This window comes from Bos taurus, chromosome 4 (genome assembly GCF_002263795.3).
Source record: "Bos taurus isolate L1 Dominette 01449 registration number 42190680 breed Hereford chromosome 4, ARS-UCD2.0, whole genome shotgun sequence".
Taxonomy (NCBI): Eukaryota; Metazoa; Chordata; class Mammalia; order Artiodactyla; family Bovidae; genus Bos; species Bos taurus.
Window position 1 is genome coordinate 82,605,126 of NC_037331.1, and position 66,296 is coordinate 82,671,421.

The 66,296-nt window shown below is 41.4% G+C and overlaps 1 pseudogene and 2 gene segments (V, D, J or C); all 3 read left to right on the top strand.

The window, feature by feature from the left end:
* The first annotated feature begins 13,104 nt into the window (after window positions 1-13,104).
* LOC132345125 (T cell receptor gamma variable 8-like) lies at window positions 13,105-14,586 on the top strand. The segment is given in 2 exon segments: window positions 13,105-13,794; window positions 13,920-14,586. Coding segments are annotated over 2 exon segments (468 nt in total).
* Window positions 14,587-33,542: 18,956 nt separating this feature from the next.
* Window positions 33,543-34,636, top strand: LOC132345124 (T cell receptor gamma variable 8-like). The segment is given in 2 exon segments: window positions 33,543-33,627; window positions 33,767-34,636. Coding segments are annotated over 2 exon segments (570 nt in total).
* Window positions 34,637-44,855: 10,219 nt separating this feature from the next.
* Window positions 44,856-56,310, top strand: LOC107132422 (T-cell receptor gamma chain C region DFL12-like; annotated as a pseudogene).
* Window positions 56,311-66,296: the final 9,986 nt, after the last annotated feature.

The window sequence follows — 66,296 nt, forward strand, 5'->3', positions numbered from 1 at the left end:
GGAGTGGGGTGTCATTGCCTTCGGGTCTTTTAATTCTTTGCTAACAACAGCACAAAACCACAGCCAAAAAAAAAAAAAAAAAAAGAAGAAGAAGAAAAATCAGCTTTCTCCATAGTATTTAAGCACTATCTAGAGCCCATAGCATTATACTGAAAATGTGCATAATACAATCCACAATTCCCCAACAGGTGAAGAACCAGGAAGATCTCGACATCAAACTGTGGAAAACCTAGTATACAGAGGCCAATCCTGACATATCACAGGATTTTTTTATGCCCGTGGAAGAAAATGGAGAGACAGACATAGAGATAGAAAGTCACACAGATGAGAGAGATATAAATGGAGAATTAGAAAAGGAGACAGGTGGTAGAATAGGCAGGCAGAGAGATAGAAAGAGAGAAATAGAGACAAGGAGAGAGAGAGAAAGACAGAAGAGAGATGAAGAGAAACAGAGAAGGGGAAAGGGACAGAGCTGGAAAGAAAGGCAGAGAAAGACTTAGAGGGGTGAGCAGTGATAGTAAATACGGAAGATCTGTGGACACAGAGATGGAGAAACAGAGAGCAGTCCAGACAAGTGGTGGAGAAAGCCATGAAGAGATAGGGAAACAGAAGAGTAGAGAAAGAGAGAGCGAGACAGCCAGTGCAAGAGACAGCTGAAAAATGCTTAAGAGAATTGTGTTTTCTTATTTTCTTTTTCCTTTATTTCCTTTTTTCTTCCAAGTTCTCACCCTGCACCCCTATCTCTCTCTTTATTTGGTACATTGTGTCTAATGAATATATTCTAGTGCCAATATATTGTAATTTTTTCAACATCATATTTGATAGTTCTTTCACATTCTGGTTTTTTCTCTTACTATTTTTTTTGTGTGTGTGTTTGAATAATTTTCTTTCCACTCTAGACTAACGGAAATTTTCTCCTTATATTTTTTTTTTGAATTTATTTACTTATTTTTGGCCATGTAGCTTGGCATGTAGGATCTTAGTTCCCAGACCAGTGATCTGACTGGTGCCCTGCACTGGAAGCACTGAGCCTCAACCACTGGACTGACAGCAAAGTTCCTCCCCTTTTTTATTTTTAAACCATGAAACTTCTGTTCCCGAAAGGATTTTCCAGAACTCCAGGGCACTCGCACTTGCTTCATGTACAACAGCCTGGAACACTCTGCTCTCAGATTAGTTCCTGTCCCCTGCACCGTTGGTCCTGGTGGCACAGGGAAGACCAGCTTTAGTCCTGTCCCTTCCTCACTCCCCAGCTGTCTGTCATGAGCCTAGAAAATGAATTATCTGAGAGAGAGTGGCCAAAACATTTTATTATACATATTTTAAACATATATCCCAGCATTTTTACAAAAGTAGTGAGTGAAAATCTGTATGCACATCATTTCAGTTCCACTGTGGTTTCACTATCCTTGTCTGATCTCCTACTTATCCATCTATGAGTCCAGGTAAATCAAAGGGGAAAATTTTAATAATGTCACCACAAGCATGCTTGTCCTTGAGTCCTGGTGACATGAACAAACATTTCTGTGAGATGTATGCCTCATAGTGGAAACACAGTGTATCTGAACACCTTTCAATAGGTTTATGATTCCTTGTGGTGATTGCGGCCATGAAATTAAAAGACACCTACTCCTTGGAAGGAAAGATATGACCAACCTAGATAGCATATTCAAAAGCAGAGACATTACTTTGCCAACAAAGGTCCATCTAGTCAAGGCTATGGTTTTTCCTGTGGTCATGTATGGATGTGAGAGTTGGACTGTGAAGAAAGCTAAGCACCGAAGAATTGATGCTTTTGAGCTGTGGTGTTGTGGTGTTGGAGAAGACTCTTGAGAGTCCCTTGGACACCAAAGAGATCCAATCAGTCCATTCTAAAGGATATCAGCCCTGGGTGTTCTTTGGAAGGACTCATGCTAAAGGTGAAACTCCAGTACTTTGGCCACCTCATGTGAAGAGTTGACTCATTGGAAAAGACTCTGATGCTGGGAGGGATTGGGGGCAGAAGCAGAAGAGGACGACAGAGGATGAGATGGCTGGATGGCATCATCAAATCGACGGATGTGAGTTTGAGTGAACTCCTGCAGTTGGTGAGGGACAGGGAGGCCGGGCGTGCTACAATTCATGGGGTTGCAAAGAGTCGGACACGACTGAGCGACTGAACTGAACTGACTGTATATGCAGGAACCATGCATGTTCTTTACTCTCTCTCTCTTTTTTTTTTTTTTTCATTTTGCCTCTTTTGAATGATTTCTTTCTTTTAAAACTCAATTTATTTAAACAAACCATTTGAGTGTTTCTCCCATCTCCTGCCACTTGCCTCTCATAACCACTGATCTGTTCTCTGTTTCTCCACATGTAAGAGAGGTTTATGATATTTGTCTTTCTCTGTCTTAGTTTTTCACTCAGCATAATGCTCTTAAGTTCCACCCATATTGTTGCAGATATCTGAGGAGTATTCCATCCCATACATATACTCCAGCTTCTTTACCCATTCATCTGTATACTGATGGACACTTAGGTTTTTCCAAGTTTAGACTGTTGTAAATAAAGCAGCAATGAACACGGGAGTACAGATACCTTTTCAAGTTTGTGTTTTTATTTTTCAGATCAATACCCACAAGTAGCATTGCCGGGTCACATGGTAGTTGCATTTTCAATTTTTCAAGGACCCTTTCTACCGTTTTGATAGTGACTGTGCCAATATACATTTCCACCAGGAGTGCACAAGGGTCTATTTTCTCCTTTTTCTCACCCACACTTGTTAGTTCAAGTCTTGTTGATAACAGCCATTCTGACAGTGGTGAGATGACATCTCATTGTTGTTTCGATATCCATATTTCCTGGATTTCAGATAAACATCATGTTTTTTTAGTGTCAGTATATCTGAATGTTACATAGTACTACGTAAGACATTTTTCTCCACTAAATCCAGCAACCCTAGGTGAAGTGCTTTTACTTGATGATGAAAAAATTTCTCTTATTGAATTGATTTGTAAGCATACACATATACACATTTAACTTTGAAGAGAGTTAAATATAGATCAATTTACCTGGTATCAATTTCTTGTAATAAAAGAGGGGTGAATGCTTATTGCATTTGAGGGTGGTTGCCTCAAGTTTACCTACAGATGTAAAGAGGAAGGTAGAGCAGGGAAATGATAGAAAGGTGGTTGCTTGAGAGAAAGACTATGGCAGCATCATTAACACTGAAATACTGAGCTGCAGGGAACTTAGCCTGTTTCAGGTCTGCTCACTCCACCAGGCAACAGGCAAGTTTTGTCCATGTTTCACTGTGCACCCCTTATCTGATCCCTCTGTTTGCAGTTCTGAGAGCTCAGAACTCAGGCTTCTCTTCTCCTGTGGGGGAGGCGGCTGCTCCCAGCCTGCCCTCCAGAAAGGGGTTGGTGCAAAGAGGCAGGGCTCCTCCCCAGGCCTCACCTAGCACCCACCCCTTCTGGGCTCAGCCTGGTGGTCTTTAAGAGAGATCCTCGATGACTGCTCTGCCTGTCACATCTTCTGGGAAACTCGGTCTAGCTCACTGTCCCAGGCATGCTGTGGGTCCCAGCACTGTTTCTGGTTTTCCTGGCTCCTGGTAAGTGTGTTGCCTGGATGCTCTGGGATTTTTCTGTACTTTTTGGCAATGGTGAGGGGGAGGGTCATACTAAGAAATGGTGTTTCCTTTTCCTTATGATTTTTTGTTGCTTTCCCCATTGCAGTCATGCAGGTATCTTCCAACATGGAAGAGGACAAGTTGTCAGTCATGAGGGCGACTGGGTCATCTGTTGTAATGGATTGTGATCTTACAGGAAGCTATATCCACTGGTACAAATTCCAGGACGGAGCTGTACCCCGACGCCTTCTCCACTACATTGTCTCCAACTCAAAGGTTGTGTTGGACTCAGGAATCAGTGAAGGGAAATACCACGTTTACAAAGGCACAGGGAAGAGCTACACGTTTGTAATCTCCAACTTGCAAGAAAGTGATTCTGGCACCTACTACTGTGCTGTCTGGGAGAAGCACATTGGTTTAGACTTCCTTTACACTGCACTGGAAATTTTGCTTGTGGCTGCCAAAACAGCCCTGATACACAGGATAGACCAACCCCTGTCTCACTTCCTGCCCCCAATTCCTTTTACTCTGAATGAAGAGAAATCCTGAGCTCAACGCCCAGCCCCAGTCACTGCCACCTCCCACCTCCCCTCAGCTGCTGTTGTTCGTTGTTTAGCCAACAAAGATTTTTCCTAAAAGCAGGTCTCCATCTTAAGGCCTCAGGCAAGCAGCTGGTAGGCAGCATATTCTTTTAACTTCCCTAGGAGCTGGTGGAGTCTATCCAACGGTCTCTTGAGGACAGACAGAGCACCTTGTATTGATCTATTAAGGGGAATATTTAGGAGAACAAATTGAAAGGTTAGTTATATTGAATCATTTATCTGATCATTTTCCAGAGAAGATGGCTAGGAATGAAGCATCTTCATTATTCACGATTATGAAGTATGAGAAAAGATGGAGTGAAAACTTGGATCCTGAAGCCCAAGCTGGTATCTGATCTATCTATTGGACAAATTGATATTTTTCTTATATTAACAACCAGGGCATGAAATGTAGGAAAAGGGGGATTGATGGAGCTATGCCAGTCATAGTATTCTACTTACACCTTCTGCTGAAGTTCAGCCCACAGCCAGAACTGTTCTGTATTAAACAAGTAAGGCCAGAAGTTCTTTTCACTCCCACCCCCGATATTGACATGACCAAGTCCCAAACTGGAATGAGACTTAGATTTTTTTTCAATAATTCAAGTTAAAGAACATTTGGGGGAACAATGAAACAATGAGTGGTATCTGTATCAACTGAAAAGTCATATAAGAAATGACTTTCTTATTGGGCTAGGTTTAAGGACATACAATTAATACTGAAGTACAGAAATGCTATATTTATATGTATGTGGTTTCTTGTGTATGAGGTCTCTTGTGTATGCATGTGGGCTAAGTCGCTTCAGTTTGCCTGACTCTGTGAGATCCTATGGACTGTAGCCTGCCAGGGATAGGCTGTACTGTCCATGGGATTCTCCAGGCAAGAATACTGAAGGGGGTGGCCATGCCCTCCTCCTGGGGGTCTTTCCAACTCAGGGATCGAACCCGGGTCTCCTGCATCTTCTGCATCGAAGGCAGATTCTTCACCACTGAGTCACCAGGGAAGCCCCTCTTGTGTATGCTGCTGCTGCTGCTGCTAAGTCGCTTCAGTAGTGTTCGACTCTGTGGGACCCCATAGAGGGCAGCCCACCGGGCTCCCCTGTGCCTGGGATTCTCCAGGCAAGAATACTGGAGTGGGCTGCCATTTTCTTCTCCAATCTCTTGTGTATAGTATCCTCCAAATTTCTACCAGAACAGTGTTTCTTAACGTGTGGTCCATGGAGCACACCTGAGTCAGAAGCATTGGGTTGGAATAAAAGTCCCCATTATGGATGGTACCCAATATAGGGAACACAAATCTTGGAATGAAGCATGAAAATGCATTTTCCAATAAGTTCCATAGCTTATTCTTATTCAAGTTGATTTATATCAATGTATATCAACTGCTATGCTAGCAGTATCAGACAAAGTGACATGTCTCCCTCTGAAATGGACTGGTTCCTGGCCTCAAACAGGAGTGGATTCTAGAACAGTGTTCATGGGCTTATCCCCAGCCCAGAAGTCCTTCCTTTCTTGTTGCATCCTGGGTGCTGCTGCTCTCTCAGGTCATCACATTTCTCCATGAGAATCCCACAACCACAGGTCAAAGTTTCTGGTCCTTCTCACTTCTGTGACTGGAGGCAAGAAGGGATTGGATAGTAAATGCACTGACTTTAACTTGGGCCTCGGTACCAGGGACCATGCACTATTTTGGGGCTTTAAAAAAGATTGAAACAAAAACTTCTTGTTATTTATATTTTTCCAATGTTGTTTAGGCTTTGTTCTGCACATTTATTTCTTTGATCCACTTTGAGTTTAAATTTTACATAAAATTGGACCTGCACAAATGGAGAGACTTAACATATTCATGAAGGAAAAGATCAATATCATAAAGAAGCTGATCTTTCCTAAATTCATGTATGTAAATTGACTATAATTCCTATCAGAATTAAGAAAAGATTTTATTTTTGTTCTATGATATAGAACAAAATGTTTGAAACATAGAGAATTTCTATTAATTGGATAAAGCATGATTAAGTAATGAAACAGCCCAAGTATTTGTGTAAATAATGACAGGAATAGCACTGTCTTATTCACTATGTGAGGCTTCCTTGGTGACTCAGATGGTAAAGAATCCACCTACCAATGCAGGAGATGTGGGTTCGATCCTTGGGTCAGGAAGATCCCCTGGAGAAAGAAATGGTGACCCACTCCAGTATTCTTGCCTGGAGAATTCCATGGACAGAGTAGCCTCATAGGCTACAGTCCATGGGATCTGAAAAGTTGGACATGACTTAATGACTAAATAATAGCAACATTATCATTTCCTAGGAGTCATCTTGACACAATAAATGCTGGTTTTGGTGTGAGATGACTCTCAATTAGAAAGTGTAGTTATAGTTTCCAAATTCAAACAGTGGATTTCATAATTTAGTGTGGCTTTTGTTTCGATGTCTCATTGCAAAAATTCATTGAGAGACAAAGTGATAAGAGGTGGATTTGTTAGGATCCAGAGAAAAGCCACTCTTTAGGGTGTGAACCATTGCCAAGGGCAAGGGCTGGGGCCATGGTATTAGGCCTGGCTAGGTTTTGTGACGGAGAAGGCAATGGCACCCCACTCCAGTACTCCTGCCTGGAAAATCCCATGGATAGAGGAGCCTGGAAGGCTGCAGTCCATGGGGTCGCTGAGGGTCAGACATGACTGAGGTACTTCACTATCACTTTTCACTTTCATGCATTGGAGAAGGAAATGGCAACCCACTCCAGTGTCTTGTCTGGAGAATCCCAAGGATGGGGGAGCCTGGAGGGCTGCCGTCTATGGGGTCGCACAGAGTTGGACACGACTGAAGTGACTTAGCAGTTTGTTTCTAATGACCAGGGAAACATGATATCTTTTTGCTTCTAGAATTTCGGTTGTGCTAGTAGCTAATACATGAACTGACCCTTACAGAAAGTGTGTTATGTGGAAGATATTGTGTTGTATGTTGCATGCATTTTCTATTTAATCCTCATTACTCACCTTGTGGTGCTACAATATTTCTCCCTGCCCCTACTTTACAGATATGTTTTGTAAGTTGTTAAAATTAAGTTCCTTTAAATGAAGTCACACAGCTCTAATCTGGGGATTCAACCCAGACTACCTCAATCAATGGTTCACATAATTAATTCTCTATCCCTCCCCTAGGATACAGACATAGAGCAAGAATACCAAAGCCAAGGCCCTAAGACAAGACAGCCTCATGGGCAGGAATGTAAATGCATGGGCTTCTGAGTATCACAGATTAAACTTTAAACCCCAGTTCTTTTATTTATTAGCTATATGAAAATGCAAGAATTCATTATGCTGTCCTCATTGACCAACTGGGAGTAATTACATCCAACTCAGTTATTGCAGTGATAAGATCACACATATGGAATGTCTCCCACCAGGTATCCATTTAGCCAGCACAGAATCAGTACTAGTCAGTGGCCCCTTCTCTTACATGAAGGTTCTCAGTTGTATCTGACTCTTTTCGACCCCCGTGGACTGCAGGGCGCCAGACCTCTCTGTCCATCTCCGATAACTGCAGTCTACTCAAACTCAAGTCCATTGAGTCCGTGATGCCATCCAACCATCTCTGTCATCTCCTTCTCCTCCTGCCTTCAATCTTGCCCAGCATCAGGGTCTTTTCCAATGAATCAGCTCTTCACATCAGGTGGCCAAAGTATTGGAGCTTCAGCTTCAGTATCAGTCTTTTCAATGAATATTCAGGGTTGATTTCCTTTATATTGACTGGTTTTGTCTCCTTGCAGTCCAAGGGACTCTCAAGAGTCTTCTCCTCTTGAGAAGGTGTTGTCTTCTCCAACACCACAGTTCAAAGGCATCAATTCTTTAGCACTTGGCCTTTTTTATGGTCAAGCTCTCATATCTGTACATGACTTCTCTCTTTGCTGTACAGCAGAAATAAACAGAACATTGTAAATCAACTATACTGCAATAAAAATTCATTTTAAAAAAAGAAGTAAGGGGGGAGGTCAGTGTATATATGATATTAATGAAGGAGTACATGCAACCAAGTACACATCTGCGTAGAAGGTTGCTGCTAGCCATGAGAGTCAGATCTTAGTTAATAATTTTAGTTCATTTCTAAGCATGGGAAGGTGAAAAATTTTGCATTCATAAATGTTTTCCTGATAATATCTAACTATCCAAAGTTTTGATTTGCCAGCTTCCCTAAGCACAGATTACCTCAATCCTGGTGTTCATCCTGAAGTTTTTTCGTGGTGTGTTAAACATCAGTAGCTGCAGTGGTTAATGGGTTAATGACCCAATCCTAGTAGAGCCAGTTAGTGAGCAACATGCTTTAGTTGGCAAGGTCTGGATTTGGAACTAGCGCTCCATAACTAATGAGGAGACTGGCACCTCTCGTTTGAGGGGCTGACATTCACATCGCAAGGAGTGAGTTCCAATTCTGGAAATACTACTGTGACCACACTTGGTCCCCTATCTCTCATTGATCGAAATTATAACCCCTGAATCTGAGGACTCTGTAAAATAAATGGTAGCAAGCAGATAGGAAAAGGAAATCATAAAGTGAGTGTTATTGAAGAAATGGTGAGTTTCCCTTATTTTTTTTCACTGCAGGTCTTCCCTGGCCTGGACTCAAAAAGAGCCTGAAGCCTGTCTGTGCATCAGGTGCAGACAGAAGGAAGGGGGCACTCAATGGGCCCAGAGGCCTGCTTGTCTGTTTCTGCTTGTGTTTCTTTTGTCCTTTCTCCTTCTTTCCCACCCCTCAGCCCCCACACCCACACCCCCATCCCACACTCACATCCTGGTGTCATGGAGGCTAAACCCTGAGGGAAGGGACCTTCTCTCTCACACAAGAACCTGTGGTCCCAAGAGCACATGGAGAATCCCAGTGGCTTTTGTTCTCTCTCTGTCGCCTCCCTTCTTGGCACAGAAGGCAGCCACAGTTGCAGAAATGCACAGCAGAGCAAATATACTAAAGTCTACTTATCTGGTCCAAGAACTAGAGGGACAATTCCTGTGAGTTGGAAAATGGTATAGAGATTGCAGAGAGGAGATTAAGAAAAAAAATCTGATATAATTGGTGTTTGACAACTAGGATCACCCCTTCCCCTGGCCACCCCCCCTCCCCGCCCATATGCAGAGGCATAAATGTGAGGAAAAACAGGCTTTGCAAATTGATATGAAGTGTAAACAACCACCTAGGGCCTATACTCAGCTTCCCTGGTGGCTCAGATGGTAAAGAATCTGCCTGCAATGCAGGAGATCTGGGTTTGAGCCCTGGGTCACGAAGAGTCCCCTGGAGAAGAGAACAGCAATCCACTCCAGTATTCTTGCCTGGAAAATCCCATAGACAGAGGAGCCTGGCAGGCTACATATAGTCCATGGGGTGGCAAAGAGTTGGACATGACTGAGTGACCAACACTTCCTTTTCGGGGCCTAGACTGGTCATTGGGTGACACACACAGTGCAGTGTGAACAGCACTGTACTGACTCAAACTGCCCATCAAAGGCAGGTAGGAGTTTACTGTCCCTTGCTGCTGCTGCTGTTGTGTCGCTTTAGTCATGTCCGACTCTGTGCGACCCCATAGCCAGCAGCCCTCCAGGCTCCCCCGTCCCTGGGATTCTCCAGGCAAAGACACTGGAGTGGGTTGCCATTTCCTTCTCCAATGCATGAAAGTGAAAAGTGAAAGTGAAGTCGCTCAGCAGTGTCTGACTCTAGTAACCCCATGGACTGCAGCCTACCAGGCCCCTCCATCCATGGGATTTTCTAGGCAAAAGTACTGGAGTGGGGTGCCATTGCCTTCGGGTCAATTAATTATTTGCTAACAATAGCACAAAAACCACAGCCCACCCTCACCCAAAAAAATCAGCTTTCTCCATAGTATTTAAGCACTATTTAGAGCCCATGGCATTGTATTGAAAATGTGCAGAATACAATCCACAATTCCCCAACAGGTGAAGAACCAGGAAGATCTCGACATCACACTGTGGCAAAGCTAGTAAACAGAGGCCAATCCTGACGTATCACAGGATTTTTTTATGCCCGTGGAAGAAAATGGAGAGACAGACATAGAGATAGAAAGTCACAGAGATGAGAGAGATATAAATGGAGAATTAGAAAAGGAAAGACAGGTGGTAGAGTAGGCAGGCAGAGAGATAGAAAGAGAGAAATAGAGACAAGGAGAGAGAGAGTAAGACAGAAGAGAGATGAAGAGAAACAGAGAAGGGGAAGGGGACAGAGCTGGAAAGAAAGGCAGAGAAAGACTTAGAGGGGTGAGCAGTGATAGTAAATACGGAAGATCTGTGGACACAGAGACGGAGAAACAGAGAGCAGTCCAGACAAGTGGTGGAGAAAACCATGAAGAGATAGGGAGACAGAAGAGTAAAGAAAGAGAGAGCGAGACAGCCAGTGCAAGAGATAGCTGAAAAATGCTTAAGAGAATTGTGTTTTCTTATTTCTCTTTTCCTTTCTTTCTTTTTTTCTTCCAAGTTCTCACCCTGCACCCCTATCTCTCTCTTTCTTTTGGTACATTGTGTCTAATGAATATATTCTAGTGCCAATATATTGTAATTTTTTCAACATCATAGTTGATAGTTCTTTCACATTCTGGTTTTTTCTCATTATTTTTTTTTTTTTATGTTTAAAGAATTTTCTTTCCACTCTAGACCAACAGAAAATTTCTCCTTATTTTTTTTTGAATTTATTTACTTATTTTTGGCCATGTAGCTTGGCATGTAGGATCTTAGTTCCTAGACCAGGGATCTGACTGGCGCCCTGCAGTGGAAGCATGGAGCCTCAACCACTAGACTGCCAGGGAAGTTCCTCTCCTTTTTTATTTTTAAACCATGAAACCTTCTGTTCCCGAAAGGATTTTCCAGAACTCCAGGGCACCCGCACTTGCTTCATGTACAACAGCCTGGAACACTCTGCTCTCAGATTAGTTCCTGTCCCTGCACCGTTGGTCCTGGTGGCACAGGGAAGACCAGCTTTAGTCCTGTCCCTTCCTCACTCCCCTGCTGTCTGTCATGAGCCTAGAAAATGAATTATCTGAGAGAGAGTGGCCAAAACATTTTATTATACATATTTTAAACATATATCCCAGCATTTTACAAAAGTGGTGGGTGAAAATCTGTGTGCACATCATTTCAGTTCCACTATGGTTTCACTATCCTTGTCTGATCTCCTACTTATCCATCTATTGCTGTTGCTGCTGCGAAGTTGCTTCAGTTGTGTCCGACTCTGTGTGACCCCATAGATGGCAGCCCACCAGGCTCCCCCGTCCCTGAGATTCTCCAGGCAAGAACACTAGAGTGGGTTGCCATTTCCTTCTCCAATGCATGAAAGTGAAAAGTGAAAATGAAGTCGCTCAGTCGTGTCTGACTCTTACCCCATGGACTACAGCCTACCAGGCTCTCTATCCATGGGATTTTCCAGGCAAGAGTACTGGAGTGGGGTGCCATTGCCTTCTCCTATCCGTCTGTGAGTCCAAGTAAATCAAAGGAGAAAGTTTTTAATAATGTCACCACAAGCATGCTTGTCCTTGAGTCCTGGTGACATGAACAAACATTTCTGTTAGATGTTTGCCTCATAGTGGAAGCACAGTGTATCTGAACACCTTTCAATAGGTTTATCGTTCCTTGTGGTGATTGCGGCCATGAAATTAAAAGATGTTTACTCCTTGGAAGGAAAGTTATGACCAACCTAGAAAGCATATTCAAAAGTAGACACATTACTTTGCCAACAAAGGTCCATCTAGTCAAGGCTATGGTTTTTCCAGTGGTCATGTATGGATGTGAGAGTTGGACTGTGAAGAAAGCTGAGCACAGAAGAATTGATGCTTTTGAGCTGTGGTGTTGGAGAAGACTCTTGAGAGTCCCTTGGACTGCAAGGAGATCCAACCAGTCCATTCTGAAGGAGATCAGCCCTGGGATTTCTTTGGAAGGACTGATGCTAAAGGTGAAACTCCAGTATTTGGCCACCTCATGCGAAGAGTTGACTCATTGGAAAAGATTCTGATGCTGGGAGGGATTAGGGGCAAGAGGAGAAGGGCACCACAGAGGATGAGATGGCTGGATGGCATCACCGACTTGATGGATGTGAGTTTGAGTGAACTTTGGGAGATGGTGATGGACAGGGAGGCCTGGCGTGCTGCAATTCATGGGGTTGCAAAGAGTCGGACACGACTGAGCGACTGAACTGAACTGACTGTATATGCAGGAACTATTCATGTTCTTTACTTTTTTTTTCTCATTTTGTCTATTTTTAATCATTTATTGCTTTTAAAACTTTATTTAAACAAACAAACCATTCGAGTGTTTTTCCCATCTCCTGCTATTTGCCTCTGGTGACCACTGATCTGTTCTCTGTTTCTCCACATGTAAGAGAGATTTATGATATTTGTCTTTCTCTGTAATACTTTTTCACTCAGCATAATGCTCTTAAGTTCCACCCATATTATTGCAAATGTCTGGTGAGTATTCCATCTCATACCTATACTACAGTTTCTTTACCCATTCATCTGTATGCTGATGGACACTTAGGTTGTTTCCGAGTTTTGCCTGTTGTAAACAAAGCAGCAATGAACATGGGAGTACAGATACCTTTTCAAGTTTGTGTTTTTATTTTTCAGATCAATACCCACAAGTAGCATTGCCGGGTCACATGGTAGTTGCATTTTCAATTTTTCAAGGACCCTTCCTACCGTTTTGATAGTGACTGTGCCAATAGACATTTCCACCAGGAGTGCACAAGGTTCTATTTTCTCCTTATTCGCACCCACACTTGTTAGTTCAAGTCTTGTTGATAACAGCCTTCTGACAGCACTGAGATGACATCTGATTGTTGTTTTGGTATCCATTTTCCTGGATTTCAGATAAACATCATGTTCTTTTAGTGTAAGTATATCCGAATGTTACGTAGTACTATGTAAGACATTTTTCTCCACTAAATCTAGCAACCCTAGGTGAAGGGCTTTTACTTGATGATGAAAAAATTTCTCTTATTTAATTGATTTGTAAGCACACACACATACACATTTAACTTTGAGGAGAGGTAAATGTAGATCAATACACCTGGTATCAATTTCTTGTAATAAAAGAGGGGTGAATGCTTATTAGATTTGTGGGTGGTTGCCTCAAATTTACCTACAGATGTTAAAAGGAAGGTAGTGCAGGGAAATGATAGAAAGGTGGTTCCTTGAGAGAAAGACTATGGCAGCATCATTAACACTGAAATACTGAGCCGCAGGGAACTTAGCCTGATTCAGGTCTGCTCACTCCACTAGGCCACAGGCAAGCTTGTCCACATTTCTCTGCCTGCCCCTTCATCTGATCCCTCTGCTTGCAGTTCTGAGAGCTCAGAGCTCAGGCTTCTCTTCTCCTCTGGGGGAGGTGGCTGCTCCCAGCCTGCCCTCCAGAAAGGGGTTGGTGCAAAGAGGCAGGGCTCCTCCCCAGGCCTCACCCAGCACTCACCCCTTCTGGGCTCAGCCTGGTGGTCTTTAAGAGAGATCCTTGCTGACTGCTCTGCCTGTCACATCTTCTGGGAAACTCGGTCTAGCTCACTGTCCCAGGCATGCCGTGGGTCCCAGCACTGTTTCTGGTTTTCCTGGCTCCTGGTAAGTGTGTTGCCTGGATGCTCTGGGGATTTTTCTGTACTTTTTGGCAATGGTGAGGGGGAGGGTCATACTAAGAAATGGTGTTTCCTCTTTCTCATGATTTTTTGTTGCTTTCCCCATTGCAGTCACACAGGTATCTTCCAACATGGAAGAGGACAAGTTGTCAGTCATGAGGGCTACTGGGTCATCTATTGTAATCGATTGTGATCTTACAGGAAGCTATATCCACTGGTACAAATTCCAGGAGGGAGCTGTACCCCGACGCCTCCTCTACTACGATGTCTCCAACTCAAAGGCTGTGTTGGACTCAGGAATCAGTGAAGGGAAATACCATGCTTACAAAGGCACAGGGAAGAGCTACACGTTTGTAATCTCCAACTTGCAAGAAAGTGATTCTGGCACCTACTACTGTGCTGTCTGGGAGAAGCACATTGGTTTAGACTTCCTTTACACTGCACTGGAAATTTTGCTTGTGGCTGCCAAAACAGCCCTGATACACAGGATAGACCAACCTCTGTCTCACTTCCTGCCCCAATTCTTTTTACTCTGAATGAAGAGAAATCCTGAGCTCAACGCCCAGCCCCAGTCACTGCCACATCCCACCTCCCCTCAGCAGCTGTTGTTTGTTGTTTAGCCAACAAAGATTTTTCCTAAAAGCAGGTCTCCATCTTAAGGCCTCAGGCAAGCAGCTGGTAGGCAGCATATTCTTTTAACTTCCCTAGGAAGTCTATTGGTGGAGTCTATTCAACGGTCTCTTGAGGACAGACAGAGCACCTTTATATAGGAGAACAAATTGAAAGGTTAGTTATATTGAATCATTTATCTGATCATTTTCCAGAGAAGATGGCTAGGAATGAAGCATCTTCATTATTCACGATTATGAAATATGAGAAAAGATGGAGTGAAAACTTGGATTCCTGAAGCCCAAACTGGTATCTGATCTATCTTTTGGACAATTTGAGATTTTTCTTATATAAACAACCAGGGCATGAAATGTAGGAAAAGGGGGATTGATGTAGCTATGCCAATCATAGTATTCTACTTACACCTTCTGCTGAAGTTCAGCCCACAGCCAGAACTGTTCTGTATTAAACAAGTAAGGCCAGAAGTTCTTTTCACTCCCACCCCCGATATTGACATGACCAAGTCCCAAACTGGAATGAGACTTAGATTTTTTTTCAATAATTCAAGTTAAAGAACATTTGGGGGAACATTAAAACAATGAGTGGTATCTGTATCAACTGAAAAGTCATATAAGAAATGACTTTCTTATCGGGCTAGGTTTAAGGACATAAAATTAATACTGAAGTACAGAAATGCTCTATTTATATGTATGTGGTTTCTTGTGTATGAGGTCTCTTGTGTATGCATGTGGGCTAAGTTGCTTCAGTTTGCCTGACTCTGAGATCCTATGGACTGTAGCCTACCAGGGATAGGCTGTACTGTCCATGGGATTCTCCAGGCAAGAATACTGAAGGGGGTGGCCATGCCCTCCTCTAGGGGGTCTATCCAACCCAGGGATCGAACCCGGGTCTCCTGCATCTTCTGCATTGCAGGCAGATTCTTCACCACTGAGTCACCAGGGGAGCCCCTCTTGTGTATGCTGCTGCTGCTGCTGCTGCGTGCTTCAGTAGTGTCCGACTCTGTGCGACCCCCTAGACGGCAGCCCACCAGGCTCCTCTGTCCCTGGGATTCTCCAGGCAAGAATACTGGAGTGGGCTGCCATTTTCTTCGCCAATCTCTTGGGTATAGTATTCTCCAAATTTCTACCAGAACAGTGTTTCTTAACGTGTGGTCCATGGAGCACACCTGAGTCAGAAGCATTGCGTTGGAATAAAAGTCCCTATTATGGATGGTACCCAATATAGGGAACACAAATCTTGGAATGAAGCATGAAGCATGCCATTGCCTTTGGGTCAATTAATTCTCTGCTAAGAACAGCACAAAAACCACAGCCTCCCCCTCCCAAAAAAACCCCAGCTTTCTCTATAGTATTTAAGCACTATCTAGAGCCCATAGCATTGTATTTAAAATGTGCATAATATGATCCACAATTCCCCAACGGTGAAGAACCAGGAAGATCTTGAGTTCACACTGTGGAAAAGTTAGTAAACAGAGGCCAATCCTGACGTATCACAGGATTTTTTTGTGCCCGTGGAAGAAAATGGAGAGACAGACATAGAGATAGAAAGTCACACAGATGAGAGAGATATAAATGGAGAATTAGAAAAGGAAAGACAGGTGGTAGAGTAGGCAGGCAGAGAGATAGAAAGAGAGAAATAGAGACAAGGAGAGAGAGAGTAAGACAGAAGAGAGATGAAGAGAAACAGAGAAGGGGAAGGGGACAGAGCTGAAAGAAAGGCAGAGAAATACTTAGAGGGGTGAGCAGTGATAGTAAATATGGAAGATCTGTGGACACAGAGATGGAGAGACAGAGAGCAGTCCAGACAAGTGGTGGAGAAAGCCGTGAAGAGATAGGGAGACAGAAGAGTAGAGAAAGAGAGAGCGAGAGAGCCAGTGCAAGAGACAGCTGAAAAATGCTTAAGAGAGCTGTGTTTTCTGATTTATCTTTTTCCTTTCTTTCTTTTTTTCTTCCAAGTTCTCACCCTGCACCCCTATCTCTCTCCTTCTTTCGGTACATTGTGTCTAATGAATATATTCTAGTGCCAATATATTGTAATTTTTTCAACATCATATTTGATAGTTTTTTCACATTCTGGTTTTTTCTCTTACTATTTTTTTTTTTTGTGTGTATTTGAAGAATTTTCTTTCCACTCTAGACTAATGAAATTTTTCTCATTTTTTTAAAATTTATTTACTTATTTTTGGCTATGTAGCTTGGCATGTAGGATCTTAGTTCCAAGACCAGGGATCTGACTGGCGCCCTGCAGTGGAAGCATGGAGCTTCAACCACTGGACTGCCAGCAAATTCCTCCCCTTTTTTATTTTTAAACCATGAAGCTTCTGTTCCCGAAAGGATTTTCTAGGACTCCAGGGCACTCGCACTCACTTCATGTACAACAGCCTGGAACACTCTGCTCTCAGATTAGTTCCTGTCCCCTGCACCGTTGGTCCTGGTGGCACAGGGAAGACCAGCTTTAGTCCTGTCCCTTCCTCACTCCCCAGCTGTCTGTCATGAGCCTAGAAAATGAATTATCTGAGAGAGAGTGGCCAAAACATTTTATTATACATATTTTAAACATATATCCCAGCATTTTTACAAAAGTAGTGGGTGAAAATCTGTATGCACATCATTTCAGTTCCACTGTGGTTTCACTATCCTTGTCTGATCTCCTACTTATCCATCTATGAGTCCAAGTAAATCAAAGGGGAAAATTTTAATAATGTCACCACAAGCATGCTTGTCCTTGAGTCCTGGTGACATGAACAAACATTTCTGTTAGATGTATGCCTCATAGTGGAAACACAGTGTATCTGAACACCTTTCAATAGGTTTATCATTCCTTGTGGTGATTAGCCAAGAAAATAAAAGACACTTACTCCTTGGAAGGAAAGTTATGACCAACCTAGATAGCATATTCAAAAGCAGAGACATTACTTTGCCAACAAAGGTCCATCTAGTCAAGGCTATGGTTTTTCCAGTGGTCATGTATGGATGTGATGGTTGGACTGTGAAGAAAGCTGAGCACCAGAGAATTGATGCTTTTGAACTGTGGTGTTGGAGAAGACTCTTGAGAGTCCCTTGGACTGCAAGGAGATCCAACCAGTCCATTATAAAGGATATCAGCCCTGGATGTTCTTTGGAAGGACTCATGCTAAAGGTGAAACTCCAGTACTGTGGCCACCTCATGCAAAGAGTTGACTCATTGGAAAAGACTCTGATGCTGGGAGGGATTGGGGGCAGGAGAAAAGGGGATGACAGAGGATAGGATGGCTGGATGGCATCACCGACTCGATGGATGTGAGTTTGAGTGAACTCTGGGAGATGGTGATGGACAGGGAAGCTTGGCCTGCTGCAATTCATGGGGTTGCAAAGAGTCAGACACCACTGAGCGACTGAACTGAACTGACTGTATATGCAGGAACTATTCATGTTCTTTACTTTTGTTTTTCATTTTGTCTATTTTGAATGATTTCTTTCTTTTAAAACTCAATTTATTTAAACAAACAAACCATTCGAGTGTTTCTCCCATCTCCTGCCACTTGCCTCTCATAACCACTGATCTGTTCTCTGCTTCTCCACATGTAAGAGAGATTTATGATATTTGTCTTTCTCTGTCTTGCTTTTTCGCTCAGCATAATGCTCTTAAGTTCCACCCATATCGTTGGGGATATCTGAGGAGTATTCCATCACATACATATACTCCAGCTTCTTTACCCATTCATCTGTTTGCTGATGGACACTTAAGTTGTTTCTGAGTTTTGCCTGTTGTAAACAAAGCAGCAATGAACATGGGAGTGAAGATACCTTTTCAAGTCAGTGTTTTGTTTTGTTTTTTTTCAGATCAATACCCACAAGTAGCATTGCCGGGTCACATGGTAGTTGCATTTTCAATTTTTCAAGGACCCTTCCTACCGTTTTGATAGTGACTGTGCCAATAGACATTTCCACCAAGAGTGCACAAGGGTCTATTTTCTCCTTATTCGCACCCACACTTGTTAGTTCAAGTCTTGTTGGTAACAGCCTTCTGACAGCACTGAGATGACATCTCATTGTTGTTTTGATATCCATTTTCCTGAATTTCAGATAAACATCATGTTTTTTTAGTGTCAGTATATCCGAATGTTACATAGTACTACGTAAGACATTTTTCTCCACTAAATCCAGCAACCCTAGGTGAAGTGCTTTTACTTGATGAAAAAAAATTTCTCTTATTTAATTGATTTGTAAGCACACACACATACACATTTAACTTTGAGGAGAGTTAAATGTAGATCAATATACCTGGTATCAATTTCTTGTAATAATAGACGGGCGAATGCTTATTGGATTTGTGGGTGGTTGCCTCAAAGTATGGAGAAGGCGATGGCACCCCACTCTAGTACTCTTGCCTGGAAAATCCCATGGACGAAGGAGCCTGGTAGGCTGCAGTCCAGGGGGTCGCAAAGAGTCAGACAGGACTGAACGACTTCACTTTCACTTTTCACTTTCATGCATTGGAGAAGGAAATGGCAACCCACTCCAGTGTTCTTGCCTGGAGAATCCCAGGGACGGCGGAGCCTGGTGGGGTGCCATCTATGGGGTTGCACAAAGTCGGACATGACTGAAGCAACTTAGCAGCAGCAACACCAGCAGCCTCAAAGTTTACCTACAAATGTAAAGAGGAAGGTAGTGCAGGGAAATGATAGAAAGGTGGTTCCTTGAGAGAAAGACTATGGCAGCATCATTAACACTGAAATACTGAGCCGCAGGGAACTTAGCCTGATTCACATCTGCTCACTCCACCAGGCAACAGGCAAGCTTTTTCCATGTTTCACTGTGCACCTCCTATCTGATCCCTCTGCTTGCAGTTCTGAGAGCTCAGAGCTCAGGCTTCTCTTCTCCTCTGGGGGAGGTGGCTGCTCCCAGCCTGCCCTCCAGAAAGGGGTTGGTGCAAAGAGGCAGGGCTCCTCCCCAGGCCTCACCTAGCACCCACCCCTTCTGGGCTCAGCCTGGTGGTCTTTGAGTGATCCTCGCTGACTGCTCTGCCTGTCACATCTTCTGGGAAACTCAGTCTAGCTCACTGTCCCAGGCATGCTGTGGGTCCCAGCACTGCTTCTGGTTTTCCTGGCTCCTAGTAAGTGTGTTGCCTGGATGCTCTGGGGATTTTTCTGTACTTTTTGGCAATGGTGAGGGGGAGGGTCATACTAAGAAATGGTGTTTCCTCTTTCTCATGATTTTTTGTTGCTTTCCCCATTGCAGTCACACAGGTATCTTCCAACATGGAAGAGGACAAGTTGTCAGTCATGAGGGCGACTGGGTCATCTGTTGTAATCGATTGTGATCTTACAGGAAGCTATATCCACTGGTACAAATTCCAGGAGGGAGCTGTACCCCGACGCCTCCTCTACTACGATGTCTACTACTCAAAGGTTGAGTTGGATTCAGGAATCAGTGAAAGGAAATATCGTGTTTACAAAGGCAAAATTTTAATCTCCAACTTGCAAGAAAGTGATTCTGGCACCTACTACTGTGCTGTCTGGGAGAAGCACATTGGTTTAGACTTCCTTTACACTGCACTGGAAATTTTGCTTGTGGCTGCCAAAACAGCCCTGATACACAGGAGACACCAACCCCTATCTCACTCACTTCCTGCCCCCAATTCTTTTTACTCTGAATGAAGAGAAATCCTGAGCTCAATGCCCAGTCCCAGTCATTGCCACCCCCCACCTCCCCTCAACAGCCATTGTTTGTTATGGTCAAAGATTTTTCCTAAAAGCCGGTCTCCATCTTAAGGCCTCAGACAAACAGCTGGTAGGCAGCACACTCTTTTAACTTCCCTAGGAGCTGGTGGAGTCTATTCAACCTTCTCTTGAGGACAGACAGGGCACCTCGGATTGATATATTAAGAGGAATATTTAGGAGAACAAAATGAAAGGTTATTTTTATTGAATCATTTATCCAATCATTTTCCAGAGAAGATGGTTTTGAATGAAGCATCTTTATTATTCATGATTATGAAATATGAGCAAAGATAGAGTGAAAACTTGGATTCCTGAAGCCCAAGCTGGTATCTGACCTATCTTTTGGACAAATTGATATTTTTCTCATATAACCAACCAGGACATAGAATATAGGAAAAGGGGAATTGGTATAGTTATGCCAATCATAGTAATCTACTTACACCTTCTGCTGAAGTTCACTCTGCAGCCAGAACTGTTCTGTATTAAACAAGTAAAGCCAGAGGTTCTTTTCACTCCCACCCCCAATATTGACATGACCAAGTCCCAAACTAGAATGACACTTAGAAACTTTTTTTTTCAATAATTCAAGTTAAAGAACATTTCCGGTGAGCAATTAGACAATGAGTGGTATCTGTATCAACTGAAAAGTCTTGTAAGAAAGGGTGTGACTTTCTTATTGGGCTAGGTTTAAGGACATAAAATTAGTACTGAAGTACAGAAATGCCATATTCATATGTATGTGGTCTCTCGTGGGTTAAGTTGCTTCAGTTGTGGCTGATTCTGTGAGATCCTGTGGACTGTAGCCTGCCAGGGATAGGCTGTACTGTGCATTGGATTCTCCAGGCAAGAATACTGGAGTGGGTTGCATGCCCTCCTCTAGGGGATCTTTCCAACCCACGGATTGAACCCGGGTCTCCTGCATCTTCTGCATCGCAGGCAGCTTCTTCACCACTGAGTCACCAGGGAAGCCCCTCTTGTGTATCAGAACAGATCAGATCAGTCGCTCAGTCGTGTCCGACTCTTTGTGACCTCATGAATCGCAGCACGCCAGGCCTCTCTGTCCGTCACCAACTCCCAGAGTTCACTGAGACTCATGTCCATCGAGTCAGTGATGCCATCCAGCCATCTTATCCTCTGTCGTCCCCTTCTCCTCTTGTGTATAGTATCCTCCAAATTTCTACCAGAACAGTGTTTCTAAAAGTGTGGGCCGTGGACCACACCTGAGTCAGAAGCATTGGGTTGGAATAAAAGTCCCCATTCTGGATGGCACCCAATACAGTGAACACAAATCTTGAAGCCTGAAAATGTGCATTTTTAAATAAGTTCCATAGCTTATCCTACTCAAATTGATTTATGTCAATTTATATGAACTGCTGTGCTAGCAGTAACAGATAAAGTGACATGTCTCCCTCTGAAATAGACCAGTTCCTGGCCTCAAACAGGAGTGGATTCTAGAACAGTGTTCATAGGCTTATCCCCAGCCCAGAAGTCCTTCCTTTCTTGTTGCATCCTGGGTGCTGCTGCTCTCTCAGGTCATCACATTTCTCCATGAGAATCCCACAACCACAGGTCAAAGTTTCTGGTCCTTCTCCCTCCTGTGACTGCAGGCAAGAAGGAATTGGATAGTAAATGCACTGACTTTAACTTGGGCCTCAGTACCAGGGACCATGCACTATTTTGGAGCTTTAAAAAAGATTGAAACAAAAACTTCTTGTCATTTATATTTTTCCAATGTTGTTTAGGCTTTGTTCTGCACATTTATTTCTTTGATCCACTTTGAATTTAAATTTTGCATAAAATTGGAGTTGCACAAATGGGGAGACATAACATATTCAGGAAAGAAAAGATCAATATCATAAAGATGCCAATCTTTCCTAAATTCATGTATGTAAATTGACTATAATTCCTATCAGAATTAAGAAAAGATTTTACTTTTGTTCCATGATATAGAACAAAATGTTTGAAACACAGAGAATTTCTATTAATTGGATAAAGCATGATTAAGTAATGAAACAGCCCAAGTATTTGTGTAAATAATGACAGGAATAGCACTATGCTGTTCACTATGTGGGGCTTCCCTGGTGACTCAGATGGTAGAGAATCCACCTACCAATGCAGGAGATGTGGGTTCCGTCCTTGGGTTAGGAAGATTCCCTGGAGAAGGAAATGGTGACCCACTCCAGTATTCTTGCCTGGAGAATTCCATGGACAGAGAAGCCTGGTAGGATCTGAAAGGGATCTGAAAGAGTTGGACATGACTTAATGACTAAACAACAACAACATTTCCTAGGAGTCATCCTGACACATTAAATGCTGGTTTTGGTGTGAGATGACTCTAAATTTTAGAAAGTGTAGTTATAGGTTCTGAATTTAAACAGTGGACTTCATAAGTTAGTGTGGCTTTTGTTCCTAATGACCAGGGAAGCATGGTATCTGTTAGCTTCTAGAATTTTGGTTGTGCTAGTAGCTATTACATGAACTGACCCTTATTGAAATCTTCTTATGTGGAAGATATTCTGCTGTATCTTGCATGCATTTTCTATTTAATCCTCATTACTCACCTTGCGGTGTTACAATATTTCTCCCTGCCCCTACTTTATAGATGTGTTTTTGTAAGTTGTTAAAATTAAGTTCCTTCAAATGAAGCCACACAGTTCTATCTGGCGATTCAACCCAGACTACCCGAATCAATGGTTCACATAGTTAATTATCTATCCCTCCTTTAGGGTACAGACAGAGAACAAGAAATCCAAACCAAGGCGTTAAGACAAGACAGCCTCATGGGCAGGAATGTAAGTGCATGGGCTTCTGAGTATCACAGATTAAACTTTAAACCCCAGTTCTTATTTATTAGCTATATTAAAATGCAAAAATTCATTATGTTGTCCTCATTGACCAATTGGGAGTAATTACAATCAACTCAGTTATTACAGAGATAAGATCACACATATGGAATGTCTCCCACAAGTTATCTATCTAGCTGGCACAGAATCAGTATTAGTCCGTGGTCCCTTCTCTTACATGAAGGTTCTGAGGTGAAATAGAAGCTCTGGCTCTGGCCCTCTGATCCCTCCTTCACTCCCTGTATCAGGGGGCCTGAAACTCAGATAACACCTGACCTGACCAAGGGGAGTAAGTTATGAGCAGGTGAGACCCTGATAGTCTTTCCACGCCAAATGCTAGTTTTGGAGTTCTGACTCTGTGAAGATGAAGTATGGAAAAGGGAAATTTCCTCAGGAACACACTCAGCCTTGTGGTTCATTCAGTAACCAAGGCAGAACCATCATCATTAATGTTAATTATTTCTTGACATCATGTATTTCTGGCAAAATTTCAAAGAAGAGTAAGTACCATTGTTCTATAACATCATAGCCATGATGAGAGACATTCAAGACAGAGAGGTGAATGAGGCATGAGCTCCTAAAGAGTCTGAGAGTTTGGGTTAACCACTTTCTTCCATTTTATACAATGTTCTCTTTAATAACCTCCACTCCACTCCACTGTGAAGGCCAGCAGATTTCATGGGTTTTACCCTTTGTAGGAATCTCATTGGTACACAATATGTAATGGCTCAGATGCTTCTAAATCAGCGATTTAACTTGATATTTATGCTAAACCTTTTCATGTCTGAAGTATTTGTTGCACACAGAGATGCAGGGTTACAGAGCAGTTAAGAACGCGTTCTTTACTTCCCAGTCAGGTTGCTGGGAATGAAATATGGTTTCTGGTATTTTCTAAATGTGTGACATCAGACAAATTAGTCCATCCTCAGTTGATTTGTAAAATGGGAATGAAAATAACAATCTCATAGATTATTGTATAATGAAGTTAGATTAGAGCTTTGCTTGCAAAGTTCTCAGAATAAGTGCCTGGTATTTGGATCGTGGTTAAATAAAGATTAGGTGTTATTATTATTAGAAGACATGGTGAGGGCAAAGAAGATACTAAAATATCTCAGAATTTTTCCCCCCTCTGGACTCATTCATTAAAAACACAGATTATTTGCTAATATTTGAGAAGGTTCTAAGTGAATTTGGCAGAAGTTGTTGATTGACTTGAATTTTGAGTTGGATTTTGGGTAGTTCTGGTGGTGGTTCTTGTTTACCTTGGGGATTGGTGGTGCTAGGGTGTCACTTTATAGTAGGTCATCAGCAATAACTAATTGTGACCTTCTCCCATCTCTATTCCCTAACCTTTGAAAAGAACAGGTAACTAATCAAAGGACTTCTCCTAGATAGCCTGCAGCTGCAGCTCATGAACACCTCTGCCATTACACTTACCTCCTCCTCCTCCTCCTCCTCCTCAAGAATGCAGTCTACTTTGTCATCATCACCTTCTGCATGTACAAGAGAACAGATGTCAGCAACAATGGGAAGAGCTTGTGACAGAGGGGCCCCAAAGGGGTCAATGTGCCTTCATCATCTATTGTCTCAAAAAGTATCTGCTGAGGATCTAGCCTGGCTTCCTTTCTGCATTTGGGTTATTTCTATTCATGTGGTATTTGTCTATTATATCTTTATTTTGTAAGAGTTTTCAAATCTTTGGGCAGACATTTTGACTCTGTATCAAGGAATTCTGCCATTAATCAGGGGCAGGGTCCAGGGCTGGTCTAGGGGAACCTCTCCCACCACTATCCCCACAACCTCATCAGCTCCTCCAGCCCTTGAGTCCTTGCATCTCCTGAGCCTATGCAGTGGCCAGCTCCCTGTCTTCTCCTTCAGCTCTTCCACACAGACCATGGCTGGGACCTTCACTGCCATATACCCTGGAGCTTTCAGCTTTGGTACTTAAATTCTGCACCTTGATTTTCATAATAGGCACAAAAAAATTAAACATATCAAAAGCTCACATTTGTCTTTGAGTACTTTAATTTCATGAAATATAATGAAGGTTAGAAACAGAATGACAACTGAGCTATCAAATTCAGCATTGGTTGTAATAATGGTCATTAATACATTTCTACATCTAACATGATTATGGTGCTTTCTTTGGGGCCACTGGCTCCAGTTGGGTGTGTGTATGTGTGTATGTGTATGTGTGTGTGAGCTCAGTCGTGTCTGACTCTTTATGACCCTATGGACTGTAGCCCCCCAGGCTCTTCTGTCCATGGAATTTTCCAGACAAGAATACTGGAGCAGGTTGCCACAGCCAAACTAAAATGCCAGGGTTCTTCTGTTTCAAAGTTGCCAGATTCGGACTCATTGGCTTGAGATGTTCCTATGGTGACAGTGTGACACCCAGCATGACTTGCACTGCATGTGCTCAGATTGTACTAGTGTCTCACAAAGCATCGACTCCTGATTCTCACAGTAACCCCATGAAAACTGCACCAACACCAGAAGCATGTCAAGTGGAGGGTTAAGCATGTAGATTTTGACCCCTGAGGACCAGGATTTGAACCCTGAGTCTGTATTAGCATCTGCATGACCTCAGGCAGTATTGGAATGCTCTATGCCATTGAATCTTCAACTATGTAATGAAGTTACAGTGCCCTGCTTCCTGGAGTATGAGGAATAGATGAGCTAATGATGCTTAATCCGTGAAAGTCCGGAACAACATTAGCTTCTACTGTCATAGCTCTGCTGTAAAATCGATAGATTCCATACGTACACAAAAACCCTGAAAACCATCTCTAACCTCATTCCCCACAAACAGGTTAGATGTGGATGGAACAGAGACTCAGCTTCTATTATTCACCAAGTAATCTCATGATTCCTAGTGTGTCTAGTTCACTCACAATAAAACGAGGTCCCAGAGAGACTAAAAAATACGCTCAAATTTAAACACGGAGCAGTGCTGGGTTCCACATGGGCCAGGTCGGCCTGACTTAAAACGGGCTACATTTTTTTTCCCTATATATCAGTGGCCCTCTTATTATAACTGTAAATAAATGATTAGAGAAACAGATTGCTAAGTAAATAAATGCATAAGAAAGAATAGTCACTGAGGTCCAGACTTCATCACAAGCCGGGTATTAGACTTTAAAAACGCTCCTTCAGTAATTCTAATGTGCAGCCAGGTTGAGCCAGCAGGTGACAGTTCCATCGCTGCCAGCTCGGATTTCAGGCATCAAGGAACCATCACATTGTTTCTTTGCATACAATCAGCTTCACTGTGAAATAAATCCGTGGAAAACCACATAGAGGTTCCCATTCCAAAACACAAAAGACCAATCAGATACAAGATGGATGAAATCGAATTTAGATCAATTCCTTGGTTGTTATGAATTTGATCAGACCTCTCTAGACAAAATATGTGGCCCTGATCTTGGAGATCTGGAAATATTTCTTCATTGTGAAAAAACAATGCAGGAGACCCGGGTTCGATCCCTGGAAGATCCCCTGGAGAAGGAAATGGCAACCCACTCCAGTATTCATGCCTGGAAAATCCCATGGACTGAGGAGCCTGGTGGGCTACAGCCCATGGGGTCGCAAAGAGTCGGACACGACTGCATGACTTCACTTCACTTCAAGTACAAGAGGCAAGAGGGAAACTTGCAAATCACTGAAAGTGTTGTGCAGCTGATTTTACAGCCAGGGCCCTGCTGGGCAGTGTCTCCAGTGGTTTCTAACATCTCAGCAACCTCCTGCCCCAACTTGCCCTGTGCTGCCCTGGCCTGGGAGGTGCGGATAGGGGAGGGCAGTGGGGGTTGGAGTGACAGCCTGAATGGCAGCTGGAGGGGACTGATATGCTGATGGAGTTTCATTTTCTCCAAGGCTTCTTTTGTTTACACTCCCTGTTTAACGTGGTTGATTCTTGGAAAATGCTCAAACTGGCCCCTACTGGTTGAGGCTGTGCAAGGGGTAGCTGGGGTGTCACAAGGAAATAAGAACAGTTAAACCCCAGCCAACTTTGCTCACTTTCAAAGGGTCACAGCTAATGGAAGAAAATATCCCTCTATGCTCGCATGTGATTGTTATCAAAACACTCTAGGCTATGGGTCCAGGTTCCCCATGATACACATATAAGGTTCCTCTTATCAGCTCCTATATAAGTTGGGAAACTTACACATAGGCTGTTCAAATGCTGCTCCTCTGCCATGTTATGGACCCTGAAGGAAGGAGCAGTCAGGGCTTCTTTGCAGCTCTAAAATCATCCCTGACTTTCCACCAACCACCTGTGCTCTTCCATGATCTGTGACTTACTGAGGCTGTTACTTCTTGGTTTCGTTTTCTCAGTGTAAGCAGGGTGACACAAGACCTGATCCCTGAACCAAGCTGCATGGACAGATGCTGCTGCTGCTGCTGCTAAGTCGCTTCAGTCGTGTCTGACTCTGTGCAACCCCAAAGACAGCAGCCCACCAGGCTCTGCCGTCCCTGGGATTCTCCAGGCAAGAACACTGGAGTGGGTTGCCATTTCCTTCTCCAATGCATGAAAGTGAAAAGTGAAAGTGAAGTCGCTCAGTCGTGTCTGACTCCTAGCGACCCCAGGGACTGCAGCCTACCAGGCTCCTCCATCCATGGGATTTTCCAGGCAAGAGTACTGGAGTGGGGTTCCATAGACAGATGTGAAGTGCTTTTTTCCTCATGGGAGCAGAGGTTCCAAGGCCTTGCTCTCTCACCTGTGCAATTGAGTGCCATGTACTAAGTCATGTAAATTCCCCAAAAGGAACAAAATGACAAGTTAACTTGAACAAGGCTTACTGGGGCACTAACATCAGATGACAACGTGATGGGTAAATAGCAGAGGGCTGCACAGACACATGAGCTTGAAGAGCAGGTGTCCCACCCCCTCCCCACCCAGCAGGCCCAGGATGGGGGTCCATGCCCTGGATTCCATCCGTCCAGTCTCAGAGCAAAGCAGGGCTCCACTGCTGAGGTCATGGCTTCAGCTCTCACGTTCTGAACTCAGGGCACATTCAAGTCACATCCTTCAATCTTCTTGGTCTCTGCTCTGAGAGCCAACATCTGGGGGGCCTTGCCCTCCTAGGAGGACTGGCCACATCTAACTGGTACAGCTAGTGTCAGGGGTAGAGTCCCTTCTCAGGTTAAAGTCACACCCTGACATCCAGCTCAGGCCCCATCTGTGGTCGTGCTGTAGATGTGGGACATTCTCATTGTGATGACACCACTTAATTCCTGAGGTTTTAGTCCAAAGCCAGACCCTGGTGCTTGCCCTCCCCCATTTTCTCCATGTAAGGAGCTCCTCCTACTTAGACTCCAGCCTCCCAGGGAGCCTCTGTCTGACTTCTGTCCTGTGGCCCATTCTTACGAATGGATGGAGTTGATTAGGTCTGCATAAATGACCAATTTCTACCCAAGCCAGACCATTTCCATCATACAGTTGGATTTTACTTGAATGATGGTGAATAATGAAAGGAAATTAACAGACATACTGCCTTCCCATGAAGCATTGCATTGAATATTTCTGTTTTACAAAAACAACTCACAATATAATTGAGTTCATTTTAATCCAAATTAGCTAAACACAAGGGAAAATGATTCATAGAGTGGGTTCAAAATAAGAGTACTCAGACTGTTCTAGGGAATACATCTATAAGAAAGCTATTATTTCATGATACATAATACAAAATGTCTGGTACTTTTTATATGTATTCACCATCTATCATGTCTTCTTATTGTGATTCCAAGACTTTAGGCCAAATATGCAATGCAAAACAAGAAACACAAAACTAATCATTTTGATATGTTTAGTTTTATTATTTTTTACAGTTGTACAAATAGTGAATATGCGGTCCAGCCCCAGTGGATCCAGGGAATTTGAAGCGGGGACGGCATCGGCGATCAGGATACGATAGCTTTAATTAAATATTAATTAGAGATATAAAGAGTAATAGAATAAGGATAGTTCAGTAGGAAAATTCAGCGGAGAAAAGAGGCTGAATAACTTGGTTTACATGGAAAGCCAATAAAATTCCAGACAAGGAATTTGCATCACCTACGTAGGCCGCAGGCATCCTCCCATTCTCCCGAAGGAGAGGAGACACTAAGGCCTCCCTGGTCAGATCTTAGAAGCCCAGGCATAATTAGTAGGCTTGACGAGCCTCCACGCTCCAGATGGGAATTCAGCCAGAAGGTGAGAGAAAGAACGACATGGGGAGACCAGTCTTTCTAGGAACTGATCCCATTTTTTATTTTCCAGGTCCACTTTTATACACAGAGATGTAATACAAAAGTCATGTGGGGTCAGCAGTTCTGACTTTTTTCAAAATCAGGTGCTTCATACAAATGTATACAAAGGTCTTAGGGGTGTTACATCATCTTCTGGCCAGGGGGCCTGCTAACAATTTATGACCCTCTTCTTGTGACAGCGGTCAGTCAACCAGAACACTAATTTCTCCAGGGGTGATTATTCTTAAAACAGACACCACCTTCCGAAGGCACCAGATAAAGTTACATTCCTATAGGGTGAGGGTGTGGTGGGTTTTAATTAAGGAAAGAATTTGCTTAGCCTAAGGTCTAATGTGATTAATATCAAAGGTTAATACTTATTTCTTCTACATATTCATTAATGTGTATAAGGGGCAAAGGATATGGAGATGTAGCAGCAAATATTGGCTCAACAAATGAAAAACCTTTCACCAATACAATTTCTAATCAACTCACTATACTACACTAATAATTTCTTAACCTCTCAAAAGTATCTGTTTTTAGAAGGTTTAAAGCATCTCATGCCTCTCACGATTGGGAGGCTGTGAACAATCACATGTGGCCAGACAAACCTGTCAGGCAGGCTAGAGAACCTTCAGAGGAGTTTTTAGGTTGAAACACTTCTGTCACACCCAGGAATTATTATTAACTGGAGCTCTAAATTAACTCCTTCTCCGAAAGAGGTGGTGGGGGACAGCCCCCTGTAAAGTCAGAGGTGTAGGTGAGAGCACAAAGCAGTAAAGTATGCAGACTCTGGTTTTAGGGGTAGATGCTCGAGAATTTCCAGAGGGACTCCTGAGGCTCGACCCTGCCTTTGTGTATGCTGAGCCTCCTTCCTCATGACCTTTGCCATGGGCGGAGTTCCTCATGCTGGCTCCTGGCACTAAATAGCAGAAGAAAAATGTAGGGTGTTAAAAAATACCAAAGAAATCTGAGATATGAAACAAAAAATTGCATTCTGCAAACCAAAATAAAAAGAGATTTTACTTACAAATAAATGCTACTCAAACATTAAGAGATCTTTTGATTAGGAACACAGCACAAGCCTTGTCTCCAACTTTACATTAAAGGATCAGACTCAGTCTCTCTGAATATAGGGTGGACCATGACAGGATCTTACTAGCCACAGGCAGGTGATTAAATGTATGTGGATATGGTACTTATGTGGATATGGTATCATGTTTGTGAGGTAATTACAGTTAATTAACTCTTTACTAGCCATTCACTAACATCAGCAGTGGGTGTCCTCATTTCAACTTTCAAAAAGGAAACTCCATCTTCAAGATTTTTTTCTCTTCTCATGACTTTCAATGAAAGTTTTTTTTTTTTTTCATGCAGAAAAGGACAGAACACAAAATATACTTGAAATGTAACATGAAAAGGCAAAAATCTGTTTTTTTACCCTGTATTTTTGTAACAAAGTTCATGTACCAAACATTAACTGTGACATAGACACTGCATAGACCGTGGTTGAGGCCACCCAAGAATTTGTTTTAAAGCATTTTAGAAGAGGATCTACTCTTTATATGCCCACATTTTTGCTTTATGTCTGAACACTGTTGTGGAAATGAGAGGTTGAAATGTGTTGAGAACCGCAGATGCAGGGCAGGGCTTCTGTTTGCTGTGACCCTGGCTGCCTCTGCTAGTTCACTTGCTCCTATGCGAGTGCCCAGCTACTGCATTCAGTCCACTGTTTTTCCCTTCTTTCAAAAATTTTTTAATTATTTTTCAGTGGAGATATAATTGATATAAAATGTTACATTAGTCTCTGTCATGCAACATAGTGATTTGATATTTGTATATATGCTGAAATGGTCACCATACTAAGTCAACACCTCTCACTGTATATAGTTACAGATTATTTTTTTTCTTCCAAGACGAAGTTTTAAGATCTACTCATTCCTTTTTTGGTTAAATATTTAAGCAGAATTACTGCTTTTACAATTGACTGTATATTTATTTGCTCAAATTTGTGAGAATAAAAGGTTTCCTTTGATGATTTGAAGGAACGGAACAATGTGCTCCGACCTGAAGGCACATGGAGCCCATCTGCTGTGACTGAACCATGTCTGTCATCTCAGAAGCTCCTGTACACTCCAGAAACATCCATGCTGCTCAGGACCAGAGCAGATCCTGGTATCAGATGGGGAGCCTGAGTCCTGGCTCTGCCCCTGTCAGTTGTGGGACCCTGGACCAATCACTCACCCTCAGTCTCACCTGTCTCCGTGTAAATGGAAACAAGGACAGTACCGTCCTCCCAGGACTGCTACTCTTGCTGCCTGCAGAAGTTAGGGTTTGTAGTTAATGTCTGACACAGAGACATTCTGGTTTAGTCAACAAAATGAATTAAGTCAACATTATTTAGGTTATTGGGACTCTGAGGTATTTTTCAATATTCACAAATTTATACCTCTAAGAAAAATGTTTATAAAATCTACTGTATGAAAGGTATGGTTATAATATCACAACCATATTCTATACATTTTACTTTGGAACTACTCTCAGTGGTACACACCACACAGTGTGAATAGCACTGCAAAGTCCTCAAAAACTGCAGTATTTGGACCTGCCCTTCAAGAGCAGGTAGGAACTCACATTCCATAACTAGGTCAATTCTCAGCTAACAGAAAAACTCAGCACTTGCCATCATATTTAAAAATACTTCCTAGAGCCCATAACCTAATATCCAAAATGTGCAGGATACAATGCCCAATTACTCAACTTACAGGGAACTCAGAAAATCTCAGCATCTTAATATGGAAAGGTAAATTAACAGATGTCAATCCTGGGATATTGCAGATGTTGGATTAACAGAGAAATTAAAGTTGTTACAGTGACCATGGGAGGAAATGGAAAGAGAGGCAGAGACAGAGAAGTAAAATCCCTAAGAATCATAAATGGAGAAATGGAAAAGGAAAGATAGGTGTTAGAGACAGACAAGTAGAGGGAGAGAAAGTGACAGAAATAGAGATGAAGAAGGAAATTGTAAAACAGAGGAGAGATAAAGAGAAAGAGGGAAAGGAAAGAAGTCAGATCTGGAAAAAAACAAAAAGACAGAGAAGGAGCCATGGTGGGGTTGCAATAAGAAAGGGAAAGATCTGTGGACAAAGAGGTGGACCGACAGAGGGATATGAAGAGCAGTACAGTGGGGGAGAAGAGAAATACAACAGTAGAGAGAGAAAAAGAGCAAGTCAAGAGATAGAGCTGTAAAGCAGTCAGGAAATTAGGGACCACATATTGGTAATTATATATATATATATACCACAGCAACTTTATTCATCCATCTATGGGTACTCAACTTGTTTCTAAGTCTTGGCTGTTATAAACAATGAACATAGGCATTTACATATATTTTAGTGTTTTTGTTTTCCACGGATAAACACTCAGAAGTGGAATTGCTGGATCAGGTGGTAGTTCCACTTCTAACTTATGGAGGAAGCTCCATACTGTTTTCCATAGCACCACACCAGTTTACATTCCCATCAACAGTGCACAAGGGTTCTCTTTTCTCCACATCTTCAACACTTGTTATTTCCAGCCTTGCTTATGATAGCCATTCTGACAGGGATGACGTGATACCTCTTTGATGCTTTGATTTCCCTGAATTTCAAATAAATGAAAACTGGTTTTTTTTTTTTTTTTTTTAGTTTCAGTTTGTTCAAAGTACCGCGAAGCTCCTTTTTTTTAAATGAAATCTGGAAACTCTATATGAGGCAGCCTTTTACTTGAGAATGAACATAAATCCTCCATCAAATTGATTTATAAGACATGCACACAGACACCCATCCATTTACTTTTAAGGAGAGTCAAATGTAGACCAACATAACTGATCTTAATTTTTATAATAAGGCAGATTCAATTCTTATTAGGTTTGCGAGTTGTTGCCTCAGAGTTTTCTTACAGGTGTAAAAAGAATGATAGTTCAGGGAAAGAATATAAATTCGTTTAATCACCGGACAAGACCATGGCATAAATACTAACACTGAAACACTGAACTGATGGGAATTTAGCCCAGCTCAGCTCTGCTCACTCCACTAGGCCACAGGCAAGCTTGTCCACATTTCTCTGCCTGCCCCTCCATCTGATCCCTCTGCTTGCAGTTCTGAGCTCTCAGTGCTCAGGCTTCTCTTCTCCTGTGGGGGAGGCGGCTGCTCTCAGCTTGCCACAGGGGGGCCCTCCAGAAAGGCGTTGGTACAGAGAGGTGGGGCTCCTCCCCAGGTCTCAACCAGCCCCCACCCACTCTGGGCTCGGCCTGGTGGTCTTTAAGAGAGATATTCGCTGACTGACCTGCCTGTCACTTATACTGGGAATCTAGTCTGGCTCACTGTCCCAGGCATGATGCGGGTCCCAGCGCTGCTTCTGGTTTTCCTGGCTCCTGGTAAGTGTGTTGCCTGGATGCTGGGGGGATTGTTCTGTGTTTTGTGGCAATGGTGTATGTGTGTTGCGGGGCGGGGTGGTCATACTAAGAAATGATCTTTCCTCTTCCTCATTGTTTTTTGTTGCTTTTCCACTTTCAGTCACGCAGGTGTCTTCCAACACAGAAGGGGAGAAGATGTCAATCACTAAGGCAACTGGGTCTGGGTCGTCTGTTGAAATCATTTGTGATCTTATTACCCAAACCCTCAAATATATCCACTGGTACAAGTACCAGGAGGGCACAGCTCCTCGACGCCTTCTTTACTACGACATCTCCTACTCAAAGGTTGTGTTGGAATCAGGAGTCAGTGAAGGGAAGTACAAAGTTTATAAAGAGAAGAGCTATACTTTTGCAATCTTAAACCTGCAAGAAAGTGATTCTGGAATGTACTACTGTGCTGCCTGGGAGAAGCACGTTGGTTTAGACTTCCTTTACACTGCACTGGAAATTTTGCTTGTCACGGCCAAGCACAGCCGTGGTATACAGTATAGATCAGCCCTTGCCTCACTTACTGCCCCCAATTCTCTTTACTCTGAAGGAAGAGAAATCCTGAGTTCAGTGCCCATTCCCCAACATTTATATTCAATTACTACTCACCCCTCCTCTCAGAAGCCACATTTTTTCTAAAACTAGATCCCCACCTTTAGGCCTCAGGCAAACAGCTGCCAGGCAACATATTCTTTTAGGTCCCCTAGGAGCTAGTGGAGGAGAAGGCAATGGCACCACACTCCAGTACTCTTGCCTGGAAAATCCATGGTCAGAGGAGCCTGGTGGGCTGCCGTCTATGGGGTCGCTAAGAGTCGGACACGACTGAAGCGACTTAGCAGCAGCAGCAGCAGTAACAGGAGCTAGTGGAGTCTATTTCACCTTCTCTTTAGGACAGACAGGGCACCTAGGATTGATCTGTTCCTGGAGATATTTAGGAGAATAGAATGAAATGATTAGCTATACTGAATCATTTATTTAATCATTATCCAAAGCAGATGACAGGGAATGAAGCACCTTCATTATTCAGGATTATGAAGAATGAGAAAAGATAAATGAAAACTTGGCCTTTCTGAACCTCAAGCTGGTATCTGACTTATATTTTGAACAAACTGATATTTTCCTTACATCACCAACCAGGGCATGGCCAACACAGGGAAAGTGTAGGCAAAAGGTGATTGCTGTAGTTGGGCTAACTGTTGTATTCTACTTACAGCTTCTGTTCAACCCACAGCCAGAACTGTTCTGTTTTAAACAAGCAAAGCCAGAGATTCTTTCCACCCAGTCTCCAACTTTTATATGACCAAATTCTAAACTGGAATGAGACTTATCAGATTATATTTTTCTCAATAATTCATCTGAAAAAACAATTTGGGTCAACAACCAGGCAATGAGTGGTATCTATTTCAACTGAAAGTTCAACTAAGAAAGGGGTGAGACTTTCTTATTGGGTTAGGTTTAAGAACATAAATTAATACTGAAGTACAGAAATGCCAGATTCATGTGTATATGTCTCTTTTATACTGGATCCTTCAAATTTCTATCAGAACAGTGTTTCTTAAACTGTGGTCCGTGGACCACCTGCTTCAGAAATATCTGGATTTGAGTAAAAGTGCACGTTCTGGGTGGAATTCAACACCATGATCACAAATCTTGGACTGACAGCTGGAAATGAAGCTTCAATAAGCTCCACATGAAAGTAAAATTTGCTCAGTCATGTCTGACTCTTTGCGACCCCATGGACTATACAGTCCATGGAATTCTCCAGACCAGAATACTGGAGTGGGTAGCCTTTCGCTTCTCCAGGGGATCTTCTCAACCCAGGGATCCAACCCAGGTCTCCTGCATTGCAGGTGGATTCTTAAGCTCCATAGCTGATTCTTATTCAAGTTGATTTATAAGAACTGCTGTGCTAGCAGTAACAGATAAAGTGACATGTCTCCCTCTGAAATGGGCTGATTCCCAGCCTGACACAGGAAAGCATTCTAGACTATTGCTCATGGGCTTATCCCCAACCCCAAATCCCCCCTGTTCTGTTGCACCTTGGATGCTGCTGCTCTCCCCGGTCACCACACTTCTCCATGAGAATCCCACAACCACAAGTCAAGGTTTCAGGCCCTTCTCACTTCTGTGACTACAAAGAAGAAGGGATTGGATAGTAAAGGAACCAATTTGAACTTGCTTCTCTGGGCCAGGGACCATGTATTTTAACTATTTTGCAACTTCAGAAAGCCTGAAGCATAAACTTAATGTCATTTATATTTTTCCAATGTTGTTTAGGTTCTGTTCTGCACATTTATTTCTTTGATCTGCTTTGAATTCAAATTTTGGGTATGGGGTAATGTAGAGAACTCTCTGCAGAGAATATTTTATATAATAAATTTTTCCTTACATCTGAGTTCTAAGAATTTTTTATGAGAAAAAATAGGCATAACAACTCTATCGAGCCAAAGAAAAGTATCAGGATGGAACACAAAGACATGCCCCTTGATTATCATGTTTGGTACTGCACCGCTCCATTTCACCCTACTGGGAAGGACAGAAATATTCTCCATAGGTGGCAGGAAAAGAGAGCAGAGGACTTCCAGCTCAGTCATGGGCACTGAATTGATAGGTTTGTTTGACCACTTTCTTTACTGGAATTCTTCACTGAAATTCTTTTGGACACACTCCTGACCTCACTGGTAACAGCCTGAGAGCTGCTCAGAAATGTGATAAGAACCTGAGCACTAGGGTGTATGGTGTGACTAAGAGGTCACTGTGCCTGAGCTGGGAGAGGACAAGTTCATGGAGGAGGCGGCCACCACATTGAAAAAATTCAAAAGTGAATCAGGGATTTTCGGAAGCAGCTGTACAGAGTGCTAATTGACTTACTGTGCGCAGTTCAAAAACTGTGTTGGAGCATGTCCCTTTCCACCTATGACACCCTTTTTTTTATAATATGTGTAGGTACCCACACAAGACATATAGCAACCTTGTTCAATGTTCTCAACTTCAGTCTCTCCATTAATTGAAAGGATGCAATGAGTGTTCCCATGTTGTAGGATTGCTGGAAGATTTATTGGGTCAATACATAGAGAGAACTTAGACCTGTGCCTGTCACACACTAATAACCATTAGTGCTTGTCAATGTTACCTGTGGCCTCAGCCCTGAGTAAAGAGGGTATTAGTGAGACAGACAAGAGTCCTCCACAATGAGCTTTCCTCCCAGGAGCCACTTGGAGCCCAGATGGTTGAAAGACAAAACCACAGCCTTGGCTGAGATAGGCCCATTACTCTCTGCTTCCTCTCTGCTGCCAAAAGCATTCAGCAAGGGCTGAGCACCAAGGAGGTGCAGAAGTCTTAGTGGAGCTAGACGATTTAAATTAATATGTAGCTGAATAAGAAAGGGCTTCCCTGGTAGATCAGCTGGTAAAGAATCTGCCTGCAATGTGGGAGACTTCGGTTAAATCCCTGGGTTGGGAAGACCCCCCAAAGAAGGGAAAGGCTACCCACTCCAGTATTCTGGCCTGGAGAGTCCCATAGACTGCAGTCCGTGGGGGTCACAAAAAGTCGGACACAACTGAGCGACTTTCACTTCACTAAATAAGAAAATGAGAGGGTCTACTTTTGTCACACTTGGCATGGTTGAACCAGTAAGAGGGATCAGTATAACAGCTTCTGAATCGTTTTCCATACTGAAAGAATAGGTCTTTGGAGAAGAACATCCCAATGTTTCAAACTTCCCGTATCTCCTTGGCACAGAAAAAAACAGAATATTTGCACCCAGCTCCCTCTTTACCCTGGTTTGTTGTGAAGTGATTGAAATCTTCCTGAAGGACTTGGATAGAATGGCTCCCTACAACCTTGACCATGAAGCTCCACCACACAGAGTGTGTATTGGGATATTAAAACATCTTTTTCTTTACTTTCAGCATTGTTAATAATTTGAATTTTCCCATGTGAATACCTTAGAAATTCTGACAAACATGTTAATATTTATTGTACCAGCCCTTCTGTCCATCCTCACTGTCACTGCGGTAACCTGGGTCCTCAGACACCTCTCAGTGGCTTACGACGACCATCTCTGAAACATGTCCGCTTCCCTGGGATTGCGCCCTTGACCAACTCACCATCCTGCACTTTATCTTCCTAAAGCTCAGAGCTGCTCATGTCACTCTCCTCTCTACAATCTTCAGTATCTTCTTGTAATGAATTCTTTAAAAAAAAATACTGATTTGGAAATGCTGTAGAAAGGAAAGATTGTCTACATTCTTCTTTCTGAAAAATTAAGTACGTCTCCTGTTCTCTTGTCATCTTTCTATTCCAGGTTTCTCTATCCAAGGACCCAATTAGTTTCCACTTGTTCTTTCTAGCTCACACCTCTAGATGCTTTAAAATATAAATCTAACTTATGGTGTTTGATAGAAAGCTATTTTTGTTTTTGCAACAAATAACCAATGGTTCAAATCTAGTTTTAAAATAATCTATCATTTCTCCAACATTTAAAGATGCTTTTATAGTAGTTTTATTTCAGTATATACTTGGAGTATTGGCTAGAAGATTTCTGTTTCATTTATGTCTCAATATTCCTATACCATTATCATATTATTTGCAATAGCAGATGAGGTCTGCTATGTCAAATGTCTATTCATTATTATTATTAAAAAATAATTTTTTAATTATTTCATATTTATATAACTTAACTAGCTTACTCCCAATGCTTGTGACATAGAACAAAAACAAAATATTTTCTTAACTCTGATTGGAATTATAAGCATATACATGAATTTAGAAAGATTAGCATCTTTATGATTTTCAGTTTTTCTTTTACAACTATGATAGTCTTCATTTATTCAGGTTTAATTTTAATGCCCTTTACTAAAATCTAATACTCTTCTTCTTATAGTTCTTGTATTTCCTTAAAAGTTAATAAATGATTAAATAAACGATTTTATAACCCCATACTTATATTTTGCATTTTATTATTCAAAACTTTTGTAAATTTTGAAATATATACAACTCCTAAAGCTCCTGACAATTCAATTCATGGGCTTAGAATAAGAAAAAAACAGATCACAAGGTATCAGAGAGGTACCGAGTAGGTATCATTCAAATCTAGATGGGGGCGGGGTTCAGGATGGGGAACACATGTACACCCATGGAGGATTCATGTTGATGTATGGCAAAACCAATACAATATTGTAAAGTAATTAGCCTCCAATTAAAATAAATAAATTTAAATTAAAAAAAACTACATAGGTGCAAAGAGTATTTGACAACTGAAAGCACTAATAACTTAATTTTTAATTACCAAAAAAATGTTTTCAGCAAAATATCCACCCAGGTCTCTCTTCCTCTTCTATGACGTTGAGCGATGTGGGCTGCTGTGAATGAGCAGTTGCCCACCGTGTCCTCTTCTTACTTTCATCCTCAGGGCAGAAGCAATGACTGCCTCCTGGACTAAAGATGGGAGCAGGTGGATCTAGCGAGGACATGGGAATAGTCAGGGCCTGTCCTCTCTGGGGCCTGGCAGATGGTCAGCTCATCTGTGCTCAATGGAGCACTCAGCTGCTTCTGGCAACTTCTTTTTCCCATGATTGAGGATGAATGGTTTAAGATTACACTACAGGCTCCAAGAGACTACTTTCAACATATCAGAGAAATGGATATTACTTTCAAATTTTAGTTTAAATAAAGAATTTATTATTTCAAAGGAGAAAGAATTCTGCAAATTTCTTTCTTTATCCTAGGAAAAATAAGTTATCCCAGGACTTGTTTTCTCACCTTGTGTTGGCATGATAAAGAATCTTGTTGCCCGATAAATGGAGAACTTTGCTCACATTTCACAAATACACTTGTGATGGTATATTTGCATTTTCAGTTACTGAAGAGATTCCTCTTTTCAGAAATACATTCCCAAATTGCTAACAGACTGGCCCTGGTCATTGTGAGAACAGAAGAGACTTTATCTGATGCATTGTCTGAGTAGTTTCAACAGAGTTGAACATCTGGAAATTAAAAAAAAAAAAAAAGGTTTAATTATTTGAATCCTTTTCCTGGAAATGTAGAAGAGTAGGTGGCTAACCAGTTGGTGCCATACTCTTCTTTTTCTCTTTTTAATTCCTTCATCTATTATCAGTATTTTCAATGATTTCTCCTCCAAGGAAAACAAACATTTGTGTCCATTTAGGTGAGGAAAACTTGTAAAACATCAAATGCTGTAACCCTAACCCTAACCTATGTTCAAGGACTTCCAAAACAATCCACAAGACCAAATTGCCAGGACAAACTGCTGTCATGGCCTGAAGCTTAGGAGAAGGCTAAGATTTTTGTAGGAGCTTTAATCAGTGTGACAGTCCAGGAAGGAATAAAATATTTGGAAAAGTGATTGAGCTCATAGTAGCTCCCCCTTGTCAGTAACTTTTTTTCTACTTTTACCTGTGTTATAAAAGACTGACAGATTTTTTAAAATTAATATTCCTTTTATCTGACTGTCACATTCTTGGCCTCAACATAAGAATAGCAATTCTTCAGCTGCTGGTCATTGTGTAGGGAAACTAAATTACTTTGCAACTAATATATTTTCTGCTTGGATGTACACTAAAATTCTCCTTTTAAAATACACACACACACAATAGACTAAAATTAGATAGTAAAACATTTTGAGGACCATGTATGCTTTATTGTTTCATTTATGTTTCAATATTCTTACACCTTTAATATACTATATCATTATGTTGGTAAAAGTTATTGGTTCAAGTTCCTTTTCTTATAGACAGTATATTAAGTGAGAAACACTTTCTTAATTATTTGTCCTCTAGAGTTTGAGATAAAGCACAGTGCTCCTATCTCACAATAATCTTTAAAACCTATATTATTGGTTTTCATCTCATCCTTAAAATCTGTGCATAAAAATTCATATAGTAGATGACTATGCTGCTGCTGTTAAGTCGCTTCAGTCATGTCCAACTCTGTGTGACCCCTGAGACGGCAGCCCACCAGGCTCCCCCGTCCCTGGGATTCTCCAGGGACTATAGATATTGATAAATTCCACTTAACTTCTTGGAGAGAGCCTGAGATCAGTTGAAATTCCTGCAGTCACATGTCTGGCTACATTGCCTGGATATGGACCAGTTTCATGGAATTTGTGAGCTCAATGAGCCATCTCAGCTCCAAAGTCCATGAAAAGGGTCTGCATGGTTGTGCGTCCTCATTTACTTATTGTTTCAGCAAATACTTATTGAGGACATTTTCTGTGCTGGATGCTGAGATAAAAGGGTAAACAAGACACAGATAGAACAAGTCCTAATGCTCAAACAGCTTCTACTCTAGGAAAGCATTCTAGATTCTGGCTTGGTTGGGACCCATGTTCTATGGTGTGTAGCTCAGAGGCAGGAGTTCTTGAATTGACAAGCTTATTTCTCTTCCTAATTGGTGTAATAGTTATTATGTTGGATGAAAGCATTTGATGAAATCTTCCTAAACCATCCTGTTGAATATTTTAATATTAGCTACTATTTTCTGAGGGCCAGACACCATGATAAGGCGTTTCAGTGCCTTATCTCTTTCCTCAACAGTAATCTTCTTATTCCCACTTTGTTGGTAAGGAAATAGATTTAGAGAAGTTCCAGTACTTGCTTAAAATTATATGACAGGTTACATTACAAAGTTTAGGATCCAATAGAGACTTGTCTATTCTAAAGTGCATGGTCTGAACAATTAAGTCATATGAGAAATATTTAAGTCATATTTTTATGTTCTGAGTATTAACTGTTCCTAACAGTAGGAACCACTGTTTTTCAATTAGCTCATAAGTTGTTTTACTACTCATGTGTGAAAACAATGCTTCTGCTTCTAATCATGACACTAAAATGACTTCTCTTCCCCCTAAAAAGTTTATAGAAGTCATATTGAATATAGACTTATTAAATATTCAAAATAGGATTCTTAGTGTATCTCAACAGAATGACACCATTGCATTGAATTTTCTTTCTGTTTTGCATCATATTTGTCAGAAATATTGAAGCTTTAAAAGAAATGGAGCATTTGTACTAAAGTTCATTGTACTTAATTTCATATCCCATGGCTGCTTCCAATCATGATGGAGGTAGAAAACACCCAGCCAAATACTGCAGAAAACACCAAACCCAATAAAAACCTCTTTTGAGCAAGATATGATATTCATTTAATGCCATAGAAAATACCAGTCAATTTTCAAGTCAAAAGGAGCAGTCTTTCAGCAATGAATAGCTTACAAGCTCATCATTCAGAATTCAAAGTCTGTTACCTATAGTCTGTGAAATACGTCAAAAAGAGAAAAACAAGTACTGTATATTAATGCATATATATGAAATCCAGAAAAGTGGTACAGATGAACCTATTTGTAGGGTGGGAATAGACACACAGATGTAGAGGACCAACTTGTGGACCCATGGGGATGGGGAGGGTTGGACATATATCCACTACCCATGGGGATTGAAAGAGTACCATGGACATATATTCACTGCTGCTGCTGCTGTTAAGTCGCTTCAGTCGTGTCCAACTCTGTGCGACCCCACCAGGCTCCGCCGTCCCTGGGATTCTCCAGGCAAGAACACTGGAGTGGGTTGCCATTTCCTTCTCCAATGCATGAAAGTGAAAAGTGAAAGTGAAGTTGCTCAGTCGTGTCCAACTCTTCGTGACCCCATGGACTACAGCCCACCAGGCTCCTCTGTCCATGGGATTTTCCAGGCAAGAGTACTGGAGTGGGGTGCCATTAATAGATGGCTAGTGGAAAGCTGCTGTATAACACAGGTTGCTCAGCCTGGAGCTTTGTGATGACACAGGTGTGTGGGATGGAGGGATGGGAGGGAGGTTCAAGAAGAGGATAAATTTATACATGGGGCTTCCCAGGTGGTTCTAGTGTAAAGAACCTGCCTGCCAATGTAGGAAGGTGGTTTTGATTCCTGGGTTGGGAAGATCCCCGGGAGGAGGGCATGGCAACCCACTCCAGTATTCTTGCCTGGAGAAACCCATGAATAGAGGAGCCTGGCAGGCTACTGTCCATAGGGTCGCAAAGAGTCTGACATGACTGAAGCAACTTAGCAAGCAGGCACACAGCTACCGTGTTGAACAGCAAAAACTAACACAATGTTGTAGAATAATTATACTGCAAAAAAAGTCCATAACAACTCATGTGGTCTCCTAAATGAGGGTCGATTCTGGAATGAAGCTTCTTTAGAATCATTTGAGATACTTACACCTCAACACTACAAATCACAAAAATACCTGTAAAACATATGGAACATACATTTATTAAATGCTCAAGTATATTATTCCTATAAATATTCCTCATTGATAAGTAGAGACATATTAACTCTGCATCACACTCTCAGCAAAGAATTGACTTTATACATGAAAGTTTTTGAAAGGAGATTTAAAACATTCAGGCAAAATGGTGAGAAAAGGTGAAACCTTACTCCCAATTGATGTAAGACGGAAACAGACGTAAGCTAAGCAGCCCAGGCAGAGAAGGGACGGTTCTTCAGTTCCTGACACATTCATACTGTATGTTATTTGCTGGGAGTCACCTCTGTGTCATGGTAGCCCGGCCAATTTCTCTCTACATTTCTGTAAGTATTGAAACAATATAGACACGATTTTAAAACAGGCACAATTTTTATAAATTCTGTATATTTTGTATCTTTATCAAAGAATTAAGATTTGCAAACATATTATCTGATTCCTCCTGCCATATTGGAGTTACAACTTACTAAATTATCAACCCCCAGGGCAGAAAAGGAAACAAGCTATAATGCACAGACTATTATTTAAAATGCTAGTTTAAATGCTAGTTTAAAATTTAAAATGCTAGTTTCCAAAATCTATTTGAGAAGACATAAGATAAAATACATAGGTACAGACCATGGCAAAAAATAAGACTAGAAGATCAATGTCACTCAGGGAAGTAGAAGGAAAGAGGCCTGTGATGACCTAGCAGGAAGCACAGGATAAGATTTCAATCTCTTCTATCTCTATTAAAAAAAGTAAGCAAAAAATTTAAAAGATGAAAAATGTAGTGGAATAACAGTTATAATTAACTTTCATGTGATAAGGGAGCACACCAAATTTTACAGTAAGATATGTTTTTCCTACCATAAAATTAGAAAGGGATCTCGATGCTGGAGTCTTTGGAAGGAAAATGAAGAAAAAGGGGATCATTGACTTCAACATCTATTCTATAAAATGGAAGAAATAGTCTTGAAATAAAGCCAGTTCATGCCTTTGGTGCATTAATAGTACAAGCATCATAAAATTTAATGTCATTCATTTGGTGACCCTGCAGAGAGGGTTAGGCAGGTAAGGTATTGGTGATGAGACATGACTGTCCACTCACCCACAAAAAATTGAATTTGAGTTACTTGTCTCTCTTTAGCATGCTTTATCCCATTTGGTGAGAAAAATTAGATTTAAATGTATGTTTTTGTATGTCCTGTAGAGAGATCATCATAGGTACCTGGTCTCCTTTTGTATACTCATTCCCACCATACCGCCTGAAAGTGAAAGTGAAAGTGAAGTTGCTCAATTGTGTCCAACTGCGACCCCATGGACTGCAGCCTATGAGGCTCCTCTGTCTATGGAATTTTCCCGGCAAGAATACTGGAGTAGGTTGCCATTTTCTTCTCCAGGTCCATACTACCTATCCTCCCTGAAATAGGCTCCCCTATGATAGACCAAAAGAGATTTTTTAAATATATTTTTTTCTAGTTTTTACAATTTATTTTATAATTGGTGGAAAATTTCTTTACAATGTTATGTTGGTTTCTGCCATAATTATACATATATCACCTCCCTCTTGAGCCTCCCTCCCCTCTCCTCACCCCCCTTCTAGGTAATCATAGAGTGCCAAACTGGACTCGCTGTGTCAAATAGCAGCTTCTCACGAGTTATCTATATTACATTTGGTAGTGTATATATGCCAATTCTCCTAATAAAAGAGATTGTTTAAAAATGTGTTCATGAATGTTGGAAGCCTTGATATGGGGCACTTAAAAGTCACACCTCACTTTAACATGTGGAGAAAGAATGAAGGCCAACGTGTAATCTATCCTTTGTTACTTAATAGCTGGGACTTTTTTCAAGTTACATGATGGCTTGAATTTCTCTTCCCATTGAAAATAAGAACAGCAGTGGCCACTAACCATCTACTGCAGATGAACAGCCAGCCTGTAATTCAATGGCAACTTTTCTTCCTTTTACCTCTTGCTGGGTTGTTTCAATCCACACCACGTTTGTATTTATCTAGCAACTCTTTTTAATGACTACTTTATTTTCCCCTACAGATAGAGACCTTGATGTAGACATGTCCCCCAAGCCCACTATGTTTCTTCCTTCAATTACTGAAATCAACCACGATAGTGCTGGAACATACCTTTGTCTTCTGGAGAATTTTTCCCTCATGTTTTTAAAGTTTATTGGAGAGAAAAAAATGGCAACAGAGCTCTGCCATCCCAACAGGGAAACACCACAAAGACCACTGACACATACTTGAAGTTCAGCTGATTGACCCTGACTGAAAAATCCATGGAGAAAAAACACATATGTATCATCAAACACGAGAAAAATAAAAGATGAAAAGATCAGGAGATCTTTTTTCTTAAGTTAATGAAGGTATATGTATATACCCAATGCAGCCTTCCAGAGGATTTTTTTCAAAGGTAAAACCCCATATCTTCTGTAAAGCATTAATGAAAAACAAATATAAATCTTTTTTTAAATGTTGAGCTATTTCCTTACAGAATGGAAAAAGTGTAGGGTTTGAGGCTTAAGAAAGAGATCAGTTCAGTTCAGTTGCTCAGTCGTGTCCGACTCTTTGCTACCCCATGAATTGCAGCCCGCCAGGCCTCCCTGTCCATCACCAACTTACCAATAAAGAAAGAGATAAATGTGCTTAAATATTGCCCATCTTGATTTCATCAGCCAAAACATTAAGTTTATAATGATGCCTTTAAGGATTGTTATATGGTTTAAATCAAACAATATATATTGTTTTACAATATAGGAAGCACCTATAGAGTTCATAGCATACTTACTGTTCAGTCTCTCAGTCCTGTCTGACTCTGCGACCCCATGGACTGAAGCATGCCAGCATAAGCACACAAAGACAAATGCCACTGTTGTTGATCTTACGTGATCAGGAAGGAAGAATAATTGTGTCTTTTATGAATATTCTGCTTATCAAGCAAAGTCACCTCATCTCAGTCGTGCTTACTCAAACTATGATCCATAAATGTGTATTATTGACAAAATGGTGTTTGTATGAGACAGTCAGATTGCAGCTCAATAGAAAGTGGAATAATTCAACTACTGTACTTTAGTCATGGTCCATAGTCTTATGTTTTCAAGATTTGTGTTTTATATACCACCATAAGGTAAAATTTTGTAGACAAAAATAGGGTGAGGCTAAAGTGTAGAGACTTACATTCTATATAATGAATGTATTTCTTGCTAATGGAAAATTCCTCCCACAACTCTCAGTGCAGCCTTAGCACATGCTGGGCCTGGAGGGATTTCTGGATGAACACACTGGGGTGAATTACTCTTCTAGGAGGATGCCCTACAGTAATGAGTATATGGCTTTTCTGTAATCACTCAAAAGTTCTGAATCACTTGAAGTCCTGAGTATGAACACAACTGCACAAAGGTCAGTTTGAACTTTTTTCCCTTTGGTTAAAAACCCTTTTTAAACAGTGGGAAGCATGCCCCAAATATAATAAAATGTACGGAGACTTTTGCACTGAGCCATCCATACTTTTGAAGTAAGTTTCTCTGATCCTTAGTTTGTCCAGTGATCAAATTAGGTTGGACCACTTGCTTTGAACATTTTGTTCTGGGACTGCAATGAAGAGTAAGTGAAGTAATGACAGTGGAAATGCTTGCTTTCAAAAACAACACAATACATGGGGAACACATGTATACTAATTAAATAATTTTCTATTAAAGAAAAAAAAAAGAAAAAGAGAAACTGTCTTTCTGTCATCAACATCAAAAAAAAAAAAAAAAACAACAACACAGGTGTATTTATTCATACATTCATTGTGGGTTTTTTGTACCTTTTATAAGACTCTTTAAGATTACAAAATAGCCCCGAATCTTTATTTCTGTGGCTAAGAAATAAAGAGGAAGCAAACAAAGTGCTGCTTTAATATAACTACGGACTTAATTGTCCTTAGATTTTAAGTTTTCTAGTGATCAGAAAAAAATAAGAATTCAAGTAACTTTCATGGTGATGTTATCATAAAGGAGAGAAGGTTTGGGTTATAATGTGTTACACTTGGCACTTAATTGATCAGACAAACGTTTCCCGCAGGCTACTCATGGCATCAGAGTTAATGAGGGCATTTCTGTTAACTTCATTCTGCAGCAAATTTCTAAGGAGGAACCCAGTTGACTATTGTGACTCTGCTTTGCTCTATCCAACAAACCATTATCTTTACAAAAAATGTTTTACTTATACGTATGCCTTTAAAATCACTGCAGATGGTGATTGCAGCCATGAAATTAAAAGACGCTTACTCCTTGGACACCACCCTTATGGCAGAAAGTGAAGAGGAACTCAAAAGCCTCTTGATGAAAGTGAAAGTGGAGAGTGAAAAAGTTGGCTTAAAGCTCAACATTCAGAAAACAAAGATCATGGCATCTGGTCCCATCACTTCATGGGAAATAGATGGGGAAACAGTGGAAACAAAAATCACTGCAGATGGTGACTGCAGCCATGAAATTAAAAGACGTTTACTCCTTGGAAGGAAAGTTATGACTAACCTAGATAGCATATTCAAAAGCAGAGACATTTCTTTGCCAACAAAGGTCTGTCTAATCAAGGCTATGGTTTTTCCAGTGGTCATGTATGGATGTGAGAGTTGGACTGTGAAGAAAGCTGAGCGCTGAAGAATTGATGCTTTTGAACTGTGGTGTTGGAGAAGACTCTTGAGAGTCCCATAGACTGCAAGGAAATCCAACCAGTCCATTCTAAAGGAGATCAGTCCTTGGGTGTTCTTTGGAGGGAATGATGCTGAAGCTGAAACTCCAGTACTCTGGCCACCTCATGCGAAGAGTTGACTCATTGGAAAACTCTGATGCTGGGAGGGATTGGGGTCAGGAGGAGAAGGGGATGACAGAGGATGAGATGGCTGGATGGCATCACTGACTGGATGGATGTGGGTTTGGGTGAACTCCTGCAGGTGGTGATGGACAGGGAGGCCTGGCATGGGGTCGCAAAGAGTCGGACATAACTGAGTGACTGAACTGAACTGAACTGATGCCTTTTTAAAAATTGCAAATAAATACAATTCTTGCCTCAGGTTTTCTTTAGTCAGGGGATTATAAATGTGATTTGACCTATTTTTCTGTCCTTTAAAAAGTTCCACTGAAATGCCAAGCCCCCATAATAAAACTGTCATTGCTAAGAATACTTGATATATATAGAAGAGAAGATGGTTTTAGTGTCCACAGTGGTGGAATTCTGTTTTCGCTCTATAGATTAATTTTTTGCATTTCTATGGATTATTTTTACAAGGTGAAGTGAAGTCGCTTAGTCGTGTCCAACTCTTTGCGACTCCGTAGACTGTAGCCTACCATAGACTGTAGTCAACAGGCTTCTCCATCCATGGGATTTTCCAGGCAAGAGTTCTGGAGTGGGTTGCCATTCCCTTCTCCAATTTTTACAAAGTACGTTCCATATGTTTTGTCTCATTTAATGCCCCACCGTGATCCTTGGAACGCTGGCTCTGCCATCATTGGTGTGACTCTTGGCAAGTTACCCTCTAATTCTTATTCCTGTTTCATATCATGAAATCTTCCAAAACACAGTTCCCTCCACTGTCACTGGGACAAGATATTGCATGTGAAGTATTTAAATTAGTGCCTGGCACAGTAATAATCACTCAGTGACTGTTAGACTCTCAATATTGTTTTCTTTATTCCCACCTACACCACATTTGTAGAATCTTGTGCAAGAGAAGCTGATAATGGGAATATGAATGATATAGAAAGGTGTGGCTGGTTGTTTATTTTTCCCAGATTGGAAATTTGCTTGAGCCAGACTCCTTCAAACATGAGATTCCACTTTAGTTTCTGGGATCAGATGAGTTCATTTTGATGCTGAATTGACCTACTGAATTGCACAGAATCAGACCAATTATTCCTGGATCATGGGGCTCCTATTTTTAATGAATGTTTCTTTGTCAGCAGAGTATATACTTAGATGTGTGTGTTACAATAACACATGTATAAACTCATGTGCACACTGTCAAATAACAGGCACGAAAAGTTTATTAATAACTGTTCTATTTCTTGTAGTTGTCACTTCAATTGTCATTACTACTGAACTTCCAAATGGTGGTTTGATGGATGAAAGGGATAAGTTTTTGTATATGTTTGCCTGTAAGTCAGGCTTCAGTCATTTTTACCTTCTGATTATTTTATCTTTTGAAGTTTTCCTGGCTTAAAAGGCAACTCACTCCAGTATTCTTGCCTGAAAAATTCCATGGACAGAGGAGCCTGGCAGGCTACAGTCCATGGGGCCTCAAAGAGTCAGACAGGACTGAGCAACTGAGCAAAGTAAAAAAGACCAATTATCCTAAATTGTGGGGTTCATCATTGTCAAACTTTTAATGACTCCTCTTTTGTCTCTCTGTCAGGAGAATATACATACATATGTACAGATGTATGCACACAAACACACATGTATATGTACAGACACATGGACAGACTCTAAAATAATAGGTAAGGTTGACTGATAATATTTGATTCATTTCTGTTAGAAGGCACTGATATTTATTCTACAAAAGCTGTCCAACATAGGAAAATGGTAAATTTTTGAATATATATGCATTCATTTCATCCTCTAGTTTTTCCCCCTCCTAATCAAATTATGTTTTTAACTTCCCTGGTCTATAGTGGGAAAGACTATAGTGGATTTGTGGGGCTGATATTTTTAATCAGTATCTCTCCTGACTCTTTACTGGCAAAGTATATATATATTTAAATACATAGATTATACATGATAAAATATGTAGATTATGAGTGTGTATATAGACACACACACAAACATTCATATTACAGTGTCAAAAACTAGGTATGAACAATAAACTAATACTTGGTCTCCTTTCTTCCAGAAGTCACTGATGTTCATTCTACAAAAGCACGTCTGAACGATGCAAACAGTAAGTTTTGTCTATGTTTGCCTTTATGTCAGGCTACAGCATATTTTTTTTCCTCTGGATAAACTTAAGTTTTGAACTTTCTTGGTTTAAGGTAGAAAAATCAGACTGGATTTGCAGAAATAGACTGAGTGATATTTTAATTCAATATACTATCATTTCCTGCTGCTAAGTCACCTCAGTCATGTCCGACTCTGTGTGACCCCGTAGATGGCAGCCAACCAGGCTCCTCCGTCCCTGGGATTCTCCAGGCAAGAACACTGGAGTGGGTTGCCATTTCCTTCTCCAATGCATGAAAATGAAAAGTGAAAGTGAAGTCACTCAGTCATGTCCAACTCTTCGCGACCCCATGGACTGCAGCCTACCAGGCTCCTCCGTCCATGGGATTTTCCAGGCAAGAGTACTGGAGTGGGGTGCCATTGCCTTCTCCGATCATTTCCTAGGACCCATCTTAATATGGTAAATGCTGGTTTTGGTGTGAGTGGACTGTAAATTAGAGGATATAGTGATAGACCCTGAATTATCTAAACAATGGGCTTCATTCATTAGTGTGGCTTTGTTTCTTTTTAAAAATTATTTAAAATTTTTTTCTCTGAAAGTACAATAACACATTAACAGGAGATGTGGAAAATACAGAACAAACTTACATATAGTTTCAATATATATTACAGTTATTTTTTTAAGTAGATAAATTAAGATTTTAGTTGGAATTTCAATACCAAACTCTGAAAAATTAATAGAATGAATATACACAAAAGTAGGATGATATAGTAGATATGAAAAATCACTATGAACCAACTCAACATAATTAAGATTTATCTAATTTTCAAACAGCAGCAGGATACAAATTCTATTTAAGTTCCCAAAGACTATAAACCAGGAAACACTGCAACATGTCTGGGGACATAAAGCAAGGTGCAAAAATTTCATAGTTTTGTATTGAAATCATACAGTCTGTTCTCTTATCACTGTGGAATTATGTTATAAATCAATATCAAAAGATATTTGAAAACAGCCCACATATTTTCTAGTGCAGGCTAAGTTGTGTTCAACTCTTTGTGACCCTATGGACTCACCAGGTTCCTTTGTCCATGGGCTTCTCCAGGCAAGAACACTAGAGTGAGTTGCCATGCCCTTTGCCAGGGTATTTTCCTGACCCAGTGATTGAATCGTGTCTCTTTTCTCTCCTGCATTGGCAGGTGGGTTCTTTACCACTAGTGCCACTTGGGAAGCCTCATTTTCAAGGGCAACATAATGTTTACCAAGAGAAACCTTTGATTAAGCCATTGAAAGCCTCAATAAAGTTGAAAGACTGAGAAAACATAGAAAGTGATTATAGAGAAAGTGAAAGAAAGAAAGTGAAGTCACTCAGTCGTGTCCGACTCTTTGTGACCCCATGGACTGTAGCCCACCAAGCTCCTCCATCCATGGAATTTTCTAGGCAAGAATACTGGAGTGGGTTACCATTTCCTTCTCCAGGGGATCTTCCCAACCCAGGGATCGAACCCGGGTCTCCCGCATTGCAGGCAGACTTTCACTATCTGAGCCACCAGAGAAGAAAGCATTTAAATGAGAAATTAATATCAAAATGAGAGATTAATATCCAAGATACTTTTGAAACCCCATGGGTTTGGAAATTAAATGTCTACTTTTAAATTATGAGTGTATCTAAGAAGAGTGTGACTTTGCTTCTAATGACCAGGGAAACCTGATTTCTCTTTGCTTCTAGATATTTTTCATCTGTATTCAATGCTAGTAGCTAACACATGAAATCTGACACTAACTGAAAGCTTCTTATGAACAAGGTGTTGTACTGTCTCTTGCATGCGTGTATTTTCTGCTTAATCCTCATTCAACTCCCAGGAGGTGGTATAATATTTCCCCTTCAATATTATTGAAGGGAGCAAGCTATTAAAATTAAGTCCCTTGAACGAGCCACACAGCTAGATCTGGGGATTCAACCCAGGCCATCTGAATAAATGGTTTATACACTTACTTGATTCTCTATTCCTCCTTTATGATATAGATATAGAGCAAGAATCCCAAAGCCAGGCCCTGAGACAGTAAGGCCTGTGGGCAAGGGTGTAAGTGCATGGGCTTCTGAGTATCACAGACTGAAATTTAAACACCAGTTCTTTTCCTTATATATGCACATCACCAGATGGTCAACACCGAAATCAGATTGATTATATTCTTTGCAGCTAAAGATGGAGAAGCTCTATACAGTCAGCAAAAACAAGACCAGGAGCTGACTGTGGCTCAGACCATGAACTCCTTATTGCCAAATTCAGACTTAAATTGAAGAAAGTAGGGAAAACCACTAGACCATTCAGGTATGACCTAAATCAAATCCCTTATGATTATACAGTGGAAGTGAGAAATAGATTTAAGGGCCTAGATCTGATAGATAGAGTGCCTGATGAACTATGGAATGAGGTTCATGACATTGTACAGGAGACAGGGATCAAGACCATCCCCATGGAAAAGAAATGCAAAAAAGCAAAATGGCTGTCTGGGGAGGCCTTACAAATAGCTGTGAAAAGAAGAGAAGTGAAAAGCAAAGGAGAAAAGGAAAGATATAAGCATCTGAATGCAGAGTTCCAAAGAACAGCAAGAAGAGATAAGAAAGCCATCTTCAGTGATCAATGCAAAGAAATAGAGGAAAACAACAGAATGGGAAAGACTAGGGATCTCTTCAAAAAAATCAGAGATACCAAAGGAACATTTCATGCAAAGATGAGCTCGAGAAAGGACAGAAATGGTATGGACCTAACAGAAGCAGAAGATATTAAGAAGAGATGGCAAGAATACATAGAAGAACTGTACAAAAAAGATCTTCACAACCCAGATAATCACGATGGTGTGATCACTGACCTAGAGCCAGACGTCCTGGAATGTGAAGTCAAGTGGGCCTTAGAAAGCATCACTACGAACAAAGTTAGTGGAGGTGATGGAATTCCAGTGGAGCTATTTCAAATCCTGAAAGATGATGCTGTGAAAGTGCTGCACTCAATACGCCAGCAAATTTGGAAAACTCAGCAGTGGCCACAGGACTGGAAAAGGGCAGTTTTCATTCCAATCCCAAAGAAAGGCAATGCCAAAGAATGCTCAAACTACCACACAATTGCACTCATCTCACATGCTAGTAAAGTAATGCTCAAAATTCTCCAAGCCAGGCTTCAGCAATACGTGAACCGTGAACTTTCTGATGTTCAAGCTGGTTTTAGAAAAGGCAGAGGAACCAGAGATCAAATTGTCAACATCCGCTGGATCATAGAAAAAGCAAGAGAGTTCCAGAAAAGCATCTATTTCTGCTTTATTGACTATGACAAAGCCTTTGACTGTGTGGATCACAATCAACTGTGGAAAATTCTGAAAGAGATGGGAATACCAGACCACCTGATCTGCCTTTTGAGAAATTCGTATGCAGGTCAGGAAGCAACAGTTAGAACTGGACATGGAACAACAGACTGGTTCCAAATAGGAAAAGGAGTTCGTCAAGGCTGTATATTGTCACCCTGTTTATTTAACTTCTATGCAGAGTACATCATGAGAAACGCTGGACTGGAAGAAACACAAGCTGGAATCAAGATTGCCGGGAGAAATCTCAATCACCTCAGATATGCAGATGACACCACCCTTATGGCAGAAAGTGAAGAGGAACTCAAAAGCCTCTTGATGAAAGTGAAAGAGGAGAGTGAAAAAGTTGGCTTAAAGCTCAACATTCAGAAAACGAAGATCATGGCATCCGGTCCCACCACTTCATAGGAAATAGATGGGGAAACAGTGGAAACAGTGTCAGACTTTATTTTTCTGGGCTCCAAAGTCACTACAGATGGTGACTGCAGCCATGAAATTAGAAGACGCTTACTCCTTGGAAGGAAAGTTATGACCAACCTAGATAGCATATTCAAAAGCAGAGACATTACTTTGCCAACAAAGGTCCGTCTAGTCAAGGCTATGGTTTTTCCAGTGGTCATGTATGGATGTAAGAGTTGGACTGTGAAGAAGGCTGAGCGCCGAAGAATTGATGCTTTTGAACTGTGGTGTTGGAGAAGACTCTTGAGAGTCCCTTTAACTGCAAGGAGATCCAACCAGTCCATTCTGAAGGAGATCAGCCCTGGGATTTCTTTGGAAGGAATGATGCTCAAGCTGAAACTCCAGCACTTTGGCTACCTCATGCGAAGAGTTGACTCATTGGAAAAGACTCTGATGCTGGGAGGGATTGGGGTCAGGAGGAGAAGGGGATGACAGAGGATGAGATGGCTGGATGGCATCACTGACTCGATGGACGTGAGTCTGGGTGAGCTCCGGCAGTTGGTGATGGACAGGGAGGCCTGGCGTGCTGCGATTCATGGGGTTGCAAAGAGTCGGACACAAATGAGCAACTGATCTGATCTGATCTGATCTTTTCTTTATTAGCTATATGAAAAATGGGTAAATCCCTTATATTTTCTGAGCAATACGTTCCTCTTTTGCTATCAGGGAACAGATTCCTTCGGGATTCTCAATCCCTTTGCTAGATCCCCAGATTGGGAAGACTGATGTGGGGCCTAGAACCTTCGCAACAGTGTGAGAACTTCTTTGATAGTATTGTTCTCCAGTTTGTGGGTCACCTACCCAGTGGGTATGGGATTTGATTTTATCGTGATTGCACCCCTCCTACCATCTCGTTGCAGCGTCTCCTTTGTCCTTGGACCTGGGGTATATTTTTTTTTGTGCATTCCAACATCCTCCTGTCTGTGGTTGTTCAGCAGCTAGTTGTGATTTTAGTGTTATTTCAGGAGAAAAGTGTACATCCTTCTACTCTGTCATTTTGGGATAGTCAACTCATTGGAAAAGTCCCTGATGCTGGAAAAGATTGAGGGCAGGAGGAGAAGGGGGTGACAGAGGAAGAGAAGGTTGGATAGCACCAATTCAATGACATGAGTTTGAGCAAACTCCAAGGAACGGTGTAGGCCAGGGAAGCCTGGCATGCTGCAGTCCATGGCGCTGCAAAGAGTCGGTCATGACTTAGCAACTGAACAACAATAGAGAACAATCACACCAACTCAGTTATTAGAGAGATAAGATCACATATGTGGAAAGTCTTCCACAAGGAATCCATTTAGCTAGCACAGAATCAGAACTAGTTGGTGGCCCTTTCTCCCTACATGAAAGTTCTTAGTGAATTTAGATGCTCTGGCTCTGGTCCTGCTGACCCCTCCTCCATTCCCAGTATCAGGGGACCCGGAATTCATCTAACATCTGACCTAACCAAGGGCAGTGAGTTAAGAGCATGTCACCTTCTGAGATCCTTTCCATACCAAATGCTAGTGATTCTGGAGTTCTGACTCTATTGAAATAAAGTGTGGAAAAGGAAAATTTCCACAGGAAGAAACTCAGCCTTATAGTTAATTGAGTAGACAAGTCAGATCCATCATCATTGTTGTTAGTTTTTGACATCATATATTTCTTGCAAAACTTCAAAGGAGAGTAAGTGCAATTTTCCTATAACATGACAGCTGTGATGTTAGAGATTGAAGGAAAACAGGTGAGTGAGGCTTGAGCTCCTAAAGTTTCAGGAACCTGGGATCAAGACTTTGATCCATTATTTACAGTATCCTCTTTACTAAAAGCCCCTGCCCACACGACTGTGAACCCCACCTGATTTCCATGGCTTGTATTCTTCTTAGGAATCTCATTGATGCACAGTATATAATGGCTCAGATGCCAAATCAGCAATTTAACTTCATATTTATACTAAACTCTGATGTCTGGGGTATTTATTGCACATGGAGATGCAGGATTACAGAGCAGCTAAGACTGTGTTCTTCAAAGTCATGTTGCTGCAATTGAAATGTGGTTTCTGGTACTTTTTAAATGTAAGGCATAGGCAAATTATTTCTGTGTTCAGTTTACTGGTAAAATGGGATTGAAACTAATAATCTCATTGGTTATTTTAAAACTTATATAAAAGTAGAATTTTACATACAAACTCACAGAATAGGTGTTTGACATTTGATTAGTGGTTAGTGAATATTACCTATTATTACTCAGAGATGTGGTGGGGGCAAAAACAGGCTAAATGCTATTTATCAAAAATACTTTTTTCTATTGGACTCATTCATTAAAAACATAACCTTGCTTTTTAATATTTTGGGAGGATCTAGTCAATTTAGCTGAGGTTGTTGATTGACTTGAATTGTCAAGTGGGTTCTGCGTTGTACTGGTGGTGACAATGCTCATGGTGGTTGTACTTGTTTTCTTTGGGGTTTGATGGTGCAGAGGTGTCACTAGGTTACTAGAAATAAATAGTTGTGACCACTGCTTCCATTAATATATCCTATTCTCTCAAAAGAACACTTGAAACTAACCAAAATGACTTCTACTAGATACCCTGCAACTACAGCTCATGAACACCTCTGCCTATTACACCTACTTCCTCCTCATCCTCAAGAGTGTGGTCTATTTTGTCTTCATCACCTTCTCTGTGTGATGAAGAGGCATCTGCTGTGATGGAAAGAGCTCGTGACAGAGGGGACCACAAAAGGGTCAATTTTCCTTCATCATCTATCCCTAAAATTCTCTACTTTCTTGTTGGGTTAGGACTGTCTCAGTTCATAGGTGTATTTATCTATTATGTCATTTTTAGGTAACAATTTTTCAAGCCATTGGGCAAACTGAGAGTTTGACTGTAACAAGGAATTCTGCCATTACTCGGGGCAGGGCCCAGGGCTGGTCTGGGGAGCCTCTCCCACCACTGTCCCAACAACCTCAGCAGCTCCTCTCACCCCCGAATCCACAGGCCTCCTGAGCACAGACAGCAGGCAGCTCCCCGTCTCCTTCCTCAGCGCAGCCACCCAGACCATGACCCTGCCCCTCTCTGCCCCACACCCTGGAGCCTCCAGCTTTGTTGCTTGAACTCTGAACTTTAATTTTCATAATAGGCACAAAATTTAAAAATACATAAAAAGTCCATTTTTGTCTGTGTGTACTTTAATTTCATGAAATCTAATCAAGATAAGAAACAGCATGACAACTGAGCTATCAAATTCAGCATGGTTGTAATAATGGTCAATACCACATTTCTATGTCTGAGTTATTATGGTCTTTCTTTGGGACATTGGTTCCAAGAGGAGCCACAGATAAAGGAAGGTACCCATCTGGTGACTTCTCTTTCAAAGTCACCAGACTCATTGGTTTGGGATATTTGTATGGTGATACTGTGACACCCAGCATTCTTTGCACTGTTTGTGCTCAGATTGTACTGGAGTCTCACAAACACTGCCTCCTGATCCTCACATTAAACCCATGAGAACTGCTCCACACCAAAAGAGCATCAGATGGAGGGTAAAGCATGCAGACTATGACCTTTGAAGGCCTGCATTTGAACCCTGGACCTGTATTAGGATCCGTGTGACCTCAGCAGCAATTTGAACTCTCTGTGCCATCATTCCCTCATCTGTGTAATGAAGTTACAGAGCCCTGTCTCCTGGGCATGTGGAATAGATGAGTCAGTGATGTTTGATCCATGCAAGTCCTCAACAGCAACTAGTTTCTACTGTTCGTAGCTCTACTGTAGAATCAGTAGGTTCCACATAAACATGGAACCACTAAGAATCATCTCTAATTTAATTTCCTTCACACACAGGTTAGATGTGGATAAAACATCTAACATGTTGGATTAACATCTAACATGTTAGATGTTAATCTAACATTAACATCTAACATTAACATGTTAGATAAAATATCTAAAAGTGTGGATTAACATCTAACATCCCTAAAACAGGGATTCAGTTACTATCTTTCACTAGGTAATTTCATTAATCCTCTAAGAGCCCTTGAAGGAAGGTACAGTTATAGTCCACAGTTTAAAGATGGAAGAGGTGGAGTTATCTGCTCACTACAACCATTTTGTAAGTAATAATTATTTAGAGCCGAGTTTCTCTGATCTCTGTGCCTGTATTTTTTTGCCTCACATCTCTAATTCATTCATAAGAAGGAGGTCCCAGAGAGGCTAGGAAATACCCAAGGTTAAACACAGAGCAGTGGCAGAGTCCACATGGGCCAGGTCTGCCTGACTTAAATCCTGCTGCTTTTTTCAGTGTATCAGTGGCTTTCTTATTATAACTGTAAATAAATGATTACATTGATAAATAAATAATACATGCCTGCACGCTCAGTTGCTAGGTCATGTTCGGCTCTTTGTAACCGCATGGACTGTAACCTGCGGGTCCTCTGTCCATGGGATTCTCCATGCAAAAATACTAGAGTGGGTTGCCATTTCCTTCTCCAGGGGGTCTTCCTAACCCAGGGATCAAACCCATGTCTCCCGCATTGGCAGGTGGCTTCTTAACCATTGAATCACTAAGGAAGCTGAAGTAATACATAGATAATAATAGTAAATAGATAAATAAATAAAAAGTAATTAATCATATAAGAAAAAAAAGTTACCAGAGTCAGAGTTCATCACAGCCCAGATATCAGACTTTTAAAATCTCCTTCAATATTAAATAACTAACGTGCAGCCAGGTTGAGGCATGAAATAGCGACTGAAATAGTTCCAGCATTGCCAGCTCAGATCTCAGGCACAAGGAGCCATCACAGAACTCATTATACAAGTGTACAATGTGCTTTACTCTGAAAGTGACTTACCATCCACTTACCAATTTCACAAGGAAACAAAACATACATACTAAATTTATGTCCCTGGATGTTCATTCGTTGTAGTACCATTTACTGCAGCCCCTCGTGAACCATAATCAGCAATAAAAAACTGAAAATAAATGATGTCATGTGACAGACTACTCTGTATCTTTAAAAAATGTAGATTATTTTTAGAAATGGAACATCAATCAGGAAGCATCATTGAAAAAATAATCTGCATTATGAAAGTGAAAGTCACTCAGTCGTGTCTGACTCTTTGTGACCCCATGGATTATATAGTCCATGGAATTCTCCAGGCCAGAATACTGGAGTGGGTAGTCTTTCCCTTCTGCAGGGGATCTTCCTAACCCAGGGATCAAACCCAGGTCTCGTGCATTGCAGGTGGATTCTTTACCAGTTAAGCCACAAGGGAAGGCCAAGAATACTGTAGTGGGTAGCCTATCCCTTCTCCAGTGGATCTCCCTGACCGAAGAATTGAACAGGCTCTCCTGCATTGTAGGCAGATTCTTTACTGACTGAGCTATCAGGGAAGCCAATCTTCATTACAGAATCCATCAAAAATTTTGGATAATATCTTTGCATGGATCTTAAATCAATCAAAACACTCTAAAAAATATACCAACTAACCTTGCTTGAACCATTGTATTTACCTTTCTTCCTCTTTAACATTCTGCTTTTGCTTTCTCTGAATCTTTTATAGCAAACATGAGTGTATGTATGAATATATATGCAGGTATACATATTCTAACTTCCCTCTTTATACTCAAAGGTAGCATTCAGCATATATTGTTTTGAACTTCTCTGTACTTACACAACCTAGAGCTCTTTTTCTGCAAATGTACAGAGATACTTGAATAGCTAGGTTAATATATAATAATTTATAAAATAATTTCCCCTCATAATACACTATTATATTACACATTTTGCTTTTACTTTTAAAATGCTGAAATCATAATAGTGTTTTATATCATGAAGACTGTGTATGTTTGTCATTTTGATGGGAAAAAAAGTGAAAGTGAAAGCTCAATGGAAAGAATCTGCCTGCCAAAGCAGGAGACTCAGGTTCAATCCCTGGGTAGGGAAAATCTCCTGGAGAAGGATATGGCAACCCACTCCAGTATTCTTGCCTGGGAAATCCCATGGACAGAGGAGTCTGGTGGACGACAGTCCATGGAGTCGAAAAAAGTCAGCCATGACTTAGCGACCAACTTTCACTTCACTTTTTTTTCTCCATTCACAAAGTAGCTGAATGTCGGGACAGTGTTGTGAAATGTGGGATTTTGCTACTTGGACAAGTGAAAATAGAAAAAAACCTAATCTACTCAATTCCTTGTTGTTTAGTCGCTGAGGTGTGTCTGACACTTTTGGGACCCTAGGGACTGTAGCCCTCCAGGCTCCTCTGCCCATGGGATTATCCTGGCAAGAATATTGAAATGGGTTGCTATTTTCTCCTCCAGGGGATATTCCCAACCCAAGGATCGAACTTGGGGTCTCCTGCATTGACAGGTGGATTCTTTACCGCTGAGCCACTTGGGAAGTCCAGATCAACTCCTTGGTTCTTAGGAATTTGATCAGACTTCTTTAGACGAAATATGTGGCCCTGGTCTTAGAGATTTGGAACTATTTATTCACTGTGAAAAAAACAGTGTATTTAAGTGTAGAAGGCAAGAAACAGAAACGTGCAAATCACTGAAAGTTTTATGCAGCTGATGTCACAGTCAGGGCCCTGCTGGGCGTGTCTCCTGTGGTTTCCAACTTCTCAGCAACCTCCTGCCCCAACTTGCCCTGGACTGCCCTAGCCTGGGAGGGGCAGAGAGGGAAGGGTAGTGGGCCTGGGGGTGACAGTCTGCGTGGCAGCAGGAGGGGGTTGATATGCTGATGTGTTGATCAGGTTTCATTTTCTCAGGCTTCTTTGTTCACCTGCTCTGTGGAATGTGGTTGATTCATGGAAAATGCTCAAACTGGCCTCTACTGGTTGGGACTGTGCAAGGAAACGAGAACAGTTAAACCACAGCCAACTTTGCTCACTTTCAAAGGATCACAGCTAATGGAAAAAAAGATCCTTCTGCAAGCACATGTGATTGTTATCAAACACACTCTAGACTGTGTGACCCGAATTCCTCATTATTTCTTTGTATAGTTCCTCTGATGAGCTCCTACATGAGTTGGGAACTTTATGCTCAGGATGTTCATATCTGTATTTTTGTCTATGCTCATGACCCTGAAGAAAGGAGCAGACAGGACCCCTTGCAGCACTAAGATCATCCCTGACTTTCCACCAGCCACCTAGGGTCTTCCATGATTTGTGATTTTCTGAGGCTGCTACTTCTTGGTTTCATTTTTCTCTGTGTAGACTAGGTGACATAAGACCCAATCTTTGAACCAAGCTTCATGGACAGATGTGACATGCTTGGTTCCTCACAAGAACAGAGATTTGGAGGCCCGATCTCACCTGTGCAATTGAGTCTGTTATGTACTAAGTCATGTAAGTTCTCTAAAAGGGAAAACATGATTTCATAGTCAATCTGAGCAAGGCTTCCTAGGGGCACTAACATCAGGTGACAATGTAACAGGTGAATGACAGAGGGCTGCTCAGACGCATCAGGATGAAGAGCAGGTGTCCCACCCCCTCCCCACCTAGCAGGCCCAGGATGGGGGTCCATGTCCTGGATTCCATCTGTCCAGTCTCAGAGGGAAGCAGTCTCAGACGGAAGCAGTCTCAGAGGGACCACTGCTGAGGTCTTGGCCTCAGCTCTCACATTCTGACCTCAGGACACATTCAAGTCACATCCTTCATTTCTCCTGGTCTCTGCTCTGAGAGCCAACATCTAGGGAGCCTTGCCCTCCTAGGAGGACTGGCTGCATCTAACTGGTGCAGCCATGGTGTCAGGAGTGGAGTCCTTTCTCAGGTTAAAGTCATATCCTGACGTCCAGCTCAGGCCCCATCTGTGGTGCTGCTGTGGGCACGAGACCACTCCTGACTCAGGACAAATCATTGTGATGACACTACTGAATTCTTGAGGTTTGAGTCCAAGGCCAGACTCAGCATGTTCTCCATGTAAGGAGCTCTCCCTGCTTAGACCCCAACTTCCCAGGGAACCTCTGTCTGCATTTCTGTCCTGTGGCCCATTCTTAGACCAAGCATGGATGGAGTTGATTAGATCACATAAATGACCAGTTTCCACCCGAGCCAGACCATTTCCTTCATTACTTGAATGACGGTACGTAATGAAAGGAAACTGACAGACACGCTGCCTTCCCATGAAGCATTGCATTGAGTATTTCTGTTTTACAAAGGCAACTCAAAATATAATTGAGTTCATTTGAGTTCAGACTGGCTAAACACAAGGGAAAATGATTTCATAATGTGGGCTCAAAATAAGAGTATTCAGACTACCTTAGGGGCTACATCTGTAAGAAAATTGTTATTTCATGATACACAATACAAAATGCCTGGTACCTTTTATATGTATTCAAAACCCACCATGTCTTCTTGTTGTGATCCCAGTCCTTCAGGCCAAATACATAATGCAAAATAGGAAAAACAAAACTAATCATTTTGATATTTCAATATTACTACTTTTTACAATAGTACAAATAGTGCCTGTGCATGAAGTAAAAACCTGAGAAGAAATGTAAGGTGTTGAAAAACATAAAAAGAAATCTGAGACATGAAACAAGAATTACCTTCTGCAAATCAAAACAGAAAGAGATTTTGCTTACAAATAAACGCTACGTGAATTTACTAAGAGGTTTTTTGATCAGGAACACAACACAAAACTTTTCTCCAACTTTTCATTAAGAGATCACTCAGTCTCACTGAATATAGGGTGGATCTGAACATTATCTTACCAGCCAGAGTCAGGTGTATGTATATATGTGTGGATATGATACCATGTCTGTGAATCAATAAATTCTTTACTAGCCATTCACTAACATCAGCAGTGGGTGTCCTCATTTCAACTTTCAAAAAGGAGACACCATCTTCAGTTTTTTTCCCTTCTGGTGACTTTCAATTACGTTTTTAAAATTAATTAATTAATTTTTTATTGAAGGATAATTGTTTTACAGAATTTTGCTCTTTTCTGTTAAACCTCAACATGAATCAGCCATAGGTATACATATAACCACTCCCTTTTGGAACTCCCTCAATTATGTTTTTTTTTTTCATGCTTAAAAAGACAGAACCCCTAAAATTTGAGATGCAATGTGAAAAGCAAACAGCTACATTTTACTCTGTATTTTTATAGCAGTTTATGTATCAAACATGAGGCATGAGATAGACACTGAAGAGACCAAGGATGAAGTTACCCAAGAATTCAAAGTATTTTAAAAAAGGATCATACTCCTCACATGCCCACATTTTTTCTTTATGTCTGAACACTGTTTTGGAAAAGAGGCCAGAGTGTCTTGGGAACCATGCATTCAGGGCAGGGCTCCTGTATGCTGCAACTGGCTGTTTCTGCCGGCTTGCTTGCTCCTATGCCTGCTGCGCAGATACTCCATTCAACCCACTACTTTTCTCTCTTTTTTAAAAACATATTTTAAAAATAAAATATTATATTATTCTCAGTTATACAAGATAGAAATTTGATATTTTATATATATTGAAATGGTCATCACATTAAGTCAATATCCTTCACTGTATATAGTTACAGATTATTTTTTTCTTATAAGGTAAAATTGTAAGATCCACTCTTTCCCTTCTTGGTTAAATATTTAAGCAGAGTTACGCTTACTCCTTGGAAGAAAAGTTATGACCAACCTAGATAGCATATTGAAAAGCAGAGACATTACTTTGCCTACAAAGGTCCATCTAGTCAAGGCTATGGTTTTTCCTGTGGTCATGTATGGATGTTAGAGTTGGACTGTGAAGAAGGCTGAGCGCCGAAGAATTGATGCTTTTGAACTGTGGTGTTGGAGAAGACTCTTGAGAGTCCCTTGGACTGCAAGGAGATCCAACCAGTCCATTCTGAAGGAGATCAGCCCTGGGATTTCTTTGGAAGGAATGATGCTCAAGCTGAAACTCCAGTACTTTGGCCACCTCATGCGAAGAATTGACTCATTGCAAAAGACTCTGATGCTGGGAGGGATTGGGGGCAGGAGGAAAAGGGGACGACAGAGGATGAGATGGCTGGATGGCATCACTGACTTGATGGACATGAGTCTGAGTGAACTCCGGGAGATGGTGATGGACAGGGAGGCCTGGCGTGCTGTGATTCATGGGGTTGCAAAGAGTCAGACACGACTGAGCAACTAAACTGAAGTGAACTGTTTTTATAATTGACTGTATGTTTATATGCTCATGTTTGTGAGACTGAAATGTTTTCGTTGATGTTTGGAAGGGACTGAACAATATTATCTGACCTGGATGCACATGGATTCCATCTTCTGTAGCTGGACCACATCTGTCATCTAAGAAGCTCCAAAACACTCCAGTAGAGTGCTGTAAATCCACCACATAATTAGGGCACAAAATGGTAGTCATCTCTCTCTCTCTCTCTCTATATATATATATATACATATACACACATACAACACACATATATACCATATATATATATATATACACACACACACATATATACCACACCTAGTTTATCCGTCCATCTGGTTTTGGGCACTTAGGTCGTTTTTGTGTCTTGGTTGTTATGAACAATGAACATAGAGGTGCTGGTATCTCTTAGTATTTTTTTTTCCTATGAATAAACACTCAGAAGTGAAATTGCTGGATCATGTGGTAGTTCCATTTCTAACTTGTGGAGGAAGCTCCATACTGGTTTCCATAGTGACTACACCAGTTTACATTCCCAATAACGGTGCACAAGGCTTCTCTTTTCTCCACATCTTTAACACTTGTTATTTCCAGCCTTGTTGATATTAGCCATTCTGACAGGAGTGAGGTGAAATCTCATTGTTGTTTGATTTGAATTTCCCTGAATTTCAGATAAACAAAATATATATTTTTAGTTTAAGTTTGTTCCAAATATTGCAAAGCTCCTTGCTTTATTTATTTTTGTTTTTTTGAGAAACGTGGCAACCCAATGTGAGGTGGCTTTTTACTTAGGGATGAACATACACTGTCTATCAAAATGATTCGTAACGCAGACACACACACATATATCCCTTTACTGCTGCTACTGCTACTGCTACTGCTAAGTCATTTCAGTTGTGTCTGACTCTGAGAGTCAAATGCAGACCAACATTATAAGCTTAATTTTAATAAAGTGGGCTCAGTTCTTATTGGATTTGCTGTTTGTTGTCTCAAAGTTTGCTTATAGCTATAAGAGGAAAGGTAGCTCGGGGAAGGACTATAGACGTTTCATCACTGGAGAAGACCACGGCAGCAGCATTAACACTGAAACCTTGAACTGCAGGGAACTTAGCCTGATTCAGATCTGCTCACTCCACTAGGCAACAGGCAAGTATTGTCCGTGTTTTTCCATCCACCCCTCACCTGATCCCTCTGCTTGCAGTTCTGAGCTTTCAGAGCTTAGGCTTCTCTTCTCCCGTCGGGGAGGTGGCTGCTCCCAGCCTGCCACAGGGGGCCCTCAAGAAAGGGGTTGGTGTAGAGAGGCGGGGCTCCTCCGTGGGCCTCCCCCAGCACCTACCCCTTCTGGGCTCAGCCTGGTGGTCTTTAAGAGAGATCCTCGCTAACTCCCCTGCCCATCACATCTGCTGGGAACCCCAGTCTCACTATTGTCCCAGCCATGCTGCGGGCCCCAGTGCTGCTTCTGGTGTTCCTGGCTCTTGGTGAGTGTGTTGCCTGGATGCTCCTGGGATTTTTCTGTATTTTTTGGCAATGGTGTGTATGTATGTGTGTGGTGTGTGTGTGTGTGTGTGGGGTCATACTAAGAAATGCTGTTTCCTCTTCCTCATGATTTTTTGTTGCTTTTCCCATTGCAGTCACTCAGGTATCTTCCAACATGGAAGGCGACAAGATGTCAATCACCAGGGCAACTGGGTCCTCTGCTGTAATCCCGTGTGATCTTCCTACACAAAACAAGCAATATATCCACTGGTACAAATTCCAGGAGGGAACTGTACCCCGACGCCTTCTCTACTATGATGTCTACTACTCAAAGGTTGTGCTGGAACCAGGAATCAGTCCAGGGAAATACCATGGCTATGAAGACACAGACAAGATATATACATTTGTAATCTCAAATCTTCAAGAAAGTGATTCTGGCGTGTACCGCTGCGCTGTCTGGGAGAAGCACATTGTTTCAGCCCTACTTTACACTGCACTGAAATTTTGCTTGTCACTGCCAAAAAACAGCCTGATACACAGGATAGACCAACACCTGCCTCACTTCCTGCTGTCAATGCCAATTCTCTTTACTCTGAACAAAGTGAAATCCTGAGCTCATCGCCCATCCCCCAACTTTAATAGTCAATTGTCACTCACCCCTCCCCACCAAAGCCACAGGTTTTTCTAAAAGCAGGCTTCCATCTTCACGCCTCAGACAAGCAACTGTCAGGCTTCATCATCTTTTAACTGGCCTAGGAGCTGCTGGAATCTATTCAACCTCCTCTTTAGGAGACAGGGCACCTTGGGTTGATCTGTTAAGGGAAGTATTTAGGAGAGCATGGAAAGGTTGGAACCTCACTGTGGTTCAGTGTTTAAGAATCTGCCTTGGAATGCAGGGTGCTTGTGTTCTGGAGCAACTACACCTGTATGTTTTGAAGACCCTGTTCCACAACTAGAAGTTCCTGTGCCACAAGGGAAGACCCCACATGATGCAAAAGAGATCCTGCATGTCGCAACTAAGACCTGAAGCAGAAAGTAAATAAGTTATCAAAAAATAACAAAAA